General features: G+C 32.1%; 7 protein-coding genes, 1 long non-coding RNA gene and 2 pseudogenes across 8 annotated transcripts; 6 read left to right on the top strand and 4 right to left on the bottom strand.

Moving 5' to 3' along the window:
• Positions 1-8772: 8772 nt before the first annotated feature.
• On the bottom strand, positions 8773-10619 carry LOC121204668 (FCS-Like Zinc finger 15). Its single transcript, XM_041074949.1, has 2 exons — positions 10282-10619; positions 8773-9155 (listed from the first exon to the last, which is right to left on the bottom strand). The coding sequence occupies exons 1-2, from the start codon at positions 10545-10547 to the stop codon at positions 9065-9067; spliced, it is 357 nt and encodes a 118-aa protein (XP_040930883.1). The 5' UTR covers positions 10548-10619; the 3' UTR covers positions 8773-9064.
• Positions 10620-15227: 4608 nt separating this feature from the next.
• On the top strand, positions 15228-16481 carry LOC107936492 (germin-like protein subfamily 2 member 1). Its single transcript, XM_016869221.2, has 2 exons — positions 15228-15621; positions 15800-16481. The coding sequence occupies exons 1-2, from the start codon at positions 15513-15515 to the stop codon at positions 16342-16344; spliced, it is 654 nt and encodes a 217-aa protein (XP_016724710.1). The 5' UTR covers positions 15228-15512; the 3' UTR covers positions 16345-16481.
• Positions 16482-28527: 12046 nt separating this feature from the next.
• On the top strand, positions 28528-31396 carry LOC107936475 (anamorsin homolog). The gene is made up of 8 exons (XM_016869206.2): positions 28528-28709; positions 28999-29143; positions 29456-29619; positions 29694-29783; positions 30396-30558; positions 30667-30803; positions 30897-30971; positions 31141-31396. Exons 1-8 carry the CDS (start codon positions 28707-28709, stop codon positions 31177-31179), a joined length of 816 nt encoding a protein of 271 aa, XP_016724695.2. The 5' UTR covers positions 28528-28706; the 3' UTR covers positions 31180-31396.
• Positions 31397-32120: 724 nt separating this feature from the next.
• On the top strand, positions 32121-42032 carry LOC107936487 (pentatricopeptide repeat-containing protein At4g33990-like; annotated as a pseudogene).
• Positions 42033-43247: 1215 nt separating this feature from the next.
• Positions 43248-45125, top strand: LOC107936500 (uncharacterized). The gene is made up of 2 exons (XR_001694410.2): positions 43248-43900; positions 43985-45125. It is a non-coding gene; the product is annotated as an uncharacterized lncRNA (long non-coding RNA).
• LOC107936499 (uncharacterized) lies at positions 44968-47330 on the bottom strand. Its single transcript, XM_041074948.1, has 3 exons — positions 47055-47330; positions 45383-46888; positions 44968-45287 (listed from the first exon to the last, which is right to left on the bottom strand). Exon 2 carries the CDS (start codon positions 46732-46734, stop codon positions 46168-46170), a length of 567 nt encoding a protein of 188 aa, XP_040930882.1. The 5' UTR covers positions 46735-46888; positions 47055-47330; the 3' UTR covers positions 44968-45287; positions 45383-46167.
• Positions 47331-50918: 3588 nt separating this feature from the next.
• Positions 50919-55386, bottom strand: LOC107936509 (F-box protein SKIP17). Its single transcript, XM_016869252.2, has 13 exons — positions 54943-55386; positions 54678-54853; positions 54173-54367; positions 53969-54079; positions 53448-53533; positions 53252-53373; positions 52760-52824; positions 52584-52656; positions 52436-52498; positions 52283-52347; positions 52126-52200; positions 51701-51970; positions 50919-51343 (listed from the first exon to the last, which is right to left on the bottom strand). Exons 1-12 carry the CDS (start codon positions 55315-55317, stop codon positions 51754-51756), a joined length of 1623 nt encoding a protein of 540 aa, XP_016724741.2. The 5' UTR covers positions 55318-55386; the 3' UTR covers positions 50919-51343; positions 51701-51753.
• A 2672-nt stretch (positions 55387-58058) lies between these two features.
• LOC107936504 (pre-mRNA-splicing factor 18) lies at positions 58059-60839 on the bottom strand. Its single transcript, XM_016869243.2, has 2 exons — positions 59900-60839; positions 58059-58575 (listed from the first exon to the last, which is right to left on the bottom strand). The coding sequence occupies exons 1-2, from the start codon at positions 60734-60736 to the stop codon at positions 58165-58167; spliced, it is 1248 nt and encodes a 415-aa protein (XP_016724732.1). The 5' UTR covers positions 60737-60839; the 3' UTR covers positions 58059-58164.
• Positions 60840-61464: 625 nt separating this feature from the next.
• LOC121204667 (N-terminal acetyltransferase B complex catalytic subunit NAA20-like) lies at positions 61465-64140 on the top strand (annotated as a pseudogene).
• A 3112-nt stretch (positions 64141-67252) lies between these two features.
• Positions 67253-69920, top strand: LOC107936510 (fatty-acid-binding protein 1). Its single transcript, XM_016869253.2, has 4 exons — positions 67253-67689; positions 68151-68400; positions 68851-68942; positions 69526-69920. Exons 1-4 carry the CDS (start codon positions 67281-67283, stop codon positions 69666-69668), a joined length of 894 nt encoding a protein of 297 aa, XP_016724742.1. The 5' UTR covers positions 67253-67280; the 3' UTR covers positions 69669-69920.
• Positions 69921-71872: the final 1952 nt, after the last annotated feature.

Raw genomic sequence — 71872 nt, 5'->3', positions numbered from 1 at the left:
ATATAAAAAAACACTTACATAATACATTTGAAACATTTTTTACTAAAATAATATAAAAAATAATATACGAAAATATTTTACTTATTATCATTTTAAAATAATAATAATATTTGTATTTAAGTTTCATTAAGTTAAAAAAGTTTGTATAACAATTATATTTTAAAAAAGTTTCATTAAGTTAAACAATTATTATAAAAATATAAATTGTTGTATAACAATTATTATAAAAATATGAATTGTTGTATAACAATTATATTTTAAAAAAGTTTCATTAAGTTAATTTTATTCGTTAGTTTATATGCAGTAAAAGTGTTCATGAACCGAATTAGGTCAAGGTCCAATTTAAAAAATAATAATTATATTCTCGAGCTCGAACTCAAGTTTACCTACATAACTTATTTTATTGTTAAAAACAATAAAATAATGTTTATGTAATTTTAATTATAAAAATAATATAATGTTATGTCTAAACAGTAAATCAGGTAGACCAAGTTAGATCAACTCAAAACTGAAAAATATAAACTCAAATCCGATATAAAATAAGATAGGCTCACCAGGCCATGCGGGCAACCCAGCCCATTAAGATGTCTAGTATTTCATCAATAAATGGACATGATGTATTAGATGGGGATGAATTTGGGCTGTTAGTCCCTTTCTAATGGACCATATTGTTAGAAACTAGTTCGAACTGAACAAAAAAAATGACACCGTATGGGGACTATAAGTAAGGTTGTTTAAACGGTTGGTTTGGTTAATACTTGAACCGAATTACTATTAATCAAATTATTTGAAATGTAAAAAATTGTAGCACTCCAAACCCGGCTCAGACGTTATGGTCGGATCCGACATGCCACATCGAAACATTCAAAACATTTTATATTGTTGATCCAGAAAAACTTACTTAGTGTTTTAAAAGATGATTATAGGTTAAAGTGGATGGAAGCTGTGCACCAGGTAGGAAACCGGAAAAGAGGAGGTGAGTCCATCGGACTGCTTAAGTACCAAGCTCCCTTCAGATCCAATCCTAGACATGCACACCGCCATTGCCACACCTTAACGTCATGTATATTTCTAGGAAACCGATTTGATTAAGTCTTTTTTAGGAAAAGTGATTAATTTTGGAAAATACTTTCATTGCGGAAGCTTTGCTTGTCATCGTGGTATTTTGAAATCAATTGTTGTTTTTGAAAACGCGCCCTAAAGCTTTCCAACTTCAACAGTTAAAATAAGTAATACTTATCTTAGTAACACATATTAACACCATCAAAAATAATTAAGCGGCCTTATTACATTTAAAAACCCAAAACTTCAAACGTAAAAAAAAGGATGTCCAGTTCACCAGAAGAAAATCAAACTTTCAGAACGGGTGGCCACTCCGAATTCCCTCACAGCTCCAAGCCCACTATGGTTGGGGATTACCTGCGTGGATGAAAATAAAAGGGGTGAGTTTGGGGAAACTCAGTGTGTAAGGAAAACCCATTCAAAGCCCAAGTCAGCTCAAGCCTATTGGGCCTAAGCCCATTCAGGTAACAGTGGTACTGGACCAGAGCCCTTTTCAGATTACAATAAACTGGGCCTTAGCCCCTTATTCAGATAACAGTATGGCCCATAAGCCCATTTCAAAATACATGCAACATCAATAACATATGCAAGCCCATTTGGGGAGACTACTCAACCCACCAACCACTACACTCCACCCGTACCAGCCCTACACTCCATGTGGGGAATAGCTCAACCCACCCAGCCCAACACTCCACAGTTGCAGCCTTGCTGCTCAGTTAACAGTAAATTGAGGCAAAGCCTCCAGTACGTGGACAAGCCACTTTTAGTACTTCCTCCGTCAATATCCAAATCCCATGCATCAGATAATAACAACATGGCATGCAGAAAATAACAACAATCAAACATCCATTTAGGTCAATTTAACCCTAGGGGTATTTCGGTAATTTATCTCCTAGGGGTAAAACTGTAAATTTTCCACTTTTAAAGGTATTTCAGTAATTTATCTATTTTAGGGTTTTTCATACATATTCCTACTTTTCACGTACTAACAGAATCACGTACCGAGTGTTCTTACTGAATTGGGCCCGTTGGCCCATCATTCCAATTTTGGCCCATTAAGCCCAAAAATATCGAGGGCACAGAAATCATGCACTTTGCAATCCAAATTTTGCAGTTTACCAAAAACATTAATCGATTTACCTCACGAGCATTCGCACACTCGCAAATCTACAAAATACCGGTTTTCGGCATTTTGGCTTTTCGACTTTTGCCGATCCAGACTAACAAAGAGGGTGTTAGTTACACACCTGTTTGCGACGATATGCTGACGAGATCCACACACGAACCGCCTACAATTGGATTACTAACACGTTAATCTAACTATTCAAATACAAACTACGTATTAACCCCTTACAATATTCGGCCAACCACACCTACAGATCATAGTAAGCTTATAAGAAATCAATAAGCAACTCATTAACAAATTTTTGTCAATGTTTACCACATAATCATAATTTCACTGCAAGCTGTCTTCTTGAGCAACAGTCACTAAATCATTTATAACTGGAGCTATGAAACTCCAAATCAAGTGCCGTTAATTTTCCCTGAAAATAGACTCATATATCTTATATCCATAAAATTTTCAGAATTTTTGGTTTGGCCAATCAATACCAGATTTTTCTCAAAGTTTCGCATGTTTCAGTGTTTGACTAATCTGACCACTCTTCATTACGAATCAAATTTCTCATTGTACAGAATTCAAAATATGTTCTCGTTTATTCCATTTGAAACTAGACTCATTAAGCTTTAATTACATAATTTATGCAGCTTCTAACTCATCTCCCACAGTTTATGGTGATTTTCCAAAGTCACGTTACTGCTGCTGTTCCAATCAGATTTATTACCAAATCACTCTTTCACACATAACTTGCATGCATGTTTTTTTTTAAACATGTATATCACCAATCAATCATCACATATCTATGATTTTACTTAAGTATAATCTCCATTTCATCATTTTAAAGCACAACATATTAGCCGATTTTTCCCCTTAGCATCTAAGCACATGCATGCTCATTTATTTGGCTCAACTTCACATATCTTCCATTTTTCATCTAAAGAACATGAAACAACAACCATTTCCTTCATTTTAATTCATGACCAAATGCTCACAACACAACCAAAAACCAAAATATGCTTCAAGAGTTAAGGTAGAATCAAGAAGAACTCATGAACATCAAGATAGAAGCAAACTACCATGAACTTACCTTCAATTTTCTTCCCCAAGTGACCGAACATTCAAGAGCTTTCTCCTCTCCTTTCTCTTCTCTAACTTTAGGCTATGATGAACAAAGATGGACAAAACTTTTTTCTTTTCACCCCTTTTTCTTTTAATAAAATTTCATATTTCATCCATTTAATTCTTTAATACAAAAGACATGAAATTCCAATCATGGAACATTTACCTAACCCATTATCATGGAACATTTACCTAACCCATTATCAATTTGTATCAATTTGTACCATAAATTATGGATATCAAGTGCACATTTTGTCTACAACAACATGATGGCTGGCCACTTCATGTAAAATGGGAGGTTTGTCATGCAAATCCTCCTATTTTGCACTCCTATTTATTTGGCCACTTCAATTTAGCCTATAGCATTTTCAAACATTTTCACATAGGTCCTATTTCATAATTTCACTCACAAATGACAAAATTAAAGCATGAAATTTTGCCAACATTCACAGAATTCCCGAAAACTGGGGCGTTACAACTCTACCCCCTTAAAGAAAATTCAGCCTCGAAATTTACCTGATCCAAATAGTTGAGGGTATTGTTGACGCATAGTCTATTCTGATTCCCAAGTAGCTTCTTCCCTTCCATGATTACGCCACAGTACTTTTACCAACGGAACCGACTTCTTTCTTAGAACTTTAACCTCTCGATCTAAATTTGTATGGGTTCTTCCTCAAAGGTCAAATCAGTCCTTACTTCAATCTCCTCCACTGGCACAACATGTGAGGGATCCGATCGATATCATCTTAACATAGACACATGAAAGACGTCATGGATTTTGTCTAACTCTGGTGGTAACTCTAACTGATACGCTACTGGCCCTACCCGCCTAAGAACCCGATAAGGCTCTATAAACCGCGGACTCAATTTGCCTTTCTTTCCGAATCTCAAGATCTTCTTCCAAGGTAAAACCTTTAAGAAAACCATATCCCCAACCGCAAACTCTATCTCTTTGCGCTTTAGGTCCGCATACGACTTCTGTCTATCAGATGCCTCATTTAATTGATCTCTTATCAACTTAACCTTACTTTCAGTATCTGCCACCAACTCCGGTCCAAGCACTTGTCGTTCACCCAACTCTGTCCAACACGTAGGCGTACGACATCTCCGCCCATAAAGTGCCTCATATGGAGCCATCTGAATACTTGCTTGGTAGCTGTTATTGTATGCAAATTCTGCCAACGGCAAGTAATCCTCCCAACTACCTCGAAAATCAATCACGCATCCCCTCAACATGTCCTCCAGAATCTGAATAACCCTTTTCAATTGACCATCAGTCTGGGGATGAAATGCCGTACTAAAATTCAATTGCGTCCCCAATGCCTCATGTAACTTTTGCCAAAACTGAGATGTAAATATGGGATCCCGATCAGAAATAATTGAAACTGGGACTCCATGAAGTCGCACAATCTCCGCCACATACAACTTGGCTAACTTTTGAAGTGAAAAGTCAGTACGAACAGGTATAAAATGGGCCGATTTGATCAACCTACCCACAATCACCCACACCGAGTCTTTCTTCGATGGTGTCAAGGGCAGCCCACTCACAAAGTCCATGGTTACCCTTTCCCACTTCCAAAGTGGTATCTTCACTGGCTGCAACAATCCAAAAGGTAATTGATGCTCAGCTTTCACTTGCTGGCATGTCAGACATTTCCCTACAAACTCCATTACTTCTCGTTTAAGTCTAGGCCACCAGTACAATTCTCGCAAGTCGTGATACAACTTGTTCCCTCCAGGATGCATGGCACAAAGTCCTCCATAAGCTTCCTTCAATATTGTCTGCCTCAAATCAAAGTCCTTCGGAACACAAATTCTTCCTCGGAAACACAGAACTCATTCGCCATTTAACCCAAACTCAGAAGTTTCCCCTTCCTTAACTTGTTGGAAATGAGCGACCAAAAACTCATCGTTCAACTGCTTTTCCTTAATCTGATCCACCCAAGTTGGCCTCACTTGCAACTCAGCCAACAAACTTCCATCATCATACAGACTCAGACGAGTAAACATTGCTCTTAGATCAGATACAGCTCTACGACTTAGAGCATCGGCTACCATATTAGCCTTTCCTGGGTGATACTCGATCGAACAGTCATAATCCTTAAGTAACTCAATCCATCTCCTTTACCTAAGGTTCAGCTCCTTCTGAGTCAACAAATACTTAAGACTCTTATGGTCAGTGTATATAATACACCTATCTCCGTACAAGTAATGTCTCCAAATCTTAAGTGCAAATATCACTGCTGCCAACTCTAAATCATGAGTCGGATAGTTCCCCTCATGAGGCTTAAGCTGTCGTGATGCATATGCAACCACCTTACCCTCTTGCATTAACACGCAGCCCAAACCCACGTGTGATGCGTCACTGTACACACTAAAATCCTTCCCAGACTCCGGCTGAATCAACACAGGTGCTTCAGTCAGAACTTTCTTCAACTTCTTAAAAGTTTTCTGCTGCTTCTCAATCCATACTGTAACAGCCTAATTTTCAGTGGTGTCAGAACAGTGATTTGAGATCACTAAATCCGACAAATGAGTAGGAAATATTATTAATTTAGTGAGTATAAGTTAAATGTGAAGTTAGGAAAAAAAATTTTAAAATAGTGAATAGCGTACTAAAAATAAATATTAAAATAATTAGAATCGAAAAATAAGGTATTAAGACCTCAGGAATTTTAAATCGAGCCATAAATATTTTTATAAATATTTATGGAGCGTTAATAAGTTAGTATTAAAGTTTCGTCAAGAAATTTTAAAGTTCTGATAGTTAATTGAACAAAAAGGACTAAATTGTATCAAATGCAAAATTGTGAGAAATGATTAAATAGCTTAAATGATAAAAGAAAGAGGGTTTAAAAAGGCAAATAGACCCAAGGTGCACATTATCATGGAACATTTACCTAACCCATTATCATGAAATATTTACCTAACTCATTATCATGGAACATTTACCTAACCCATTATCAATTTGTATCAATTTGTACCATAAATTATGGATATCAAGTGCACATTTTGTCTACAACAACATGATAGCTGGCCACTTCATGTAAAATGGGAGGTTTGTCATGCAAATCCTCCTATTTTGCACTCCTATTTATTTGGCCACTTCAATTTAGCCTATAGCATTTTCAAACATTTTCACATAGGTCCTATTTCATAATTTCACTCACAAATGACAAAATTAAAGCATGAAGTTTTGCCAACATTCACAGAATTCCCGAAAATTGGGGCGTTACAAAAATCTTTAACTGTTAACATAACCGAAGTATTTTTCAAATACATTAACAAAATCAAAATATTTCAGTTAATTCGGTCAGTTAACCGAATTAATCGAAATTTATATTGTATTTTCTTTTAGTTAAAATAAGTATAGAATATATAAAAAAATATATTACTAATGTTTATTTTCTTTTATTTGATAGTTAAAAAAACTTTAAATGGAGGTGAAAACAACAAATAAGACATTAGAAAGACTACCTAAGTCTTGAAAGTCAACAACCAAACACTACATAAGTCTTGAAAACAACAAATATTTCGGTTAATTGGTTAATTCGGTTAATTACCCGGTTTTGAATCGAATTAACCGATAACAGAAATTTCAAAAAATCATTAACCGATCTCCGACAGAACTAAATTCAACCATTGACCGATTAACCGAATTAGATTGGTTTGATCAGTTAATTTAGTTTTAACCGAACCGTGAACACCCCAATTATAAGCAAAAAGATAATATATACAAACATGATATCAATCAAGGATATTACTAAACTTAAATTCAGCTCAACTGATAGCTTGAACTACTCAAACTCAAACTCGAGCTCGGCTCGGTAATGATTAAATCAAGTTCAAGTTTCTTTTCGAATCGAACTTGAGTAATTTACAAGCATAAATGTCTCAATTACTCCTCCTAGAGATAGTAAATAATAAATTTTAAGCTAATATACAAAATAAACCCTTTTAACTTTGTAAATTTATTCAGATAAGCCCTCATACATTTGAAAACCAATTAAACTTTAAAAGGCTTAATAGGATGTAATCAAAGTGTAATGGCTTGTTGAAATAAAGTAACAAACTTGAAGGACTCATTATATTAACCTAAACTTTAATTCTTCATTATTGTAAGTGATAAGATGGTAAATTAATAATTAAAAAATAAAAGAAAAATATAATCCTTCATTAAACTAATCTGTTTAAAATGCCGCAATTAAAGGATTAACAAGCACAGGCATAAGAAGGAAATTTCTGCAATTAAGAATTAAAGAATTAAGAAAATAGAAAGAAAAAAAAAATCCTTCATGAAAACGATTGATTCGATTTCTCTAATACTCTCATGTATAGCATTTATTAGGAGTAATTGGGAAGATTTAAAGATTAGATCTCCACCGTCCATCAGCCGTTGGTATTGGGTTAGGAGTATTTGGGAAAATCTCCACCATTCATAATAGATTTTGTAATTGAATATCAACCGTTGATGTATTAGGGCGAGACCTATGACCCTCATTTTAATAATAAGAACTCTCTCATTCTCTTAAAACTTTCTAACGATAGATCGAATTTCCGAGCCTAATGCTGCACGGTTACTTAAGCTTTAAGCTCGTAACACCTGCCCTCCCTTTACAATACTTTTAATTATAAAAATTAATATAATATTTTTTTATTATTTCTAAACAATAAATGGACTAGATCGACTCAAAATAAAAAATATAAACTCGAAACTAATATAAAATGGGCTAAGCTGACTGGGAAATGCAAACCACTCAGCTCAGTTTACAGCTAAATCTTCTTTTCATTAATAAATGGACACGATCTATTTGATGAGCATGATTTTGGATTGTTAAGTCCATTCTTATTGACTACATTTTTAGAATTTAATTTGAACTGAACAAAGCAAATATACGAGGGGCTAACCTAAAAATATAAGGCAAGTGGTAGCTTCAAACTATGAAAATGAAAATGTTGTAATGAGTTAAGGTTCAGTTCAGCACACTAGAATTCTTGTTGATATCGCATAATATGAAATAAAAAGCAAAGCAGGCAAACATCTTAAAAAGATATAAAAAAGAGTTTGTTAATTCATTTTTGGTGTAAATAAGTAAACAATTTAATTTATTGTTTGGTATGTAAGGTTTTCTTTTTTTTTTTTCAATTTGGTACATAAAATTTAACTTCGATTTTCAACTTGATACTTAGACCAAATGGCATCGTAAGCCTAATAAATATTTGTATGGTGAGCTTTTTGAAAATTTTTTTAAAAAAAATTCATTTTAAATGAAAAAAAAATCAAATATTAAATCTAAACTTGATAACTAAAATATTTCATTAATATAAAAATCTAATTCAAATACTGAAAGCTCCATAGATGAATGAAAGGAGTATTAAACTTTTTTTTTCACATAAAATACACTTTCTTAAACTTTTATATATACATAGATCAAACACTTTCTTAATATAAAAAATGTTAACCCAAATAATTTTGAAAAAAGTTAAAATAATTATCATAAAAGTTGAAACAAGATGTCCAATCCTCAATCACCTAGATTTTTTTTTTTTGATTCATCTAATGCAAAACTGTACAAAGGCAGATTTTATAGGTCAACCAACCATTTTCATAAAAAATGCATATGCCTATCTTGAAAATTTGACAAGCTATATGCACCACCAAAAAAGAAAAAGTTAGTGAAACCAACAAAATGACGAAAATACATGTTTTCTTTTTCAAGTTAAGTACCAGGTGGCAAGTTTAGATCGGGTTTTTGCTTTGTTTCAGATAATTTCTTTTGAAGCTTTCTCCTTTTCTGCATCTTCAGTGATTTGCTTATGGCGGCATTCAATGGAGCAAAACGCACTAAAGTCACTGCATTTAGTATATAAAACAAAATTCAATCCATCACAATGGTGTGTTTATAAATGCCAATAATAATTTACTTAGAAACTTGGAGTCAGAAATAAATAAAAAATTTAAGTTAAAAAGTAAAATTTGGGATTAATAGACAATTTTTTTGTTATTTTTTTGGGAGGGGATTCCACCCTTGTATAGCTCATTCAAATAGATATAATTGAGTTACCCAAGCTTCTAGATTAAATTTATTTATTAGTTTTTGTACACAACATCAAAATTGAGCTCAATTCAGCTCACATATAATGTATGTATTCAAACTTGAGCTCGACTCGATAATTAACCTTAAAGTTAATAATATATATTAAAGGCAATAATAATATATATAGTATTTAATATATATTAAAAATGAAATATTGAATAAGGCTTGCGAGTTATTTGAGCTGAGTATTACTAAATTTGAATTCGGCTCGATCGATAGCTTGAACTACTCAAACTCGAGCTCGACTCAATAACTACTAAATCAAGTTTAAATTTTTTTAGTCAAACTAGAGTAGTTTGCTAGTATCAGTATCTCAATTACACCTCTATAGAGATGAGTAAAATAATAAATTTTAGGCTAATCTACAAAATAAACCTTTGAACTTTGTCAATTTATTCAAATAAGCCCTTACACTTTTGAATACCAATTAAACTTTAAAAGGCTTTAGGACGTAATCAAAGTATAATGGCTTCTTTAAATAAAGTGAAAAACTTGAAGGACTTATTAGTATATTAACGTAAACTTTAATTCTTCATTATAATAAAAAATTAAAAGAAAAATATAAGCCTTCATTAACTATCTGTTTAAAATGCCGCAATTAAAGGATTAACAAACACAGGTATAAGAAGGAACTTTCTGCAATTAAGAATTAAAGAATTAACCAAAGAACCTTCATGAAAATGATTGATTCTCAGATAATAAAAGCAAAAAGGAGAAAAGATTCAATTTCCAGCTTTTTATTTTCCTAGCAGCCAAACAAGTATCAGTCAACGACACGCAACAATTAACTGATTATGAAACTAAAAAGATTATTAGTAACATAAAAAGATTATTAGTAACAATAATTAAAAATAAAAAGCGAAGAGCCATAAACGAACATACCCGTACATAAATCTTATATCATTTTGGCGTAGCCCCTTCTTGCAAAGGAAGCAATTATCCAAAAAGTAACTCTCCTGCCAAACAGCCAATTTTGGCTCCGAAACGGCCAGAATCCCCACCTTTGTCATTTCCCGGGCCTTGGGCGGCGCGTGGACGGAGATTACGGTAGCGTTGGCGCGTGTATTCCATTGAAAGCCAAAAGCAGTGGGTGGCGGAGATTTAAGTACTCGGATGTTGCCAAAGCTACTGGAGCGTGATCGCTTCATGTTTGATCTTCGATTTTTATTTTTATTTTTTTATTAAGGGAGTTTTAGGGTTAATTCGCAGCAGAAGCTAGCTGAGACTGTTTGCTATTTGGCGATGGGTGGGTTTATATAGGGTACTGTGGTCCCAGTTAACGGCCCAACCAGAAATTTTATATATATATATTGTTAAAATATACACAAGTCCCTATACTATTCATAATTTAAAATTTTAATTTATATTTATTTATTTCATAATACCACATTAAAAAATAATTAAATTTTTAAACAAATCTAATACTTTTATTTAAATAATGACACAATCAATTTTTTAACAAAAGTTTACTATTTAGTATTTATTGTACATCAAAGCTAATAATTAAGTTATAAAAATATTTTAATAATTAACTAATGATTTAAAAAAAATTAACCATTTATAATATGCAGATATCATGTGTAGGTTTTAGTCTAATTTATTAGCTTTAATCTGGATTGTGGTAATTTTTTGTTTGTTTTTGTTGTACTAGTTTGATCCTACTTCATGGTTATTCAAATAGTTCGTTTATAATAGTTTGATGCTTGTAGTTAATTTGATATATATTTATTTTACTTGTTAGTACTCTTCAAAAAAATAAAAACAAAATTAAAAAGCATATTCCTAAATTTAACTCTCGACATTTACATCTTTTTATCAATTTTGTCATTATTCTTTTTCAACTTAAATTTGACCATTAACCTTTTAAAAGTTCAAATCACTTTTTCTTAATAAAAATGTCAACTAAAACATTATTTTTTAGTAATATTTGCATGATAACTCGTGTAACAATCCACGTGTACTTCATGTTGATATTGCACTAATTAAAATTTATAAAATATTCAAAAAAATAAAATTCAAAAATTACATATATATAAAAAAATTCATTAAAATTAGCATGAAAGTACACCTGGATTTGATGTAGAAACATGTTTAACATTTTAGTAAGTACTTTTGTTAAAAGAAATAGTAATTTGACTCTTTTGAAAGGTTGATAATGAAAATTTTTTTAAAAGAATAAATGATAAATTTAATAAAAAAAGAATAAGAGCAAAATTGATAAAAGAAATATAAAATATTAAGTGTCATGCCCTGATTTTATTGTTATCTTTGCACATTAATTAATAAATGAGTTTTAGTTTAATGGTTAAGGATTAGTGAATTTATTCTTGAAATTTGAGTTCAATTTTCTTCCCTCGGATTATTTTTATCATTTCTAGTTTTGCTTTTAACCTGAGTATTTATTGTACATTTCTTTTCTTTTTAGCCTTACTTGCTCGTCTCTTTGTCATCCTGCCTTTTCTTCTTCTCTCATTTTCTTAATTTTTTTCTCTACCCTCTTTATTATGCCGCCCCCTAAAACCCTAGTTTTGACCATTGTTGTGCCACCCTTCTTTCTCCTCCCTCTTCCTTCTATTCTCTTTTATTTTATTTTTGTCTCTCTCTTCTCTATCGGTCGAATATCCCTTGGTTTTCTGCAAGTGATCATTCATTTTTTTGTGTTGACTCATTATCACATATCTGAATTTGTGAAGTGTAAGTTGAATTCAAATAATATCTGATCTCGTATTTCTTTTCTATTTCCTCTGTTATGGTCGAATGTTACAAATGTTCTTGGCCGAACCTTATGTCTGATTTTTGTGTGTGTTTTTTATAGAAGGTCTAGATATGAACATCTCGGATCATAAGTGACATCAAATATTGTTTGCATCTTCGTTTTGAAGCAGTAGAAGTTACAAATCTAATCAAGATTTAGTCAGATCTGAATATAGGAGTTATGGATTTAAGTCTAGTGCTTTGGATTTGCGTTTTTCATGTGTTAGTCTTAATTTTGTATGTTTGGTGAATGCTGAAAGCATGTATGTACTTTATTGTATTGGCCGAATGCACTAAGTGGCCTAATTTGCATTGGGTGAATGTTCTAGGGCCTTAAAGCGTAAATAACCAAGTGTGTAAGTGCCTTAAGGATTAACCATTTGTATATCTATTGATATTGATGGATTGACGGAGTGCATGTTATTACATGTCTTGTAGCGTTAAGCATGTTGATTGATACTGTATATTGATTGCATGTAAGCATGCCACTGATTGTTACCATACATACTGATTGCATGTAAAACATGTCACTTTTATTGGAATTGTTATTAACAAGCATGGTAAGCTACACATATTGCATTGCATGGGGTGGGAATTGACTGGTCACAGAGGAGTTCTGTGGAGTACTGGCGGTTTATTTGCAATTATATACTAGCAGTCTAACTGCAAAATTGTTACCAGTGGTTTATCCACATTGAGCTATGACTCCTATTGTTTTGGTGTACAAATGATGAGTTCTAAGGAACTCATGGTGTGTAGCAAATGGATAGGTAGGAACTCTGCACTGTTTTCATATGAGCATGCCTATGCACAATTATTGAGAATATTGTGTACTGTAATGTTATGCTTTGTCGAATGATTGATAGCTTGTGTGCTTCACTAATGTTTTGATTTTTCTGATTAAGACTCATACTGAGTTTTTTTAAAGCTCACCCCTATGTTTTTATCATTACAGATAATCCTTGAGGTTAGGATCGGACATAGCATTGGGAGGTCTTGTCTCGATTTTTATTTAATAAATTATTTTTAAATTTAACTTAATTTTATTATGGTTTTTGGGCTGTAATTTTGTTAATTTTGAACTGTGGCATGAGTTTTGGCATGAGTTTGATTTTGGGATTTTATTTGCATTTCACTAAATAATGTATAAATTGGTCAAATGAACAATAGGTCTAACTTTGGCATGTTCAAGTTTAAAATTAAGAGGCATCACTTTTTCCATCACGTAATAATGAAATTGGAGTTTTAAAAAGAGAAATTAACGAAATCGACTAAGTTTTTCTCAAATGTCACAACACTTATTAAATTGGACTCTTAAATTAACTTGACTTAATAATTTGACATTTTGATAAATCCAAGACAGTTACATTAAGTTTTCTAAAAGTTACTAAAAAATAATATTTCAAATTTGATTGGTTTTACTATGTCATTTTAGTGACCGATATAACCTTTAAAATTTAGTCATAACGTCGGGTCAGATCAAGGAAGTTACATTAAAGGGTGAACTTATTTTTGTCCCAAATTAAAATGGTTTTAAACTATAAATGGAAAGAGTCATTCAACATTGAATCTGTATAACTCTATATAAATGGAATGTACTTCCTTTTGTTGACATGTGGAAACCCACTATTGCTAAGTTTTCATTTTTACATTTTGATGTTTATATTTTTATAGATTTAACTTTCATATTTTAGCTTTTAATACAATATAATCTTTATATTTTTATAATATTACTAATTACTTTAAATAGTTAATACAATTAACTTTTCGATTAAAATGTTACGTGATTATATAATTTAAAAGCCAGTTTTTAAATTCAAAAAGTAGAAGGGTTACATTCTTGAAAGTAAAAGTAATGCAATTAAATTCTAAATGTATGAAGTGCGTAATAACTTAGAGTATATTTTAATCTTCAAATTTTTATTCTATACTTTGACATAAACAAATAATTAACTCAACACGAAGTATTTTTAACCAATTATAGGTCCTCAAACTATAATCGAGGCCTTAAAAGTATTAGTTTAGACAATTACAACTCAAAAGTTAAATTTCTCCTTAAGCAAACCATATATCTTTCAAATTTTTTTATTATAAGTAAAAGTAGGGTAATGTAAAAGAATAGTCACTCAATTATTCAGTTTATTTTATTTTGGTCACTTAATTATAAATGTTTTTCATTTAAGTTATTCAACTTTTCAAAATTAAACATTTTAGTCACTCTTCCATTACTTGCTTAACGAAAATCTAATGTGAGCTTTGTTTTAATGGCCTAATAACAAAATTGACCCTCTAATATTTACATATTATATTAATTTGGTCTTAAATCTAAAAAAATCAACAAATTTAACCCTCAATATTTATAAATTTGATTATTTCAGCCTTAATTGCAAAAAATTATAAAAAAAGTAAAAAGTAAATATAAAAATATTTTCAAGATTTTTGAACTCAAAGTAAAGAGAAAAGAGTTAAAATATGAAATTACTTTTTAAAAATAGTAATAACGATATCATCATTAGGACTATTAGTATTATAACCCTAATTTAAAGTGAAACATTAATTATTAATTAAATGTACAGACTTCTAACATGTGACATGTTGTGTGTGATAAATAGAAAGAAGGGTAATAAAAGATATTAAAGAGGCCAAAGAACAAAAATCAAGAAAAAAAAACTATAATTATCATTTTTTTTAAATTTCTTAAGGTATCTATTGGAGCAAGACCAGTAATTAATCATTCACATTCTGTAGGCCCATTAAGGGGATAGATGCTGATAATAAATTTTACAGTTATTTCATACCCAATATAAGAATCAAACCCTCAACTACTAGTTAAGGGGAAAAAAATTATTGTCATCTCAACTAACTCTCCTATCATCCTTGCCTAAATGTATGCAATGATTACTTAATTTTCAGTTATCTATTATCTATTTATATGATTAGGTTCGAATTGACAACACAAAAACTAAAATAGGAATGTTTTCATACTGTTTGTTTAAAGCAATTATGGCATGCCTAAAAATAATGCTACAGACAGGTATTCAAACTCAAAGTACTCAAAAACCATTCATTAAAAATTTGATTTCCACTTCTTTCTCTCCTTCACCCATTAGTATTCTAATTATCTCCTTCCTTAACTCTTTCTAATTTATTGTCCTTTCTATTCTCTTATTTATCCCTTTGTTTTATTACATTAACCACAATCACAACAAAAATAACAATAACAATAACAACAACAACAAAAACGACGACATTCAACATTAACACTTTCTAATTCATTGTCCCTTCCATTCTCTTATTTATTCATTTGTTTTATTACATTAGCGGCAACAACAATAACAGTAACAACAATAACATTTAAAATGGGGACTTTTCGATATCTTTTTCTCATAACTTTTGCTTTAGTGTTTGGATCCTCCCATGCTGATCCAGACTTGCTTCAAGATATATGTGTTGCCAATCTTTCTTCAGGTATTGTCTATACTCTTGTATATATATAATTGCTTTTAGACACTTACTATGATAATTAGCTTATTATTTATTTATAATCTAAAAACCATATAGGCAGTATGCTTTTAGATGCGACATTAGCTATGTGTTTTTGTTAAATACTTGTATACATAATGATTTAATGTGTCAATGAAAATAGGAGTGACAATGAATGGGTTCCCTTGCAAGAACCCCTCAACTATAAGAGCAGATGACTTCTTCTTTGCTGGATTCGCCCAACCAAGCATCCCAAACAACACTGTGGGGTCGCTTGTCACAGCGGCTAATGTGGAAAAAATTCCAGGTCTCAACACTCTTGGCGTCTCCATGTCTCGCATTGATTATGCCCCTGGTGGGGTCAACCCTCCCCACACCCACCCACGAGCAACAGAGATAGTGTTTGTTTTGGAAGGTGAACTAGAAGTTGGCTTCTTAACTACATCCAACAAGTTGATATCAAAGGTGATTAAAAAGGGTGAAATATTTGTGTTCCCTAAAGGATTGGTGCATTTCCAAAAAAACATTGGGTGGACGCCTGCTGCTGTTGTTACTGCCTTCAATAGCCAATTCCCAGGAACACAATCTATTGCTGCCACCCTATTTGCAGCCTCGCCAACCATTCTTAATGATGTATTGAGCAAAGCGTTCCAAATTAATAACAGCGAAGTTGAGAAAATCAAGTTGAAACTGAAACCTAAAAAATAGATTAACTTAAGCTTTATATTTGTTGCCAATGTTAGAAAATTAAACAAGGATCACAAAGTTGTGATTATTTTTGATACTAAAAAAATTTTGTTTTGTTTTCTTTATTAATAACCAAGAAAAATGCTGTTATAAATGGATTTATTTGACTTGATTTGATTGCAAATAGAGGTGTCTATGGCTGGACTGGGCCCAAACAAAATTTTAGGCCGAACCCAAAATATGAGCCTAAAATTTTGTCAAAGCCTAGCCCAGATAAAAATGCCTAAGCCCGAGCCCGCCCGTATTACTTTTATTTATATAATTTTTTTAAAAATATAATACATAAAAATACTACAAACATTAAAATAAATATTTCCTAACAAATTGAAAATAAATTTTTAAAATATATATATACTTAAATAACACTAAGATAGGTGTAATTTAACAAGCAAATGTCTCAAAAATAGTAACAAAATTAACAATAAAATAAGAGTTATATAATATCTAAATAATAACAACAAAATAGTAGCAACATAATTGTGAAATGGTAGCAAAATAGTGGAAAAAAATAAGAAAATAGCAACAAAATAATAAAAAACAGTAAAAAGAATAGAAAAAAAGCTTTAGTTTTTTTTCATATGCGGGTTGAGCCAAACCAAGCTCGAGCAAAAAAAGTCTTACCCGAGGCCTGACTCGTTTTCTAAGTGGACCTTTTTTTTTGTCTATGAACCTATATTTTTACCCAAACCCTCCCACTTTTCGAGTAGACCGGCCAGACCCATGAACGAATCTAATTGTAAACAAACCATGATGCATTATTACAAAAATATACATTTTAGTTGATAAAAAAGAGTAACATATACCATTATAACCAAGAATTTTTTTATTAAATATAATTTCAATAAATTAAATGAGATAAATGGAATTAGTTGTTGAAACATGGAATGTTAATTGAAATAATATGTAAAGGTAATATATTAATTAATGAAATTTAATATTAATTGAATTATTTAATGTGATTTACAATTATTTCGTATATGTAATTCACAATTATGAAAATGTTGTTATAAATTATTGCAAAAAATGTGACATTTTAGTTGGTATAATTTATAAAGAAAGTACCATATATTATTATATGTTTTTGCTTATAGAAATAAACGATGTGTCAAAAAATTGTGATTATATATAAATTACATGCTTTATTTTATCTGTTAATAACATTTATCTGGCTTCAACAACTAATTTTTTTTAGATGCTAAATACTAATAAATTAAAGATTAATATTGGTATTGTTGTTAGTGTAGGAAGACATGAATTTGAATGCGTTAAAGTGTATTATTCTCCTATTTAAGGATTGAAGAGGTATTATTGATAGTACTAAATATTGTATAAAAGAGAGTAAATATAATAAGGACCTATAATAAAATTAATGTTTAAAAAAAATACTTGAAATAGTAGCATGCTAAAGCATCATAATTTTATGGGCATTACACAATCTACTTTTGCAACTTCATTGTTGTCTTCAGTTGTTACATTTATTCATTCTCTCAATATTCTCACTCTACGTAAAAGATAATTTCCCCAAAAATGCTTAATTAAAAGAGTGTCAAAGTGTGCAAGTGGAGTTGGCTCAATAAAGGTAAGGGTGAGTAAAATTCAATTCAACTTGAAAAAATCGAAAAAAAAAATTCAATTAATCGAATAGAATTATTTGGTTTCTCGAGTCAACTCAAATAATTAATATGATTTTTCGAGTTCGAGTCAAGTTGAATTTTAGAATTCAAATAACTTGAATAATTCGATTAACTAAAATAACATATTTAGTCACTGTCAATTTCGAAAATAAGTAAATTGGTCCTAAATCAGAACAAAAATCAAAATAATTTTAAAATAATTTTCACAATTCAAAATATTTATAAAAATCCAAAATTTCATAAACTTTTTTATAAAATACAAAATAAAAAATTTTAAAGAATATATAAAAAGTTAAAATTTAAAAAATCTAAAACAATAATTTTAAGGACCTAAACAAGTAAAGTACTAATTTATATTTATCATACTAAAGTATCTTATCTTGTTTTGAAAGAGATTTTAAATATATGTAATTTCAAATTTATGTGCTCTAACATGACATTCGCTATATTTTAACAATATTTTAATTTGACATGTTTAATTTTTAAAATTTAAATTGAATAATTTCACTTAATTCGATTTATCTCGAATTTCATTTCACTCAACTTGATTCGGGAATTTTTTAAATAGATAATATAATAAGATTCATCAACTTGAAATTTTTCCACTCGATTCGAATCGATTTGATTGAACATTCCCCCTAAAAGCTCAAACCCAGATAAGTTCTATCATCTATGGGTGAACTTCCCTAAACTACCAAGTAGGATTCGTGTTCATTATATTTTTAAATGATTATTGTAAATATTTTATTATTTAGTATGTACCTCGTATGACTTCATTTAATTTTAATTTATGTGTATGAATAAATAATTTAATATTATTTAATCAGTTTCTCATTGAAGTTATACAAGAATACATATAATCAAATATTTTTTTTAACAAAGGCTGGACATCTTTTTTGAAGCAATACGACAACGTTTTACAAATGAGAATTAAAAATAAAAACAGCCAAATAAAATACAAAACTTAGGACTTAAAAAGAAAACATCAAAAGAAAAGCATAGATTCTAGCCACACTTGAACTTTGCTCATCTAAAAACCAGAATACCAAGAAACTGAAAAGCTTCTAAATTCATCACCTCTGTCCATATCCCTTGCTAGTTGCAGATTGTGGCACAAGCATCTGGCAGTAAACAGACCAATAGTAAACACCCTGACCGTTGAGATCCATTCTAATATTCCATCTCCCACCACCATCGCCCTCAGGCCTGACCCATCTACCACATCAGCTCCGTGTATATCTTTTTTTTTTTGTTTATCTTCTACAATAAGAGGACGATTGGGGTCCCCTTCGCTAACTAGCATCCTGCCAAAAGGAAGATCCATGCGCATCCAATCGTTGTTTGAGTTGCCCTTCGTGCTAATCGACATTTTCACATTGATACATACAAAGCTCTCTTGATACCATACGTCTCCCGAGACAAATGAATGATGAGAGACCCAACTCTAGCAAGGTCCACCACTATCTCTTCACCCTCAATGTGCCCTCTTTCCACTCCAATATGATAGCATCTAGCCCATATACATTCCTTGATCCAGTGGCAACATCCTCGGCGATTTAAAGTCCATTCAACCCACCACAGCGCTTAATGACAAGGCTACTCTTATAATCCATCGTCTGATTTTTTCCTCCCCCTCACCAGAATCGATATGCCAGATGTTAAATTCCCCATCCTCTATAGATAGCGCCGCCAAAACCGACACCGTAACCACTAAAAAAATTGTCAAACTATGACTTTACCCTCTTTTTCCCAAATGCTCAAAAAATCGAAAAAACTAAACAGAAACCCAAACTGTAACGCCCCCTTACCCGAGACCATCGCCGGAGTCGAGTATGAGACATTACTAAACTTATTTTAGCATTTAAACAAGTTCAAACAATTCTCGTAGTAAACTGTCTATCTGCATCACAGTCGCTAAAAAAATCATATCTTTAGTTACGAAACTCAAAATCAAATTCCGTAAATTTTCCCTGAAACTAGACTCATATATCTACTTAATGATGTTTTTCTAAAATTTTTGGTAGGGCCAATTAGTACAGTTTATTAGTTAAAGTCTCCCCTGTTTCAGGGTTCGGCTACTCTGACCCCTGTGCACTACGAATCAAATTTATTCTTGTACAGAGATCCAATGACCATGTCGTTTGTTTCTATTAAAAATATACTCAATAAGGAATCCATAAATATAAAGTGTGAGTCCTAATTATTTTTACACAATTTATGATGAATTTCTAAAGTCAGAACAGGGAATCCAGAAATCGCTTTGACCCTGTTTCACCAAAACGTAAATATCTCATAAAATAAAACTTTTTTACCTATTTTGTTTCTTCCACATGAAAATAGATTCATTAAGCTTAAATTTAATATTTTATTCATCATCTAATTCTATCTTTACTATTTGTAGTGATTTTTCAAACTCACATCAGTGCTACTGTGTGATTCTGTTTTATAGCCAATTTCACCATTTTATGGATTTCCATAGATTAGTTAGCACATAAAGCATACGTGTTATCAAATATAATATTGATTAGCCACTCCAATAGCTAATCATTCTCAAACATTTCCATGCCATCCATGAGCCATATCATAAGATTATATACACAAAATGATTATAATGCTATCATGCCATATTCCCAAAATATACAAGTCATTATACCTGTAATGGCGTAAATTCAATGTTATCGGAACAGTGGTTTCGTAACCACAAATCCGATTTAAAGAGAAATTTATTTCAATATTTTTCTTGAAAATTTATATGATAGGAAAATCGTATGAAAATATTGATAGGAAAATTTTATCAATTTAGTGATTAGTTAGAAAAAGAAATTATTGAAGAAATTGGGTAAAATAAGGTATCGGGACCTCTATCTCGTAAAACCGAGTCAAAAATAATTTTATAAATATTTATGAAATGTTATTAATGTGGTATTAAAATTTCGTTAGGAAATTTTAATGTTTGGGTAGTCAATTAAATGAAAAGGACTGAATTGTAATAGGTGTAAAAGTTGCTAGAGTGATTAAATAGCTTAAGAGTCTAATGAGAAACGATTTAAAAGGCAATTAGACCCAAAAGTTAATTGGGCTGGACGGCAAGGGTATGAAATCAGCAGAAAAATTGATAAATAGGGTAAAATTGGAATATTGCAAAATTAACTAAATAAAACTAGGACTAAATAGGAAATATCTAGATTTCTCTTCATTTCTCTTCAATTCCAGCAGCTAAAAACGCCATAGGAGGGTTCTATAAGCTGGTATTTCATAATTTTTGCACCAAGTGAGTTAATCCTAGCCTTTTTCTTGTAATTTTTGTGTTTCTAAGACTTTTACAACTAGATCCTACTATTAAATTCATTAGTTTTTGATTTCATGGATGAAATTTAAAGTCACCATGGTTGAGTGCTGTAATTTTATGATGAAATAGAATGAAATTAAAGCTTTAATTTGTTTATGAGATGATTTTATTAGACAATTTCAATGGAAATTGATTTTTGGGACCTAATTGTGAAAATGTTTGGAATTAAAGTCTATTGCTGAAATTATGATTCCTAAAGGTTGTAAACTAGTTTAAGGTGATAGAATAAAATGTTAATTGAAAAAATCAGCTCAATTGAGAGGTAATTGAGTAGGGACGAAATTATCATTTATTAAAAGCTTAGGGAAAAATGGTAATAAACAGCTTGCACTAAAACAGTTTGGACAGCAGCAGTAGACTAACTTTGAAAAATCACCAAAAATTGTAGGAATCGAATTAGAAGATGAAAAAAATATGGAATTAAATATTATTGAGTCTAGTTTCTCATAGAAGAAATATTGTAAGCAATGGATTTGTAAATTTTGAGATATAATGAATTTTTTGAGACAATGTCAGAATGAATTCGGGTTCCCCTGTTCTGACTTTGAAAAATTATAAAAAATTGAATAAAAATAATTAGGGACTTAAATTTATATGTATAGAATTCTGAATGAGTCTATTTTTAATAGAAACAAATAAGAACATCATTTGAATTCTGTATAAAGAGATAATTTATTTTTAGTGAAGAAGGGTCAGAACTGTTAGACAAAAGAACAGGGGTGACTTTGAAGAATAAACTGTACTGATTGGCTAAACCAAAAATTCTGAAATTTTATGGTAAAAATATATATGAGTCTAGTTTCAGGAAAAATTAACGGATCTTAATTTGGAGTTCCGTAGCTCAAGTTATAAATAATTTAGTGACTATGACTCAAGTAGACAACTTTGAATGAACTATAAATAATAGTTGAATTATAGAGAATGTTGCATATGAACATGAAATGTATTAAAATGATAATTAAATTTATTTATTTAGATCCAGAAGATTCAAATACGAAGCTAGATCGAGGAAAGGAAAAAGTTCGGGATTAATAGATTTTTACTGTTTACAAACAAGTATCAAGGTAAGTTCGTGTAACTTGAATTATATTCTTAAATGCTTGAAATGCATGTTTTTGATATGAATATGATTTGAATGTTCATTATATGGAAATTTATGAAACATTGATATATTTGATAAAATGGGAAGAAATCCCGTTTGAATGAAAGGAAAATTCGATGGATCTCTGAAAAGGAATTGACGGTAAAAAGGATCTAGCCCGGACGGGTGATCCTATCCTGATATAGCCCTCCCGAAGAATATGTGTAAAATGGATTTAGCCCGGACGGGTAATCCGAATTAGGGTCTGAATTTAGCCTGGACTAGTAATTCAGATCCAAGCTCATTAGAGTAATTGTCGTTGCAGGGATTTAGCCTGGACTGGTAATCCCGACAATACTCTATGAGTTTATATTGCAGGGGATTTAGCCTGGACTGGTAATCCCGCTGCAAGGTTGAGGTTCGCGGGGGTGTGCTCTCTGAAATGGATATGTGCGCACTTGAATATGAATTGATAGACTCGGAATTGTACACTAAAAGTGTACCTTTGAAAATCCATCGAAAATTCCAAGAAATTCAACGGGATAAATATGGAAAAATAACAAGGAAATGGAAATCATGGTATTGAAGAGCTCATCAATCATAGTATATATTATTGGTACATGAAAATTATTGTACTAACTTGAATGTTGAGTTTGTGCATATTAGGGTAATAATGCATTGAATGGATATATGGATGTTTATTGTATTGTATTGTATTGAAAATATTAGGTAAGTATAATTCTTGTTACATGAGCTTACTAAGCACAAAGTGCTTACCCCATTTCCTTTTTCCCTGTTTTGTAGTGTTAAGAGCTCGGAGGTCGGATTTGGTCGGAGACACATCACACTATCAACCTCAGGATTTCGGTATATAAAGAAACTTTATTTTGGAAATCAATGGCATGTATAAGCTAACAAAGTAAATGTTAACGTGAAATGAATGTAAAGTTAGCCATTAGTATGGTTAACGAACCTGGTTATAGATATGTGATGACGTTATCTTATATAAATGCATGAATCTATCATGAAAATATGTTGAATTGATTTGGTTGATGTGGATTGGTCTCGATTTAATATTACAGGGAAGGTTAGATATTTATAAAAGGGCTATATTGAATATAAAAAAAATTAATTCGTAAACTCCGGTAATGCCTCGTACCCTATTCCGGCAATGAATACGGGTAGGGGTATTACAATACCGAAATAGTTTGTTGATAGTGTGAGCGCGCCTCCGACCATTCCCGATCTCCTAGCCGGCTTGACAAAACTACAAAGAATAGAGAGGAGGGAGTGAGCATAATTGCTTAGTAAATTCACATGTAAATAGCAAGTAACAAAACCATGCAATAATACGAAATCCACATTTGCATAATATCACAAAAGCATTCATATCATATTTCTCATTCATGATCCTACCATATTATTGTTATATTGAAGTCTCAACCCGAGGGTTAAGTACATACCTGTACAAATTTTCTCATTCACCACACTTACCAACATGTCACCTTCGTTTTAGGTGCTCACCTTATCCACTTAAGATTTACCTGTTGAACACATCGGAATATGATTCGAATACACGGATTTCATGCACATAAGTGTCATACCCGCAGCTAGACAAACTCAATAGCTTACGGAAATTATGTAGCGAAGCTACCATGTAACCCGCCCATAAGTGAACTCGGACCCAACTCAACGAGCTCGGGCGTTCGCATCCATAAGTGAACTCGGACTAAACTCAACGAGTTCGGATGCCTAGTTACATCTCACGAACTCGGACTCAACTCAACGAGCTCGGAACTCAAATATCTTAGTGACATGTCACTTGTATCCTAATCTATTCCCAAGGTTCGAACAAGATTTTCCTCAATCACACATCTTTGCTGTCTTCCACGTAATGTCGGAACCGATCTTGGTACCATTTCATATTTATCAAGTAGCTCACATAATTTGCATATTACTCAACAATAACCACAAAGCATAATATTTCATGATATTATTCATCATATCATATAAATAACATTAAATTACTTAAAATGACAATTATTTTACTACATTTACACCTGAACTTACCTTGGTACAAAATAAAAAAATTTTGCAATTTAGTCCATAATCTTTTCTTTTCCCCGATCAAGGTCGATTCCACGTCTTTCTTGGTCTAAAATAACACATTTAGTTGATTTAATACTCACATTTATCAAAATAGTCCTTAACTCTAACTTTAGAAAAATTACAATTTTGCCCCTAAACTTTTGCATATTTACACTTTTGCCCTAAAGCTCAAAAATTAATTTTTTTTTCCAAAATTATTATGTTTTATGACACGCTGATCATTTTTCCCTTCTATGGAAATATCAAATTCTCACTCTAACATGTATTTATAAATATTAGGTACTTTTACCGATTATGTCATTTTACTCGTTTTCATGTAAAATCGTTTAGCAAAAGATGTTTAACACAATTTAAAGCTTCATATTCTATTATAAAACATCAAAATAAACACAATTCACCTATAGGTATTTTTCCAAATATAAACCCTAGGTTAAATTATTGCTAGAATAAGCTAAATCAAGTTACCGGGACTCCAAAAACGTAAAGAACATTAAAAACGGGGCTTGGAATCACTTACTATGGAGCTTGGAAGTTTGAAAAAAAACCCTAGCTATGGAGAACCCTTGAAATTTCATCCTAATGAAGAAGATGGACATATTTTTCCATATTTTTCCTTTTTTTAATCTTTTAATTATCAAATGACTAAAATACCCTTCATTAAAAACTTTGGTTATTTCTACCTATGTATATCCACTTTTGTCCATGAAAATCTAATGGTATAATTCCATTAAAGGACCTCTACTTCAATTATGCTCTTCAATTAAATCCTTTAACATCTAAAACTCATATTTATCAACTTTTGCAATTAAGTCCTAATAGGCAAATTAGACATGCAATTCATGAAATTTTCTATCGATATTCTAACACATGCATCTAATCACTCAATAAATTATAAAAATTAATCGGAATAAATTTTTCTACTTTAGAATTTTGGATTCGAAACCACTATTCCGTTTAGGCCCTAATTCGGGATATCACACAAACTACCGTGCTATAGAAGCATACATAACCATTCCATAAAAGTAGAAAAAATTGTCGTAAGAAAACTTTAACGGAGAAACATTATTTCCATGAACGAAAAGTTCATGAAAACCTAAAAACAAATACAGAAGAAACATATTCTTCATTGGAAAACGCGTAAAAGAATTATAAGTAAAAGGTGGTTAATGGAACCGGCAAAGATGCTTACGCTCGCTTCTATGACGGTTAACTCCCCTCCTAATTTTCTCTCTTTGTAATCAAAAATTAAATCACAATTAATTTAAAAATGCTACCCTACTTAGACAATAAAGTTAAATATGTAAAATGTGATATTTGAATTTTGATTATTGTAATTATATAAGTAAAATTTTGACTTTGATTTAATTAATTACATTTCATCAATTTGTTTTTATGTTTTTTTTTATTTGAGAAAGAGTATATGTACAACCATACCTGTTACACATGGCACATTCGCCACTAATCACCTTCATCAAACAATAAGGGCCCTGACAACACACTCCTATTGAAAGCACTATTCACTCAGGACCTAGGGATTAAAAAGTTGCACATTAATAAAAAAGTCATCATATTAACAGGATAGTTATTACCCATTGCTTACACACATTATAATATCACATTGTCCCCTATCTAAGGCTTATGAAAGGATCGCCAACCACTAAGGGATCACCACGGGCTCCATAAGGCTACCCATATAAAACCCTCCTCATTCTTGAAAAATGAGTAATTAACAACATTAGATTTCATCTATCTCCCTCCTTACTAACCAACCTTTTTCACTCTCTTTGTTCTCCTTCTTCCTTTATAGACGACTTTCCACTCTTTAAGGTAAATCGACCACTCATATCTATAGCTATCTCATCCACGTCAGTTGTCGGTATCAGCAATACCGATTGAAAATTATAGATACAATACATCCAATTGATTACAAATAAAAATAATCATTGCAAATAATGAGATTGAACATAACTTAGATCAAAATAATTCTAGACAAGATCTATACAAGTTGGGATTTAAGTCATAATAAATATAAATGAAGCTTACACGTGATTTATATAGAGTGAAAAAAAACACTCAAAGTTTTAGAGCCTCAAACTCGCTAACACAACCAATGCCTCATTAGCATTTTATATTTGATAAATATAATTGTTCATGTATACAATTAGGAAATGTAAAATAGTGTTACATTAATACCGGTGTTAGCAATTTATAAAAATTCAATAGATATATTCTTATTTATTAATAAAGTAATTACTTATTTTTAAAAGGGAAAATATAATTTTTTGCCCCGAAACTTGGCAACTAGGTTCATTTTGGCATTTGTATTTTTTTGGTCCACTTTGACATTTGAACTTGACATTTAAGTCCATTTTGGTCCCTAAACTTGAAAAATATAGAAGCAAATGATGTAGCACTCTGAGATATTTTTTTAATTTCCAAGTGATGATATGGTACAACCTCAGAATGTCATTTTCAGTGTTTTAATAGTCAGACAGGTGGTTGATAGATCTATTCATAGATCAAACGACCGACTCAGGCTCGAAGGCTCGCTCGAAATTTGAGAGAGTTTGGGTAAAAATATTAAGCTCGAAAAATGGGTTTGGGCTAAAAATTAGGCCAATTTAAAATATGATTGGGAGTGGGCTTGAACATTCAAGGCTCAAGCTTGACCTACTTTTTAAGTTTGTAATGCTTTATATTATGTTATTTGTATATATTATGTAATTTGTAACACATAAAAAATAAATCTATATTAAATATATAATACTCCTACACTGTAACCATTAAAAAATATTAAGATGACTACATAAAATATGTAATAAATAAAAATATATAAAATTATTAAGTATTAAATTAAGATAATAGAATATATTTTATTTTTTAAAATAATATGGACGAGTCTAAAATAAGCTTAGATTTACCATTTACAAATATAGGTGAGTTTGCACAAAATTTTTTAGGCTTGTATTTCAGGTCCGGCTGTGCTTGGGTAAGTATAAAGTGTGCTAATATCATGTTTAGGCTTAACCGGAACCCGACCTGACCCGACCCATGAACTCCTTTTGTGGTTAAACATGTCGACTAACTAGTTCTCAATCCAACTAGTTCGATCATCAGACCAACAATTATTAAATGAATAATTAAAAATTCATAAAAACCTAAAAAATAAAAATATTAAACCAATTCAACTTGTTCAATTGTCACTTTTTTCTCAATTTTCAATTTTGATCAATTTCAAACAATTTTCTAGTCAACCAGTTCCACCCGTTTTTTTGAACCATTATATTGATTTAGTCTCGATTTGTTCAATCTAGTTCTGTTCCAATAACACTAGTCACGTCATCACATGTTGACAAAATTTGAGTTCAATAACCAAAATGGATCTAGTTACCAAGTTTAAGGACCAAAGTGGACAAAAAAAGTACATTTACCAAAGTAGATCTAGTTGCCAAGTTCAAGGGTCAAGAATTATTTTACCCCTTTCTAAAAATTTAAAAGGGTAAACTACTTAGTTACTCACCCAACTTTTAGGGCGCTTTCATTTTGGATGACCAAAATGAAATCCTTGCAATTTTGTCACCCAACTTTAAAGTATTTTCAATTTAGTCGCCCAAGCATTAATTCTCTCAGTGCGGTTGACTGTACACGCTACCTCATGTTTACACTTTCATTTTAGTCACCCAATCAACAATTAAAAAAATATATATATTTTTGGGTGGCCAAAATGAAAGAGATGTTGAAGTTGGGTGATAGAATGAAAGTATAAACATAATGTGTTGTGTACAACTAACCGCCATTAGAAATATAATAATTAGGTGACTAAAATGAAATCATCCTAAAAATTGGGTGATGAAATTGCAAGGATTTCATTTTTGGTAGCCAAAATGAAAGTTCCTGAAAAGTTGAGTGACCAACTAGGTAGTTTACCCAAATTAAAATGGGCTGTGCTAGTGTGGGCTTTTGGGAACTAAGTATACATTTAGATAAAGGCTCAATTCAAAAACCAACCAGCCGTCGGCCTTTTTCCTCTTATTTTCCGCCTTGCAAATATAAAAAGTAAAATTAAGCCAAAATAGCCGCCGAAAATTCTATAAGCAAATTCTCTAGGATTTCTATTAATTATTTTTAAAAATTTTGAACCTTGATCGACATGGTGAGTATCATTTTTTGTTTCTTCGATTTTGCTTAATGATTGATCTGCTTTTTTTTTTTTTTGTGTGTGTGTGTGTGTGTTTTAAAATTTCCATCCTTACTTTTTTCGCTTGAAGTCTCTTCGTTCGTGAAAAGTTACGTTATTTAATTTGTTAATTGCTTGTCTTCCTTGTTCGGAACTGTTCTTTTCTTTTTAAGATCGAAGTTGTGGACTGCGTAACATTTTTTTGACGATTTTTTTGCTGTAATTTTTTTTCCGCTTAATTTGAGCTATTTCCCCCTCTTTTTAGGATTCGAAATCGGAGCGGAGCGCTGTATTGGCGGTTACGGATGATACAAGTTACGCTGTTACTGCTTTAAATGCATATTGGGAGTTTGAGAATGAAAACCCCAAACGCTTCGACCCTCTAATTATCTTGCAAGCTTCTTCTTTAGGTATTTCTTTACTAATAATTTTGTAAATTTTGAATTTGATATGATATGGTTAAAATGTGCTAAAATATGATATGAATTTAGTAAATATTTTGACTTTATTTATGTATTATGATTAGATAGAATCTATGATACTACTATGAAGGGAGAATTAAGTAACAAAATCAACAATCATATTTCCATTGTTTTCGATTGAATTGTTTTTACTACAATATGTTTGTTTGTTTAATTTGTTTTTTAACCCCTTTTATTTGATAACTCCATTAGTAATTACTGATGGTCGGATGTATGTTTTGTTATTGGGGGTTTGCTCAGCTCGGTTGCCGCTCGAATCATTCAATGTAGACTTGGTCATTTACATCTCTAGGTCAGTTGAATTTCCTTTTGATGAGCTGTATGCTGAAATCTTGAGAGTTTTGGTACCTGGTGGATCGTTGGTGGTTTATGGGTTGCAGTCCGGTACAAAGGAGGCTGATACGGTAAAAATTCGTGGTTTGTGACTTTGATGGGCTTAAGTTGCAATAAGACAACAACTTACTAGTGTTTCTTGCAGGCAATGTCTGCTATCGAGCACAAGTTACTATTGGCAGGATTTTTAGACGGAAAGCGTTTTCACCTAAAATCAGTTGCTCAGTCTTTTGGGGTGAGTTTCTTTTTGTACTGCTTTTGTTGAATATTTCTGTTTATCCTGGTAAATTTATTTTTGGTTTGACTGGCTTTTATCTTAAATAATATAACGAATAAGCATCTACTGTTGTAGATGGCTGCAAAGTTCATTAAGCTTAACCCTTCCAATTGGTGCATGTATTGTCTAGCGTTCTTGAGCTGGGTTAAAATCCCTACTTCATCATAAAAGAAATTCTGCTGAATTCTAATTAATTCGTTGTAGTATTATATTACTATGTTTGTTCTTCTCCCTACTTTTGACATGCGTGGAGGGATGCTGTGTTAGGTCATCATATCTTGCCAGGAACGAAACATATATCTTTATAGTTTATAGAAGGATTAAATCAAAATTGTCATTTTTTGGGGGCCAAATTATAATTTTACCATTTATTTTCTTAAAGTTTTATAAATTTTCAGGGCCTAAGAGCACAGTTTTTTCTTCTTTTTTTTTTTGGGGGGGGGTGTATCATGCATTATGCTATTGAAATAAGGCTTGATATTAATTCTATCGTTCATGTCCAGTTAAGCCTTATATTCCTTTTGCTGAAGATTTTATAAAGATAACTACAGAAATCATTGCCCCATTTAGGTTAAGGCTAAGAAGCCATCTTGGAAGCTTGGATCTTCTTTTTCTATTAAAAAGAAGACCGTGAAAAACCCGTTGAAAATTCAGATGGATGACGATTCAGATCTCATTGATGAAGATTCCCTCTTAACTGAAGAGGATTTGAAGAAACCGCAATTACCACCTGGTATGATGGCTAGACTTGACAAGATACATGATTATTGGTTTTTCATCTTTTGTGTGGAAAGTTTTAGGCTACTATATATAACATAATTTAAAACGATTGTTTCTTCAGTTGGTGATTGTGAAGTAGAAAGCACAAGGAAAGCCTGCAAGAACTGCACGTGTGGAAGGGCCGAACAGGAGGAGAAAGTGCAGAAGCTGGAACTGACTATGGATCAAATAAACAACCCTCAATCAGCTTGTGGCAATGTATATATTGTTATACTCCTATGCTTTTCCTCACACTTTGAAACAACAGAGTGTGGACTAATTCTTTTTTATATTTCGAGGTATCATGAACAGTGTGGACTAGGTGACGCATTTCGTTGCAGTGCATGCCCGTATAAGGGTCTTCCACCATTCAAGCTTGGCGAGAAGGTATGTTTCCTCATTTCTTTTCCCTCTGCTTCGGGTATGAATTCTTGTATGTAGACCCTATCACTTTCAGTAACGTTTGGGACACCATACTCTTTTGTAGTACATCACCATATCTTTTAGCATTATATCTTTGAACAAATATGATAATAGAAATGAACTCTTTTTCCAGGTATCTCTATCAGGTAACTTTCTTGCAGCCGACATTTGAACTCGAAACAGATGGTTCTTTTGGCCAAAATTTTAGGTTTTTAGGTACATCAAAACAGGTTTGTCAGAGTTCTTTTTGTTGCATTTTATCCATCATTTGCAGATCTTTAGTTTACTAAATCGGTTCCGAAATCTAGATGTATGTAAGCGTTCATTTCGACTACTTCTAAACAGCTATCATATATGTATTTTGCCAATAAAAAAGTACTGTTCCTTTTTATTGGTATGAGAATTTTCTGTGATTATGTCTATACATGTAATTTTGTGTATCGTATTCGTATTTTTTTTATATTAATGAGAGGTCGGAGTTCTATAGTTTTTTAATTTAATTGTTGTTTTTATGCTTTGGGTTGCTGTTTTATTCAACAAATTTTGTGTTATTTGTGCTCCCCGCACCCATCTCGTCAATAATTTTCATCCCTATCCCTGCCCTGCAACTCACAAGGTTAAAACCATTCCTGCCTCACCACCCACGTGGGTCCGCAGAGTCATCTAATTCTTACCATACCCATCTCGTGACTAACAGATAAATAAATATAAACCAAAACTTTTTATGAAAGAAGTATGAAATATCTCACCTTTGGACTCCTACCACATATGTGATATTATTCTAACTCTCTATTTTAAAAAAAAAAGTTGTTGCAATTTATTAATTGGTAAGTGAAATTTAACTTCAACATAAGCTTAAAAAATTCAGAAAATAAAGTCTTTATTTATTATCCAAATACAAACAATATCTCAAATACATTATAAATGTTTTCAAGTGCAAAAATTTTAAAAATCAATCAATACATGTCACTCTTGATGTTTTTGTATCACATATTGAGTAAAGTTAAATAGTAATGAATGTGAGTTGTGTATTATTATCAAAATTAAATTTTTAAATATACCTATTATATTATGCGGGAGAGATGGGGATGAGTCGGGTAAAAAATCGTACTCATGCCTCCCCTATTACCTACAGCAGGTACAAAGTTGTACTCATGCTTACCCTACGACTCACGGTGAGTTTAATTTTTGTCCTCATCTCTACGGCAAAACCTATACGTGGGGTACTGCAAAACCTGCCCACTCACACCAGTATTTGTGCGAAAAATCTGTAGGGGAAGTCAAGTGCAAACCTATTCTTGTATACTTAAATATATTACGTGGACATGTTTTAAGTTTTTATAGAAAATTCTTTTTGAAGGTATTTTTTTTTAAATTTTTATTCTATATTTAAAGAACTATATTATATTTTTTATATATAGAATAGAAATGTGAGCCTACAGTCTAAATACCAGGTCCACGTGCACATCACGTGATACCTTCTATCCTACAGATAGTCATTTATTAAAAAAAAAATAAATGAAAAAAAAGTGCTTAAATTTAATATGATGAAAACAGTTCTAGGAGAGCTTTGTCTCCCGTTTTAGAGGTCCGGTCTGGCTCTACTTTGGATTTTATCGGAATTCAATACGGGTAGAGGGTCTTATACGAAAGAAAAAAAAAACTAAATGTAGAATATAGATTGAGCTACCAAAGCAAAACACTTTTTAAGGGTGGAAAATGCAGTTTCTACATGTGGGTAATTTGGTGTTCTTTTGCAGGTGTTTATGCTAATGGGGATGATGTAAAGAAGTTTTTGAGTGAGAAATATGGGAATTTATCTGCTTTTGAACTTAAAAACAGTAAAGATTTTAATAATGATCTTATGGAAGCTGCTATATCCATGACTGTTAGACTTCAAATCGTCTACAGAAAATTGAGTATCAAATCCATAAAAAGCGCTTATGAAGAATCAGTCGGAAGCAGACTCCAAAAGTTTAGTGGGTCAGATAATAAAGAACTACTATCAACCAATTGGTTGAGGTTGTAGCCGCCTCACCGCCATTCCATAGGAGTAAGAAAATAAGTTCAAACCTCGAGAAGTGCACTTGTTGGTTGAGAGGGCTTTACCCTATTCACTTCTAACTTGAAAGAGGTTAGTCTCGAATCTAATGTGGCTTGAGATATCTTGGATTTACACAAAGAAGGGGAAAATTAAACTATCAACATCTACCTAGTGATTGGGATATTTTGGTTTTGGTTCATAACCTGAAATTCATATGTTAATTTAACAGCTTTGTTAAATTTCTGAAGTTGAACACCACGGCATTGCACTAATAACATCTCATTTCTTCAAAATTTTTGTTTTCCATCTGTTTCGAATCTTGTTCCTTGTCCTAGTTTCTGTTTCAATAATGTTAGTTCGGTGTCTTGTTTGGTTCGATTGCAGGTTCACTTCTCAATTCAAAGATGAATATAAACTACCAAGGGGATCTTTGGTAGAGCTCTCAAAGGAGCCAGGCTATGTACTTAAATAAGTAAGTTGTTCTTGGCATGTTTTATCTTTAAATTAGACATAAGAAGCTACCTTTTTTCAATTTTCTTGCATTCACTGGAGATTAATTCATCTGGTATTTGCATCAAGTGTCCATTCTTCCTCCTGTTTTTCCTTACACAATGCCTATGAATCTCCATTTATTCATTTTTGTTGAAATACTGCGCCTCACACATTTATGGTGTGGAAGTGGGGATATAGCCCACGAAAATACTTGGGGAAAAAATTGAACATGCTTATGTCTGACATTTACTTGTATTCAACACTCAGTCTCACACACACTGGGCCTTTTTAACCCATTCCCTCTGTTCTCTTTTACACAACTGTTATGAATCTTTGATTTTTCATTTTTCTTAAAGTACCGGTGTCCGATGCATTTATGGGTTTATGACTCTAAATGTGAAGAATTTGAAAAAAATTAAACATACCCTTGCTTGAACGCATACTTGTATATGACACTCGAACATTCACAGCATGATTAGAAACTACTATGTTTTGCTTGACTCAATAATTTGTTTTACATTATATTATTATACCCCTAATTTTTTATTTTTTTTTCATTTTGAAAAATGGTGTAGTTGATGGAAAAGAAATAGGAAGTATGGAGAGCAGCCACTATCACCGCTATCACCGCTTCTGGGAGTTAGTTACCATCTCCCTTATTTGCAGTATGCAGTATCTATTTTACTCAGATTGGTGTCCGCCTACAGAAGTAGGCATATATCCGAAAGTTTGCCGTTGTTTCAAGCTCGTTGCACCTTGTTTTCGACATCCGTGAATGCTCTTCAACGCACATCAGATGAAGATGGTGACAAGGGGATCGATTTCGATCGTCGATTCAAATCCTGCAACCGGTTGCACCTTGCCAAGCTCCTCCATGCCCTTGTTGTTGCTGCGGGGAAAGCCCGAAGCATCTTTTTTTCTGCCAAACTTGTTAACGTTTATGCCTACCTTGGCGATGTCTCGTTCTCGCGCCGCACATTTGATCAGATACCCAACAAAGATGTTTATACCTGGAATTCAATGTTTCTGCTTATGTTCGCACGGGTCATTTTCGGGAAGCTGTAGATTGTTTCTATAAGTTTTTCTTGACCTCTGGTCTTCGACCTGATTTCTACACTTTTGCTTCCGTGCTAAAAGCTTGTAAAAATCCACTCGATGGGATGAGGATACATAGCTTGGTACTAAAACTGAGCTTTGAGTGGGATGTCTTTGTCACCGCTTTCTTGGTTCACATGTATACCCGATTCATAGCTTTAGGCAACGCTCGTAAATTATTTGATGATATGCTAGTACGAGATATGGGTTCTTGGAATGCAATGATTTCCGGATACTGTCAAAACAGCAATGCTGCGGAGGCATTAGATGTTTTGAATGAGATGAGATCGGAAGGGGTACTGATGGATCCGGTTACTATAGTTAGCATTCTTCCTATTTGTGCACCGTTAAACGATATTTTAAATGGAATGTCGATTCATGTATTTTCTATAAAACGTGGGTTGGAGTATGATTTGTTCGTATCTAATGCTTTGATTAACATGTACGCGAAATTTGGTAAGTTTGCAAATGCGCAGAAGGTTTTTGATAACATGGTAATAAGGGATGTGGTATCTTGGAACTCGATAATTGCCGAGCAGAATGATGATCCAAACAGGGCGCTAGCTTTATTCTACGACTTGCAACAAACTGGAATTAGTCCTGATTACCTGACACTGGTGAGACTCATCTATCGTTGCTCAATTAGGTGATTCTCGGAGTGGTAAGTCCGTCTATGATTTGTCACGAGGAGAGGTTGGATTCTGAAAGATGTCATCTCCAGAAATTCAGTGGTGGACATGTACAGTAAACTTGGTGATATGAGTTCTGCACGTGCAGTTTTTGAAGCCCTTCCGGTTAAAAGACGTGGTATCTTGGAACACTTTAATCACCGGTTACACTCAAAATGGTTTGGCAAGCGAGGCAATCGAAGTATTCAACATGATGCAAAAGGAAGTAGCACCGAATCAAGCGACTTGGGTCAGCATTTTACCCGCTTATTCCAATATAGGCGCCTTGCGACAAGGGATGTGGGTTCACGGACTGTTGGTTAAGTCATCGCTCTATTTGGATATTTTTGTCGGAACCTGCCTCATCGACATGTATGGGAAATGTGGGAAATTCGATGATACTATGTCCTTGTTCTATGAAGTACCAAAAATGACATCTGTCCCCTGGAATGCCATAATATCTTGTCACGGAATTCACGGGCATGCTGAGAAAGCTCTAAAATTATTTAGAGAAATGCGAGAAGAGGGAGTGAAGCCGGACCACATAACTTTTGTATCCCTGCTCTCAACTTGTAGCCATTCGGGTTTAGTTGAAGAGGGTCAGTGGTGCTTTAATGTTGTTAGGATTTCAACCCGATTAAGCAACGAACAAGAAAATAGCGGAATAAATTGAGAAATTGAACACACAAATTTAACGTGGAAAAACCCCTCCAAAGAGGATAAAAAACCACGGGCAAAGATAATTTTACTATAATAACAAAAGAACGGAGAGTACAAAAGATGGAGATAAAACTAAACCCTGAAAACCTGAAAACAAAGAACCCACAAAACGTAAACACAAAATTCTCTAAATGTGTTATGAGTTCTAATCTCTAATGGGTATATTTTCTAAGGTTGTAAAAGAACCTATTTATAGGCTAAATTCATAGATCAAATAATAATAAAATAATCTAAACTAATCAGCGTTTGTTAAAACAAGTAAACAGAGTTTAACTGAAAAACTATTTTTCAAATTTGACTGAAAATAGGAGTCATATTTAACAAATCTCCACCTTGACTCATATTTCCACAACGCCATCTTTGCTAAAGCCCGCCACGAGCCTATCTTGAACTATGCAGGGAATTAACTAAGTCAAATTTGTGCTTAGAAACTGGAAGACTTCTAACCTTTGACTTGTACACTGCCAAATCAAAACTAACCCGGGTCTGATTTTCACGAACACAATGCCCTAACTTTTCAAAACTTGCATCTAAAAGAGAACCTCTCTTCAACGAAACAGTCATACATTTTTCCCTCCTATGACCAAGTTGCCTCCGCTCCAAACAAGTTGACTTCAACTCCGTAACGGACGAGGGACATCTGATTTCACCGGTCACTGTATAACCTTCCAGAATATAAAGACTGTCGGTTCTTTTACCTTTTAACAAAACGAGAGCTCCACGAGATACTTTAATGCCGCTCGAGTCGATGTTGATTTTGCATCCTTTCAAGTCTAAAATACTTAAGGAGATGAGATTCTTTCATAAATCAGGTACATACCTGACATCTGAGAGTGTCCTAATCGTCCCATTGTGCATCTTAATTTTAACAGTACCAATACCAATTACCTTACTAGATGAATCGTTTCCCATGCGCACAACTCCACCTTCAATCGAACTGTATGTAGAGAACCATTCTCTATTGGGACACATGTGGAAAGAACATCCTGAATCTAGGATCCACTCGGACGTGAGCTTGGTGTTATCACTTGTTGACACTAACAAGAAATCATCCCCATTTTCATCGGCCAAATTAGCACCAGCTACATCTTCCTTGTTACTCTCAGCAGCTTTTTTTATTTCGCAGTTTATAACAATCTGCTTTGACGTGACCTAACTTTTTACAATAGCGACACCTTTTATCTCGTTTCTTTGATGCTACCAAAACGGAAGCTTGCCTATCTGTCTTGCTATCCAAATGAAGCTCATTGTCGAGTTTGTCTTTACTCAACAAATAACCCTTCACATCTTCGAATGAGAGTTTGTCTCTGCCATAAATTAGGGTCTCCCTGAAAGACTTGTATGAAGGGGGTAAAGAGCACAGTAATAGCATAGCCTGATCTTCATCGTCAATATGAACCTCAACATTCTTTAAATCATTTAAAAGAGTAATGAATTGACTGATGTGATCTCTAAGAAGCTCACCTTCGTTCATGCGAAACGTAAATAAACGTTGTTTCAACACTAAACGGTTAGCTAGAGACTTAGTCGCATAAAGAGTTTCTAACCTTTTCCACAAGGCAGATGAGGTCTTCTCCATCAATACTGTAACACCCCTAACCCGTATCCGTTGCCAGAACAGGGTTTCGAAGCATTACTACCATTTACAGATAACTTAAAAAAAAATTTAAATACTTACCGATTCAACGCATCATATAAATAAATATATTACCATTCAATCAACAGTTTGGTATTTGTATAAGCATCAAACAGCAACATTGTTAGTGTACTTGCACATATCTCATATAAATTCAACATTGATATAACTATTTTCTCGACATATCGTACTTGAGTTCAATAATAGTCTCAACTTACATAATTTTCTTGTATCAACATATCAAAGATAATCATATATGTACATTTCATGAAACATATCATGCTCTTACCGTTTCTTCATAAGCATATATCATTCATTTCATTATATTAATATTTCATACTCCATCATTTCCATATATTTATATATATTTATTTCGATAATAGCTTATATCAAACTTAACTTAAATTATATTTCATGTACTCATACTTATTTCATTTATCTATCTTCATAATTATTTCATACAACTATTTGTACATATATTTCCATATGACCAGTTCTTGTAAACATTTCACACAACCATTTCATATAACCATTCGTCATCTGATACATATTACCTGAATATCAATTGTTCAACAGATGTCATAGCGTCTCCCATCCACGGTCTTATTTATCTTTGACATGATGCCATAGTATCTTTCAACTATGGTCTTACTCATTTTCTGTCATGTTGCCATGGTATCTTTCAACCATGGTCTTACACATTTCATCAGGTTACCATGGTATCTTTCAATCATGGTCTTACACATTTCATATAAGAGAGCACACTCCCGCGAACCTCATCCTTACAGTGGGATTACCAGTCCAGGCTAAATCCCCTATAATATAAACTCATAGAGTATTTCGGGATTACCAGTCCAGGCTAAATCCCCTGCAACGACAATTACTCTAATGAGCTTGGATTTGAATTACCAGTTCAGGCTGAATTCAGACCCTGATTCGGATTACCCGTCCGGCTAAATCCATTTTACACATATTCTTCGGGAGGGCTATATCAGGATAGGATCACCCGTCCGGGCTAGATCCTTTTTACCGTCAATTCCTTTTCAGGGATCCATCGAATTTTCCTTTCATTCAACCGGGATTTATTTTCAATTTATTTCGAGTATTATCAATATTTCATCAAATATCATGAATTGAACATTCAAATCATATTTTTATCACATAACCACATATTTCAAGTATTTAAAATACAATTCAAGTTACACAAACTTACCTCATTGCTTGTTTGTATTTATAATTTCATTAATCTGATATCTTTTCTTTTTCACGATCGAGTCTCATATTTGAATCGTCCGGATCTTTATAAATAAATTTGATCCTTATTTCCAGCTATTATTTTCATATATATTGATAACAGTCCATGAATTCTATAAAATATCAGAATTTTCCATAATTTCAACACTTTTCAATTTAATCCCTAAAATATGTTTTCCCCCGATCTTGAACTAAATTAATAATTTCATTCAATTTTGTAATTTAAATAATAAAATAATCCATTTCATGCAATTTGGTCATTTTTGACATTTTTACAAAATTACCCATAAAGTTTTACTTTTATTCAATTTAGTCCCAGAGCCTAAAATATGCAAATTAGCCATGCTAGATGAATATTCATACATATTTTTCCTCCTCCTCATCTCCATTCCACATCCTTAATGTAGATAATACACTTGTAAGTAACATTATCCATAATTTTTATTATTTACTTTTATGAATACTCAAACTGTCTATCTGCGTCATGGTCACTAAATTATTTATATCTGGAGCTATAGAACTCCAAATTAAGATCCAATAATTTTCCCTGAAACTAGACTCATATATATTCTTACCATAAAATTTTCAGAATTTTTGGTTTATCCAATAAGAACAGTTTATTCTTTAAAATTACCCATGTTCTGCTGTCTAACAGTTCTGACCCTTCTTCACTAAAAATTAATTATCTCCTTGTACAGAATTCAAATAATGTTCCCATTTGTTTCTATTGAAAATAGACTAATTGAGTATTCTAAAAATATAAATTTAAACCCATAATTATTTTTATCCAATTTTTATGATTTTACAAAGTTAGAACAGGGGAACTCGAAATCATTCTGACCTTGTCTCACAAAATTCATCATATCTCATGATTTACAATTCCATTACTTACATAATTTATTCTATAAGAAACTAGACTTAATAAGATTTAATTTAATATTTTATTCATCCTATAATTAGATTTCTACAATTTTTGATGATTTTTCAAAGTTAGACTACTGCTGCTGCCCAAAACTGTTTTAGTACAATATATTAATTACCATGTTATAACACCCTTATTTTCTTTTTCTACACCATTTCTCATCACTTTCTCTTATTTTCTCTTCACTAACATATCATGAACATAGGACCTTATGTAAGAAAACTCTACTATAACATTATTTCCATGCTTTGTCAATAATAACAAACTTAAAAACATATTGAAATTTTGATATACTTACCTTGTTCTATTGATACTAATCTTTAACTTGATTTTCTCTCTCCTCCAGCTTCTATTTCTTGAATCCAACTTGATATTCTAACTCCCCATGGTCTCCTTAACATTTTTCTCTCTTGGTAGCTATGGAAATTCATTTGATTTTTGGGTGAAAATGGTGAATTTTTGGAAAAAGGACCAAATTATAAAGAAAGCAAAACTTTCTTTCTTCCTCTCTTTCTCTCACGTTAGTGCATGGGAAATATGGATGAGAATTTCTCATCTTTCTTTCTTTATATACTAATAAAATAATAATAAAATATCTTATTAAAATATTTATAAAATAATATTTATCTAATTAAATAATTATAAAATATCAAAATATCTCTAGCATCATTATTACTTTCTAGATTTCTCTCTCTTCCAATTGACCATTTTGCCCTTCATTATCTTTTAAAATTCCATCCTTGAGTCATCATTTAATTCGGTAAAATTACAATTTAGTCCCTCATAGTTCTTCATCTATTCAATTTGGTCCTAATTCATCCATTTTCCTTAGTTTCTAGATTATTCCACTCTTAAAATATTTACACTATTGGTCCTTCAAATTTTTCATATTTACAGTTTAACCCCTCAAATTTTGAGTATTTGCTCTTGTGCAACAAAACTTTTCTCACTTTTACAATTTAGTCCTTTCTTGAATTAATATATCATAATATACTTCTCAATATTGACATAACTCAAGATTTCCTTCTTCTTCTTTTTTTTCACTTTATTTCCTTATTTTACTATACTAAGGATAATATCTTACTGTAAATATTTTCAGGGTATTACAAATACCTCCTGCAATACCGTATTCATGAGGCACAACTGGATTGCAAATAAAGCCTTTTCATTAAGCTCTTCCCATTCTGTTTTATTTAGATTCTTAAGCTTTTTTCCGATAACAACCTTTTTCAAGCCTGATTGAACTAGAATTGCCAACATCCGAACTTGCTACAGATTGAAATTTGTCTCATAATCGAACTTCTCAATTTCAAACCTTGTTGTTGCCATCTCTGAACGGGCTGATCTATGAAAACTGAACTAGCTCTGATACCACTTGTTAGGATTTCAACCCGATTAAGCAACAAAGAAGAAAATAGCGGAATAAATTGAGAAATTGAACACACAAATTTAACGTGAAAAAATCCTCCAAAGAGGATAAAAAACTACGGGGAGAGATAATTTTACTATAATGGCAAAAGAACGAAGAGTACAAAAGATGGAGATAAAACTAAACCCCGAAAACTCGAAAACAAAGAACCCACAAAACGTAAACACAAAATTCTCTAAATGTGTTATGAGTTCTAATCTCTAATGGGTATATTTTCTAAGGTTGTAAAAGAGCCTATTTATAGACTAAATTTATAGATCAAATAATAATAAAACAATCTAAACTAATCAGTGTTTGATTGAAACAAGTAAACAGAGTTTAACTGAAAGACTATTTTTCAAATTTGACTGAAAATAAGAATCATATTTAACAAATGTGATGCGGGAGGAATACGGGATTGAGCCTATTTTGAAGCATTATGGTTGCATGGTAGATATGTTTGGTCGAGCTGGGCATCTAGAGAAGGCATATAATTTTATAAAAGACATGCCAGTAAAACCCGGTGCGTCTGTTTGGGGTGCCCTTCTTGGTGCTTGTAGAACACATGGAAACATCGATTTGGGCGCTTTTGCATCCGAACTCTGGTTTGAAGTGGATTCCGAGAATGTTGGGTACTATGTTCTGATGTCTAACATTTATGCGAATATTGGGAAATGACCAGATTCAAATTCTCGTTTCAAGTACAACTTAGAACTTAGAAGAGAGTTCTTTTACCTTTAATTTTGGTTTTAATCCTTTTATTATGCTAAATTTTAATATTTAATTTTTTTATTTTTATAATGTTATTAATATGTCCAAATTTATATTTTTGCTTTTAAAGTGAAATTTAAAAAAAAAAGATTTTAAGTAAAAATGTTTGTGGGTTAGGTAACTCGATCTGTTTTAAGTTAGATTTAAGTTTATGTTTTTTTAATTTGGGACTGACCCAAGTTAGCCTATTTTACTCTTTAGAAATAATTTAAAATATAAATATAAAATTATATTAATATTAATATTTTTATAATTAAATTTAAATAAATAATTTTATATTAATATTAATATTTTTTTAATTAAATTTAAATAAATTTTATTATTATTTTGAACAATAAAGCATAATATTTGGGCGAACTAGGCATGAGCTTTTTGGAAGCAAAGTTGAATATAATAAAAGGGACTAAAACCAGAATTATACCGAGTTTTTATCATTGTTAGCTACTTGATTATTCTTTATATACCAGGCAGTGGTTCTAAGACGGTTCCCACGACCGACGACGGCACATCCGCCGCGAACTCCGCCAAGCTGTCGGTTCCGCTTCTGTTTTCCGTGCTTTTCATCTCGTTGTGGAGGGCTTCGAGCTTTGTCGCCGACATCTAAGCAACTCTATCTGCTGCCATTAAAATAGATACATACGGATTACAGGTTTTTTTATTTTTATTTTTGTTGTTGATTGTCAATGTGATTATTAAATTATTGGGAGCATTTTTGGGGGATATTATATTGGTTTTTTTTCCTTTATTTTTCTTCATATTTTAGAGCCATTTTTCATAAATAAAAGTATATGGTGTATTAGAGTAAATTTAAAATCTTAAATTTATTTTTATGGAATTAATTTAGACAACACGACAATTAATCTCAATGATAAAATTTATATGATAGAATTTATACATAGAAAGAAACAAATTTTATATAATTCACATGAAAACCGTCACATTAGATGACATAATCTTTATATAATTGACAAGCAATGTTATTGTGGAAAAAAATATTGGAACAAAGTATTCCGGTAATTGCAAATGAAAAATTATAAATTAACAAAATTTATGTCATTTAATTAATAATAAGTAATGATAATTAGATATTAATAATAAAAATTATAATTTAAAACCTAAAAAATAATTAAGTAATTCAACAATAATATTAATAAGAAATACAATAAACATGCATAATAATCTAAATAAATAAAATAAAATAAATCCAAATGCATAATTATCTAAAAATAATAACAATAATTTGTATTATATATTGAAAACAAAGAAACTTACGGGTAACTTAAATTATTTTACAATATAAAAAAATAAAATATTAGATCATATTTCATAGATAAAATTTAATAACAAAAAATACCGTAAATAAGATTTAAACTAAAATAAAATGACTTACCAGAAAAAGAATCCAAAATTGTTGATAAAAAATTATATCAGTTTTTTTTTTTCTTCTTCTTTTTAATGAGAAACTAAAATTTCGATGAAAAACAAATGAAGATGGCATTTGGGTCTTTTGGTTTACATAGAGGGGAGTGTTGGGTTTTGGCGGGAAGAGTCAATGAGTGTTTGTGGTGGTTGGGAGGTGCGCCCGTGTTGGGGTCTGAAACCGCCATCTTACTAGGCGGCTGCAGCAGTAGAAGAAGGGGTTTTGGCAGGAAGTGTCGGTGGGTGTTCGTGTTGGTTGGGAGGTGCGCCCGTGTCTTGGTCTGAAACAGCCACTTGACACGGCGGTTTCAGCGGTTTTGGGGGGAAGAGTCGGTGGCGAGGTGAGCCCGTGTCAGGGCCCGAAACAGCCAGCTGGGACAATCCCTTTCAGTCGCATAATTCTTCTCTTATCAGGCAAATTGAACGCTGTCGTTTAGTCTTCTTCTCTTGGCTTTCACTTTCAGGTAGTCCTTTTTTTTCCTAAGCTTTAGAATTGGAGCCTTTTTATATATTTTCTTTACTAAACGTCTAAACCATTCTTTTAACAGGCACTTACTGGCAAATTGCTTAGAATTTGGATTTAATTTCGAAATTTATGAAACGCCTTTCCTTTTGCCGGCTTAAATATGAGTTGTATCCGAAGCTGAAGCAATGTTGGGTATCAGGCTATTAGCCATCTTTTTAATAGGAATTTTCTCCTCCATACGGTTGAACATTTGGGGTTCTCTTGATGTGAAGTGTTTCTTTTGCTTGTTATTTATGAGAATGTACTAAAAAAAATATCCATGTTATTGGTGTGGATGGTGTTCTAACATGGTTGCACTCTTCTTTGAAATTGCTTGTTTTTTTTTTTGTTAAAGATGGTATGCTTATATCTTTAAAAGTTTTGGCATTAGTATAAATATATTACTCATAGCTTCTATTAGTATTATTTCTGATCTTATATGGGTTTCCTTTTTCTAGTTTGCTTTGGAATTCAAAGATGAAATTTTATTGTGAAAGCATGACTTTATGGTTTAACAAACAGTAACTCTTCATACTTTTACTCCAGAGAAGCTGATGAGTTGCCTTCGCTTTGGATGTGAACCCTTTTAGTTCATAGGGGTTCCAATAGCCTTTGGTTAAGCTGAAGGTCTTACAGATGCTGTTGCCCTTGGAAGCCTGGAACTTGTTTCTCATTCCGCTGTCGAGGCTCAGGTTGGCTCAGCAGAGGGACTTGTGTATGCACATACCCCTTTGATCTTTACCTCTATGCCAGATTTATTATCCTCTAAGGTGACACTTCAGTTAATTCTTTCTGTCTTTTCCTCGCCCGTTTCGGCCTATTCCCAACCGGTGTAAAAGCAAGGGAGTAATGATGATGGCGAGTTTTACAACTGAACTCATCTGGTCATATATAAATCTATAATACATCGATGAGCTCAACGTGTCGTGCCATGTTTCCCTGCTGCGTTTTGAATGTAAAGATCATGGCTGCAATGTTTTTCAAAATTGCTTGTGCTTTAGATAAATTTTGGGTACTTGAACAATGTAAAAATGGTACATGCTTGAACAATTAGATCATCAAAAAGAATGCCACTTGTTTCAGGGCCAAAAAGAACATGTATTTGCACCCTGGACATTTAACATTCCAGTAATTGATACCCCCAATATTACCAGTAAACAAATGAACATATATTTGCACCTTCATCATCAACATGGTGTCCGAAACAACATAAAGCCACTGCTTACAGAAAATTCATTGAATCGAAAACACACTGATACGGTTCCTACAAAGACTTGCCTTAAAAGATTATACATAGCTAGCAGGAAGAGATCCACTTTAACAAATGCCTCCTGTAATACTTAACCCTGAAAAAATATATAAATCATATAGTTAGCAAAAGTTAACAAAGTTAAACTAACATAAATAACCTAAAAAACTAAATTTCTTATAAAAGAAATACCTTGTAAGTAGCTTGGCATTGTCAACAATCTCCAAGAAAGGACTTTATGAACACTACAGAACACTAACACCCATTGGGACAAACGAGACCAGCATCGGCATGGCGACAATGATACAAGCTTCCAATACAGAAATATAACTGGCTTTACTTCCCCCCTTCTCACTTTTTCTTTTTAAAAAACAGAAAAAGATGGCGAGGAGAGAAATCATTACTAAATGAAAGAAAAAAAGTGTATTTTTTGAGGATATTTGATTGTTAAGCAGCCAATTCAGGCAATGACGGACAAAGGAAAAAGAGTTTACAAACAAAGACCATATAGGCAAACTAAGTGAGGCTAAATCAAAGTTTGGTCTTAGAAACAAAGGACACTGATTGGGGATCAAGGAACACAAGGAGAAAAGCCTAAGAGAAAGCAATTTAGTAGACATTCTGCAAACAGTATATATATACATGGTATCTGCTGCTAAAAGAAGAAACTTTGATTCTAGTGTAAAGCTTCTTACAGCTTCCCATATGGCTCGAGTCATCTTCCATTCCACCCAAGCTTACAAAAGTCACAAAATATATATACCTTGAAGGCATCTTGTTAATGAAAAGTTATAACCAGCACTATATTCTCGCAAAGGATTGGTTCATAAAGCAAAACCTGGAGATTACCGAGCTACCATTGCCAATTTTGCCATCTTTGACCCATATCACCAACCATCTTATTCAATCTATATATACAATCTAAAACTAACTCCAAATTTGCCAACAACTCATTTACAAATACTCTTTGCTCTTTTTCATTCATCGGTATTGTCGAGATTGAGAATGCGACGTAAAGTTTTAGTCGCGGAATCTACACTATGAAAAAGTTCCATAACGGAAGGGTCAAGTTCCCTAGTAGGAGATGAAGGTGCGGACTTAGCAGTCAGGTGAACATCGACGACAGGGTCAGCGGCAGGCAAATCAAGGGACATGGACCTCTTCGAGCGAAGTGAGAATTTGGGTATAGGCAAAGAGCTCGGTGGTGGCGAATTAGAATAGGCAGGTCCGGCCCAAAGCTCCGAGTACATAAAACCATCACCAGAGATCTCATTAAAAGACTTATAATTTCTAGGGGTTCTGTTGTTGTTATTGATAGGAATGGCAGAGCTTTTCCGGGTAGTTTTTGATGGCTGTTTGGTTATAGGGATAGAACTATACTTAAATGGGGTTGGGAGTAATCCTGCTCCAGATTCAAAAGCCCTACAATTAATCCCATTGAAATTTGTAGATGGTGAAGAAGACCCAAACCTAGCTAGCCCATGTGATTTCACCCTATTACAGTACTGGTTCCTATGATCCACCACTACAACAGGAGTCTCCATATTAACCCCCTTTCCACTGATTCAATGATTCAATGATTCAACGATTCAACTCAGTCTTACGATAACCCAACTTCTAAATCCACTAAACCCTAAAGGTGACAACTTTGAGACGACCAAAGATCATACCCGAAACGACGCCGTGTAAATCCTAGACCTTCGCCATCGTAGATCCAACAAGATTCAAAGGAAAAAAATAATCAGGTTAATAATAGAAAAAAACCATTACTCTTCTTAAATCAAAATCATCAAACAGTACCCAAAACCAAAAGGAAAAAAAAGTGAACCCTAAATTAAGGAACTTGGGGAAGTGAGGAAACTACCTGGGGAAAAGAGGAAAAAGTATGCACTTTGAGAAATAGTAAGAATGAAGTGATATGATATTCGTTAGGATCTGAAGACTGAGAGTTCTTCTTTCTTTAAACGATGAGTTTTACTTGGTTCTTTTTTTTCTTTCGATTTTGGATTTATGGAATTCTTTTGGGGGAAATTTTTGGGTTTAATTTTTGGGTTCCGCCATGAAAATGAGACCTTGAAGCGGGTGTAAAAGAGATAAAAACAGAGAGAAAGGAAAAGGAAACAGAATCCCACGGTTTTGATTTGACATCCTCACAGTTGTATTTTTATATTGTTTCTTTACGTACTTCGTTTACTGTGATTTTTTAGGTTTAATTTTCGATTCGACCCCTAAAGTATAACCGTTTTCCTAGTTTGGTATCTAATTTTTTTTTCCTCAATTTGGTACCTAAAGTATTTCTTCCTTATATTTTTTTAGTCCATTTTTTAACTGAAATTTAAAAAAAAAATTATAACCAATCACAAAGTGTCACTTGGTCTCGTTATGTAAAAAATAAATATTTTTTATTAAATATATATACACATTAAAAAATATAAAATAATAGAAATAAATATATAAAAAATTTAGAAAAATATATATAATCTAAAAAAACATATAAATTATAAAAAAATTATAAAAATAAAATTCACAAAAAATATGATAATTGAAGAAGAAATTATTTGAAATTAATAATATCATTACAAAAAATGTAAAGTTTTGTAAAAATTTTAAAAAATTTGTAAAAATTGTTTAAAAATATTTTTATAAAATTTTAAAATATATAATTATAAAATTCTAAAAATATATTAAAATTTCAAGTTTTTTTTGCAATTACTTTCATTTTTTAAAATTTATAAATTATATATTACAGGATTGATAAGAAATTAATTTTTGAACTTAAAAATAATATTTTATATATTATATATGTTTTTTACTGTTTTAATCAATATAATATATATCATACAAAAAATTTTAAAAAGAGCACGTGGAATGTTTTAATAATGCCATGTGGTTGGTCAACGCTCAGTCAACGATTCGTCAAAGTCAAAAGTATTTTTAAATATTTAATCTTATAATTTTCAGTTTTTTAAAATTAAATTTAATATTTTTATTTTAAATAACCTAATTATCACGTAATATTTTTTAAATGATCAAAGCATGTCATCTGTTGCTTTTTCATTAACCAAAGTTGCTTAACAGTTGTTTTGTAACGTCCATCACAAAATGAACCAAATGTAGAGGAAATTGATATTTTAAGTATCAAATTGGGACAAAAAAATTATGTACCGAAATGAGAAAATTAGTATTCTTCAGGAACTAAATTGTGAATTAAGCTTTTTTTAAAAGTAAGTTTAGTATTGATATGTTGCGTGTTCCGTTTCAGATTTGTTGATATTTTAAAAAATATTTAATATTAATAAATATATAGTGTATGATATTAAATGAATTTTTAAATATAAAATATTCATGCACCCTGGTGTATAATGCTCCAGTAAAAGTTTTTATTATTTGTTATTGTACTGGTAAAAAAAATAGAAATTTTATAAGCTTTTTAATATTATTCATGTACCAATCGATAGTTGTTGATGTACAATATTTCGGTAAATGTGACTGAATTGAATAGAATAATTAAGCGCAATTAGTACGAACTAAAATTTTAATCGGTGCAAAAAAAATTATACCGATCTATTACTAAAACAGTACGACAGATCAAAATTAATGTGAAACCTGAAGCAACTAAACAACTATTTACTCATTTGGCATTTACAAGAATAAATATATGTTTGAGCTAATATAAATTAAAATCAAAAGTATACAAAATATAGTAAACAAAGAATTTCCAATAATTAGAGGAAACTTATCTAATGATAAATGCTATTATTAGAATTAAAATAGAATTAATATTCAATTTCGTACTTGTATTTTGTTATTAGAAAATGCATGTTAAACATTCATTGAGTTATACATTAAAACTAATCTCGAGTATCTAAACGGAACAAAGAAAAAAGCTTGAATACCAAAATAAATATTGAAATTAAACTCAATTATCAAACCCAAACATATACTTAAAGAATTGGAATAATTGAGGGATAGAAGTTATTCCATAAATGTCTGGTTTAATAGAAAATTATTATTATTATTATTATTTGGATTAGGGAAAAAAAATTTATATGGATCCAAATAGAGGTAGATTGCGATGAAGAAAATTACATATTTCACCAAAAATATATATTTTCAGGAATATTAAATCGGTTAATCGACCTAAACTACTATTAATCAAATTCTTTGATCTTTTTAAATCTTTAACTGTTAATTAAATTGAATTTTTTTCAAAAAAATAACCAAACTAAATTTTTTCTGTTAATTCGGCCGGTTAATCGAATTAACAGAAATTTATATTTTTTTGTTAAAATAAGTATAAAACATATAAAAAATTAACTAAATTAAATAATGTAAAATGTATATAAAAATATAAATTTTTGATTAATTCAATTAACTAAACTTCTAAAAAATTATTAACTGACTTCTGACCGAATTAATTCTATTAATTAACTGATTAACCATGGATTAACCTAATTAATTCGATTTTAGTGAAAATTTGCAAACCCTATATATTTTGAGTGTGTTGGCTTTGAATTGGAATAGAAAATAGAAATAATCATTTATCATTGCTTTGCACATGCTGGTGGGATCCCACGCACGTCACTCTAACCTTATAATATACTACTGGCATAAATTAGGGTAAAATTTTCCGCAAGTCTTTACATTTTTTGAAATTTTGAAATTTACTCCTTATGTTTTTATTTTTTTATAAATTTAGTCTAAATCATTTTCTAATTTCAAAATTTAAATTCAGTTGTTGATATTGTTAGATTTGTTGATGTTACATCTTGAAATGAAAAATAAAATGTTCACTTAAAAATAGGTAATGAGCCTCAGTTTAACAAATCAACTTTGATAGTATTAATAGTTAGTTTGAAATTTGAGATCTAAAAAATGAAACCACTAAATTTTTAAAAATAAAAATATAAAGACTAAATTTCAAATTTACCAAAAATATAAGGACTTATGGAGTGTTTTAACCAAAATTTCAGATCCGTCCCAATTCAATGTATCCGGTTAGCTCACTTCATTATTATGAAAGTAATAAAATATTAAAAATGTGATTTCATATCAATATTTTAGGTGAATTACATTATAAGACACTTATTTATGTTCTAGTTTTTGCTTCTATTATAAGCATCCTCCGCCTTTTTTATCCAATTTTGCTGACGATAATCATGCAATGATAATGTAATAATTTTAAATTTTCACAATAACTTGAATTTTTAATAATCACATATAAAATTAAATTCATTCTGATTTAATGTTATATATAATAGAAATACACAAAATCAAAACACAATATAATTTTTTTTAACATTAAATTCATTCCATATTTTTATGATAATTATTCTGTTTAATACATATCTCAACATACTTATTCTCCTATACCAACAAAACTGAAAACTTTGGTAATGTTTTCAGCACCAAACTAAAATCGATGAAATTACTTTTTCCCCGCTTCATCGGATTTTATGAATTAAATTATTAAAAGTTTTAATATATATTTAAAAATATAAAATAAATCAATTCAACTCCTATCCAAGTGGCCCAGTTTTCAAACTTTTAAATAAACTTCAAAAGTAAATTTAAGTGTTCTGGGTTTAAAAATCTTATTTTAGCAGCATCAAACTCGAAACTTTACTTGGAATAAAAAAATAATACTGATCTCCTTACTACACCCATCAAACGTTGGTGTCCAATATTGAACTCAACAGAAGATTGACTTATCAAAGTACACCCAAGGTAAATGTTAAATCTGTATACGTTTATTATCGTCGGAGTTAACGAATAACCCCCACCCCCCAGAACATGTAAATTTTTACTGCTTTGGTTTCACCAAAGTCAATCCTGCCTGCCTGCCTGCAGATTATACAAGCCTTACAATTGCTACTGGCTATTTTGCCAAAAACCTAATATAATCAGCAAACACCATTTTCACTACAAAATTACAAATAGCAATAAACTCTTGAACCATTTGGCTGCCACTTTCATGATCTGAAAACATATTAGCTTCTAAGAGTAATGAGAGAATGAGGGAAACAAAAAAAAAGGTGTTCCCCAGAGAAGCTTTTCTTTTTATGATTACAGAGCTCCGTAAAGGCCCCACGGCTGCATCTGCAACGAATTATCAGCTTCAGTTATGAGGAAGAAAGCCTCCTTCCCGGTTATCTGTGTTGTGAATTGCTTAGTCAGAAACTCCACACCGTGTAAAAACAAAACATACAATTTGCGAATATCACATCACTATTTCCATTAGTACCCCGGAAATTCTACCCGAGAATCCGAGATCAACAGAAGGAAACTAGAGGCATTTGGGCAAATATAAAAGCCACTACACTTGGAGATAACTGAATTAATTACTTGTCAAGTGTGGCAGTTTCGGATTATAACCTTCCCTTGGTTGTGTATATATACAGCTATGGATTCGGGTATTTATGAACATAGAAGCATCAAGCACCCTTCTCAATGCTAAGAAAATACTTGGCCAATCCCAAAATAAAAATTAGAAGGATGAGATAACAATACCCGATCACTTAGTGGCTGCAAGTTTCAGAACTCGTCAGCTCTGGTAGCTTTTTTTAGACGACCAGAAAATCCACCTCATCTGAGCTTTCCTCGTAAATTACAAAACCTGAATCTTGATACTCCTCATTACCGCTACCTTGATCACTATTATAACTGCTCTCTAATGAACTCGTAACCAATGCACCGTCAGAAGTTTCGCCGCTCTGCTGGAATGGCAGGCTGAGCTCACTGTTAAAATCACTATCAATCATGTGGTCTATGTCAAGGAAGCTGCAAAGCCAAGAAAAACAAGTCAAAATGCGATATTCATTTCCCAGGAACTTCCAATTTCTGATCTTAGAATGCTTATGTGAGGAGGGGAAAAAAGGAAACACTAACAACAATGATGCGACTACCAACTAATTAGGTTTAAGAGTAAACTGTACCATCCTTCCGATGGAAACTCAGCTAGCAGACAAATATCAGGTCTTACTTCCAAAACCTGCTGTAAAGGAATCAAACTGCACAATATACACGTTAGACGTTTGTAAAAATTAAAGCAATCCCGGCAGTATAGCAGAATCTCACGAAGGATTTATTTACCTGGAGTTGTAAGATCTCTGATACCAGTCACCTTCTGAAGCTAAACCTTCCCTATTAGATATGTCCTATGAATAATGGAAATAGTCAATCAAAAGAGGATTCAGAAAAAAATCAAGGACTATGAAATGATATTAACATATCAACTTGACTCACAAGATGTTTAAGGAACTTAAAATCTCCTGCAATAACAGCTGTCAAGAACCGAGCAACTTCCATCTGCATGAGAAATGAGAAGTCAGACGGGAGTGAGAGAGAGACAGAGAAGGCTTTCTCTAGGAGGAAGAGCTGGTTTAGACCTCACCTCTTTGAGATGCATGCAATCCCTTAATATTAAATCCTCTAGTAGACTCCCACCACCGCCATTTCCCAAATTCCTGATCAAAGAGAAAGAAACTACTGAGTAATGCATAAAAGCGTTGGAAAAAAACACAACTTTGAAGGATTCTCGTAGGCATGATTGACAAGGGCTTCATGGACCTCAAAAAGGTTCCAGTGATCGAGTATGACGTTGAAAAATCAGCATATTTCAGTTTACGGAATCCCTGCAAGTGATCAGACCACCACTCAGTGCAGTGTATTAAAGAGAATCACCATTCTTCCAGCATATAACAAAATATTTACGCAAATCCACCCTTCCTAATATTACTATGTTTCAACCATTGAACCTTATCAAGTAACCAATTCAGAATTCTGATTTTATTAGGAGAGGCTGAATTTGTCTGTCAAAAACTACAAAAAATTTGCGATATTAATTGAATGCAAGTAGAAAATTTCAAGAATTAGATATTTTCAAGAAAAAAATGTTAGCAGCAAAGACCATGAATATATAGTAATATGAAACGCAGTTCATACACTATCAATTTATTCATGAGATTTTAAATGTTTGACAAGATTTCAATCCATTAAGCATGAACTTGAAGTGCAAACCAATCAGAGGCTATTTTAAACAAACATTAAATGAGTGCACACCTTAACAAGTATGCGAACTTTATAATCATGCAGTTTAAAACCTCTCAGCGACAAAGATGAAAGATTAGGACAATTGTTCACTAACTCAAAACAAGTTGGCGATTTCAAGCTGTCATCCCTCCCTGCATTATCATAACAGCTTTAAGAATATATTTTGAGTATTTAGAAAAGACATACTCATGAAGTGACTCCATACCAGTTTTGGAAGACTCAAAGAATAATCGCTCTATGAAGCGACAATGAGAGCTCACTGACATCAAAGTTTGCCTCAGCTCAACATGACTGCATCAAAAAAGAGAGTGAACAAACAACTTAGAAGGTTGAACAGAAAAAAATCAGCTACTCTGCTAAAGCAATTACTAACTATATCAGTATCATCATCAAATTGCACATTAGGCTGGGTTAAGAACTAACAAAATTGAATGGTTCGGACAACAGCAAAGTGCTTCTTTAATTGATGTCATGATGATATATTTACTATACCCTCAGCTCAACCCTTTATGAGTCTACTGATTATTGACCGTGCATTAGCAAATCAATCTCTCTGTGAATTTTTGTTATATGATTAATCATTCCATGCTTATAAACAACTTCAAATTTTTGAGCTTTTAGCACTTATTATCATCCAGCTGCTATAAGCTTAAGGCAAGTTTGAGCAGACAGAAACAAAAGACAAAAAGATAAGTACTGAAAACCAGCTTGAATGAGGAAACTCACAGGCCAACAATCTCCAAATCAAGTAAAGAAGGGCATGCTGCTAATGCCACACAAAGTGATGCATTGTCCATTCTTTCGATATTGTATAGATGCAACCTCCTCAGAAGAGTTCTTACAATAGAAAAAAAGACAACTAATAAGAACAAAAAAAACTTGTTCCACATCATTGATTCTAAAAAAAGAAGCTATTGCATTGAACCATACCCAGTGGCACCATTGTCCCCACTTAATGGATATAAGCAGGACCTTGTAAGAATGGATGATTCCTTTCCTTGCCTCGTCCTTTTCTCGTTCCACGAAAAGTTCGATACATCTCCAGAGTTCCTGATGGTATACACCAATGGTTGACAGGAACCAGGAGACCCGGTCGGGCCAGGTACTATACCAAGCTTAAGAGATCTAAATAACCATTCAAAAGATAGTAATTAACAAGAAACTACAAATTAGAAAAAGAAAAAAAAAACCCATATGCAAATATAATTCAATACTAAATCACACTAATCTTTTCTCTAAAAGATATAGTAATTTAAACGAACCGGCTAAAACCACCTAAATATGTGTGTGTGTGTGTGTCAAGAGAGCTTGTTACCGATAGTTATATCACGCGAAAGACAAATCAAGCACCGAAAAAAGTTCGGATTGGGCTAATGTTAATAAAATTAAATGCTGAACTGTGATAGAAAAAGGAAAAAAAGAAGGCGAATCTTACTGGAGTGATTTGCCAGCTCGTTGGATCATGGTGGAAACAACGGCATTATTAACCTTAGGCACGACAGTAGTAAGGTCGATATTGGCATAGCACAAAGGATCCATAGCACACTTGTTAAACATCGAACACGTCGCCGCGGCGTAGCAAAGACTCTGCGAATCCAGCATCGAAAACACCTGCAATAATAATTTTTAAAATATCAGAAAGAAAGAACAAAATCACAGCCGTAGATCAAAAAACAGAGTTGAAGGCTTGAAACATTTACCTTGATAGTGAGATCAGGCGGGAGGACCCAAGCAACGGAGTTATGAATCGAAGCACGTTTCCGAGCGGAACGATTGGCAGCACGTAGGAGGAGGCAACCTAGCCGGTGAGCACGATCGATGAGGATAGATTGATCGGCGTCGGAAGGGGAGGAATCGAGGAGGCGGTCCAAGGAAAGGTCAAGGGAAATAGGAGGAGATGAATCGGGGAAAGAAAGGAAAGAGTGGAGGAGATGGTCCATTTGAGAGAAGTGAGGAGGAAGCCTAGGGTTTTGAGATGAAGAAGAAGAGCAAGGGCGTTTGGCCATGGAAGTTGAGGAACTAATCGGCGGAGGAGTGGGGTGGTGGTGGTGGTGGTGGTGATGGAGGGTATCCATAGCCGGTGGTTGTGGTAGACGAGAGAGATAGATAGAGAGAGTGGCGTTGGTGAAATTTTATTTTATTTTGTGTTTTTTTGTACGGAATGTAAATTGATGAAACGTGGCATGCACGTGGAAGGATTTCTGGGTTTTAACGTTTTTTTATTATCAAGGTCGATGATGACGTGATGTATTATTGTGTTGTGTCTTTATTAGGCGGAATTTTAATGATTGCTTAATATTTTTATTATGTTTAAATACAAAAATTTATATTAAGGTTAAAATGTACATTAAGTCCCTGTATTTTAACGCATTTAAGATTCAGTCTATCGTACTCCTTTAACGTCATATCGTTGAATTTAATAGAAAAAATCTGAGCTGGGATAATAATTGGACTTGCTTTTTTTAACCTGAAAAGTAAAATGATTACTTTTCTTAAAATAAAAGGACCAAATTTTAAACATACAAATATATAAGGATCAATTTAGAATCTAACCATAGATTAAAGATATATGATGAAATTAATAAAAATTAAAGATTATATTAGATATGAGTTTAATTTTTTTTTCTCTACTCATGTTTTGGGGCGTACAAATTTCAAGTAAAACCAAATTAATTTAGTTAATCGACCGAATTCAGTTAATTGGTCAGTTAACTAAATTAATTCAGTCGATGATTGGTTAATAATTTTCTGGAAGTTCGGTTAATAGTTAATTTGGTTCGAAATTGGTTAATTAACCGAAAATTTATATTTTTATATACATTTTATATATATTATATTCGGTTAATTTTTTATATGTTTTAACCAAAAAATATAAAAACATAAAAATTTCCGTTAATCGACCGACTTAACTGAAAAAGTTCGGTTCGGTTAATTTTTTTGAAAAAAATTCGGTTCGGTTAACAATAGTTTGGGTCGGTTAACCAATTGAACACTCCTACTTGTATTATATTTTGTCCCCATGGAGTACCTATATTTAACAAAAGTTATACATTTTGATACTTGAAGCTAGTGTTGTTAACTTTTTAGTGTTTAACTCGATTTTAGGAGCTAATTTAATGAAAAATCCTAATTAGCTAATAATATTAACAATTATCTTTCATCAAATCAACTCTAAACCCCTAATTAATTCACATTCTTCACACAAATTAAACACATAATTAAATAAATGGGTAAACTACACAGATAGTCACCTAACTATAGAAAATTTTTATTTTAGGCACTCAAAATAAAAAGTTTACAATTTAAGCATTCACGTTACATAGTTCAGTCATTTTGGTCACTCCCGCTAAAATCACAAACTACAAGCTGACGTGGTAATTAAAAAATTGGTATAATAACAAATTTAGCCATTAACTTTTACATATTATATCGATTTAGTCATAATTTTAAAAAACTAACCCTCAAAATTTACAAATATTCTCAATTTGATCTAATTCTAAAAAATTCAAAGAAATATATAAGAATACATAAATCTTTTCAAAAAAATATAATAATAAATTTAAATTTAAATTTTATATTTAAATTTATATTTATATTAATAATTATAATTATAATAATATTAAATTTTCATTCTAGGATCAAATTGAGAACATTTGTAAATTTTGAGGGTGAATTTTTTAAATTATGACCAAATCGACATGATATGTAAAAATTAAGTGCTAAATTTATTATTATACCAATTTTTTAACTACCACGTCAGCTTGTCGTTTGTGATTTTAGCGGGAGTGACCAAAATGACCGAAATATGTAACATATGTGTTTAAATTGCAAACTTTTTATTTTGGGTGGCTAAAATGAAAATTTTTTATAATTGGGTAATTATCAGTATAGTTTACCCTAAATAAATTCAAAATTAACACTAAAATTATTTTATTAACAAAATAATAAAAAACTCAAATCTAATAATATTAGCAATTAACTATCATCAAATAAACTTTAAAACTCGAATTAAATACTAAAAAATTAACATCGTTATTTTCTAATATCAAAATATATAACTTTTTGTCAAATATAAATGTCAGTTTTGACAAACAACAATATAAATATCACATTAGAAAAGTGTGTAAATTTTATATTAAGTCATTTTATTATAATTCATTTAGATATTATCAAATTTCTCTCTCTTAAATTAGAAAAAGAAATGAAGAGAGAAAGTTATTGTTGGGAGGGTGCATTTGTATTGATTGAAAGCTTGAATATAGAAATTGTGAATATATATATATATAAAATAAAGAGCAGAAGAGTGGCTGTTTGCATCAGTCACGGGACACTTTGATTGTATTTATTTATTCATTTTTAATTCAGATATTTTGATTTATTGGTGAATATCAATTATTTGAATGATTTGGATATTAAAAGAATCTGTCTTCTTTAATTATTCTTTTCTAATTTTATATAATTTTATTTCAATTCGTTGCCACATCATTCATAGATGATTTTTTTTATTATTATTAAAAAAATTCATTTTTTACATACTAGTCATTTTACACAAGGGCCAGGATACAATCAATAATTTTTTAGTTGGGAATGAACAAAAAATTGTGTTAAAAAACTTAAAATATTTTTAATTGAATCCATTATCAATTCAATTTGTTAATCTAATCCGTTCATTTGGTTTAATTAAATAAAACATTAAATATTCATAAAAATATTAAAATTCCATTCAACATTTTTTAACCTTAATGCTTTTCTTCGAGCCAATATCCCGAAAAGTTCGTAACCCAACAAGTTCTAGCGGAGTTTCGAACAACAGAGATGAGAGCGCAATAATATAGAATTTAAGTTCATATCAATGTCAGTTAAAACATTGAAGTATATAATATAATGTTACATATAACATCAAACATTATGTAAATTGATAACTAGTTTTCCTTTGGAGCTGGCATTAGCCTAAGCCTTTCCTCTGAAGAATTACCCCCAGAAAACTTCTCTTCTGCGAGCAGTGACTGTAAGTCACTACCGTTGGCCAAGCTGTTGAACTCGACTGCTTTAGATGGGAGTGTGGGGTAACGGCGTTGACAAAAGGTCATCAATCTTTTGATTGATTGCAAGTATTTCCGAGTTGTCTCGTCATTCATTATGTGTGCAACACTGTTGGTGTAGATCTTCTCACGAGCTGAACGTTCGTGGATACCAACCATAGTGACACCAATTGGCCAGGGTGCATTACCGATAGCCAATTTAATGTACTGGTCCATTGCGGCTAGGTAGTCCCGCTTCATGCAACACTCAACCACCACCAATAATGCTTGACGGATATCATCGGGAAGAACCTGTAATTAGAACATAACAAGCAAATACTGAGTTTCATAAATGCAAAGTTTTTCAAGTGAAGCCTTAAACAAATGAATTTAAACATAGGCACACACACAAAGAGAGGATACCCACAGATATGCTTCCATGTCTCACTTTGTCCCGAGTTAAAGGCCATTTAAAGGTTGTCAACTAAAAATACAGGAATAGCAGATCACTATATCGGTTACCAAGTTAACTAAGGTGGATCTTCCCTATTTTTAATGCCTAGAGTGGAGAAGACATGGAAAAAGAGGCTCCCGTTTTTACTACTGTGAACTGTTGTAAGTAAAATTATCTAAGGGTGATGAAATAAATAAACTTCCCGACCATTAACAAAGTATTAAACCACAAGGAACTCTAATGCTTTTGAGTAAAACGACTTCAAACAAGAAATGGGGGATTTAGAGTAACTTCATAACATCTAGCACAGTATCAGAGACAAACTCGTGGCATCATACTGAAGCAGTATGTAAACAGAGCTTCGATTATTGAAGAGAAGATGCAAGTTTACTTAGTCACTGCAGAGCAATCTATCAAGACAAAAGCTACCGGGCGTGCTTTGGCTTTAAATCAAAACTAGAAAGCAGCCAGTCAGAAATAAAAAGATGCGGCTGTTACATATGAAATAGAATACCTTGATATAAGATGAAGCTCCTATTTGAGTTAAACAAGTTTACACTTGACTGCTATTTAACAAAGATCCCGTGAACAATTCTTCATTATTACTTATCCGAATTCATCTATTGTTAAAAAGGTTCATAACTCTCATAAGTAGAGCCTTGACCCATATTCAGAAAACAAAAAAAACACGAGCACATCACAGATTATCAACATGATTTGGTGTTGCTAGATTCCATTTTCATATTTTTTTCTTCCAAGTACCTACCCCTAGCGGCTATGTTGAATGTTGAAATGGCAAAAATCTCGAAATAATGGATAGGGTGACTAGTGTTAAGGAATGCCAGCAGGGAAACTTGAACTGAAAATGTATATCAATGAAATACTTTGAAGATCTTAAAGGGCAAAACGATGATGAATTCAATAACCCTTTACCACTTTGATCACAACAAACAAGAATACCAACTAGAAGGTACAAAATACAATGAATATAAGCAAAGAGCAGCCCCAGATCAAGTCATGAACCTCAAATCTTGATGTAATAATTAGTCTAATTCTTATTGATTCCATTTTCATTTCAAGTAAAAGCTTAGATCTTTTAGTTAGAAACCCTATTACTAAAAACGAAATATCAGAATTGAAAACAATGTAATCATTCAAGTCACAGCATAAAATGGCATTTACCTTCTTCCTACAAAACTTGAACAAGGGGTTCAAATAACGAGCGCACTGCTTAAACGTGGCGACCATGGACTTGCCTTTCGCCGTCCTTTTCTCAGCCTCACCCATCTCATCCAGCTCTTGATTCCACTCATTCAACAATCTCTTGAAAAACACCAGAATCTTATCTTCACCACACAACTCATCGAAATTCGCCTTCATTCTTTTCAAGTCCTTGTCCATATCGACTCCGCTTGATCCACCATCACCACTCAGCTCTTCTTCTCCGCCGCCTCCATCCCCGTCCTCTCCTCCACCACCTTCCTCCCTATCCTTCCTCTTCCTCTCGCTCACGATCCCCGTCTTCTGCCGCTTCCGCAACTCCGCTATGTCTCTCGAGAAATCATTAGTTTGACCCTCGGTCATATCGCTATCGACTTCGAAAAGTCCAGCTTTTAAGACGTATTTCAACCTGTCGAGACGAGCCGCGTCGTCTTCCCCAAAAAGAGTGACAGGCTGTTTGAGGAACCGAAGTCGGCGAATGACTTCTTGCTTCGGAAGGTCGAGGTCATCGATATTTCGTTCATCGGTGAGGGATTTGGAAGAACCGGCGGCGGAAGTCGCAGTCGCGGAGACAGTACTGGAAGCGGAAGGATTGGATTTAGCCGAAGCGTCGTTCGCAGCGGAGGAAGAGGCGTTCGATTGACGGCGAGATTTAGCTTCGAGTTCTCGTTTTTCTTGCTCGCGAAGCTTCTGGATTTGCTTCTGCTCAATCTCGGAGCGTTTAAATACACGCCTGCCGCCGGTCTCCTGAGCTAAGCTTTGCCGCTTCTTGAGAAGCTCTTCTTTGAGAAGATCCATTTAGGGTTTCAAGTTACGGCTATCGCCGAAGCTTGATTTTGAGTTTCGTCAAATATAAAGAACACGACGGGCGACCGCTATCTTTCGATTGTTGACCACCCGGTGAATATTTAAAGGTCAAATTCTAGTTTTGGTCTCTATTATATTAGAGTTTAGAATTTAGTCCACATTTTAATCAAATTACAATCCATTATGGATTCGGGGTGGATGCATATACATATTCTAGATATCCATTATTCGAATATTTATGGCTTATTCAAATAGCATATGCATATTCAAATTAAGATATCAAAATTCACTAGTTACAGAATGTTTATAATTCTTATTATGTATATTTTTATAATGGCATTTCATTTTGATTCGAGTTTAGATAGTAATTCTTGAATAATTTACAGATAATAAATTGTTTCGGAATTTAAGTAAATTTATAGATTTTAATAAAATATTTATATGTAATTCGAACATTCTAAAATAATTTTGTATTAACAATTTAATCTGAATAATTAACCGTATTTTATAAAATTAGGAGGATCATATTATGTGAATTTAAAGTATAAGGATAAAAAAATAAATTCTAAAATAAGAATTTGACCATATTAAAACCGGACCCGACTAGGCTCCAATTGTCAAATAATTTGGATTTTTCAAGTCTAAACCATATATCATGGGCCTAAATGTCCCAATCTAGTCCACTAAGGCCCGTGATTAGATCCAAAAAAACCTTCTTGACTTTGCAGTGTAATAGAGATTTCAAGGATTCAATTTTGTACCGCCACTCTAGCAGCCCTGCGTTTCATTAAGCTTCAATTTTCTGACCGGCGATCCGTGACAGAGAGATGACGACGATACGCCGGTTTTGCTGCAACGACCTTCTTCGTTTTGCTTCCGTCAATCTCGACCATTTAACCGAAACCGTAAGCTCTTGAAACTCGTTTTTTTTCTTAATTTTATGAATCTCAAAAGCAAATGCTAGGACGAGTTTTTTTAATTTGTTTCTAGTAATGGTAATTGGTTGATTATTGTAGTTTAATATGTCATTCTACATGACGTATTTAGCTCGATGGCCCGATTATTTTCAAGTAGCTGAAGGCCCTGGCAATCGAGTGATGGGTTACAGTAAGCTCTCCGTCCACCTCTTTCCTTTTATCTTTTTGGTTAAAATATGCTCTAAGTCCCTCTACTCTTCCTACATTTGCAATTTAATCCTCATACTTTTATTTCAATTTCAAGGAATTTAGTTTTTTTTTTAATTTAAAAATGCAAGTCTTATTGTCAACACGGTTACAATTCTTCTGTGAAATTGATGTTCTTTATAATATCAGTTATTTTTGTTGGATGGCTACCAAATGAATATTTTTTATTTCAAAATGATCACACTAGCGAATTTAACAAAAGGATTTTAACGAAGTTGATAATCAGACTAAAAATTTTGAAATTTGTAGAGGGTCTAAATTCTAAATTTACGAAGAGTACATGGACTTAAAAGCATTTTCACCTATCTTTTTTCGAATTAGATTGTTAATCTGAAACTAGAACTCTCATAATCGGTTTCTAATTATCATGTTCATTACAGATTTTTAGAAGTTTGCCATGTTGAAGATTTAAATTTGAAGTGGGATATGCTTCTTATTAGCTATGCTGTTTTGGTACTGTATCTAAATTTAGTACCTTTGAAATTGTTGCAGTTATGGGAAAAGTTGAGGGCAAGGTGAGTCTTGGCACGGCCACGTAACAGCAGTCACCATTGCACCCGAATATCGCAGGCAGCAGCTTGCTAAGAAACTGATGAACCTTCTTGAAGAAATCAGTGATAAGATGTAAGATTGGTGTGCAATTTATTCTTTGCTTTATCATGAATTTAGAGGGCATTACAAGATTCGAAATCACCAAAGTATTATGTTTTTTAATAGCATTTTAAGGACCTGTGAGATATAAGTTTGCACCATGCTTTGCTCGTTGTCTTTGATGAAAATAATACAACTTTCCAAACAAGCTTTAAGTTTTTTGTTGAAATTGTGAAGAGCAAGTACTGACACAAGCATAATCATAAGCTTCATTTGGTACTTTTGTGTAGAACTAGAAAATCTTCCTTTGAAACTATGTATTTCATGTATATTTGGGGTTTATTAGAGCAAAGTGTTTACACGCCGTGCATTTCTAGCGTTGAGCTGACTTCGATTAAGTGATGCTTGATAATTTTCTCTTGATAAGTACTTTCTTTGGTAAAAGTACTATAGAGGCTCTTGTACTAGGAGCTGGATTACATTTTGCCCCTCTACTAAAACATGGGCAAATTAGTCCTTATACGTTTGGTCAAAGAGTAAATTGGCCTTTCTATTAAAATTTTATCCATTTTCATTGTTAAAAACTGGTCCCTGTACATCAGCATGAGGTACACGTGGCACGCCATGTGTCATTGTTTGGTTATACTGTCAACCACGCCAAAATTTTAATAGAAATGATTAGTTTACTCTTTGATCTAATGTGTAGAGACTAATTTGCCCATTTTTTTAGTAGAGAGGGCAAAATTCAATTTGACACCTAGTACAAGGGCCTTTATGGTATTTTTACCTATTTTCTTTTCATTCGGTTTTGATGACTGTGACATTGATTAGTACATTCTAGTGCTTTTTAAATTGAATAATCTTTTACCTCTAATGCAACCAAAGCATCAATCATCATATTTAAGTTGCGCTCCAAGTAAAAACGTCTCCTGGTGTCTTTACTCTTGTTCTTTCTTCAGTCATCAATAAAGAAGTCTCTTTGGCAGTGACAAGGCATATTTTGTGGATCTTTTTGTGAGGGCTTCTAATACACCAGCTATAAAGATGTATGAAAAGGTAATAGTGTCGCATTACACCGTTCTTGCTTTCCCTTCGCAGTTATCCGGATTCTTTTTCTTCTTTTCTCAAAACACAGCTTTCCCTTGTAAAATGTAATTCTGCATGTTTCGTTTTTCCTTTTTTACAGCTCGGATACGTTATATACAGAAGGGTACTACGTTATTATTCCGGGGAGGAAGATGGGTTAGGTAAGTGGAATGTTGTATTATCCTTTCTCGTTCCCACACACATACTGTGTCTTATTCGATTTTGTGTTTTTTTTTTTCAAGATATGAGGAAAGCATTATCGAGAGATGTCGAAAAGAAATCAATGATCCCCCTAAAACGGCCGGTTAGACCTGATGAATTGGAGTATGATTCGATTTAGATCCACTTTCTCTAACTGTTTACTATGCTCATGTTTTTAACTTGGAAGGGAAAAGTAAGTGGGTTGTTTCTATATGTGGTAGATAGCATTATCTGTCACGTTACCTTGTATTCATTGTAACTATTAAAAGCATGCATCTTTCTTGTCATGATATATTAGAAAAGAGAAGAGTAAAGTAACATTTAGTCCTTAAACTTGGTAAATTTCTCATCTTGGTCCTTGAACTTTTTTTTTTGCCCACATTAGATTGGTACCGTGGTAGTTTTTCTCAATTTGATCTGAAAACTTAGATTCCATTAAAGTATAATAGTGCGGTATTGAGAGATTGCACTACATTATCATTTGAAAATTTTTTATAATTTTTTTTGTACATTTTGTATTTTATTTAGGGTCTGTTTGGAATCCCAGACTTGTTTGGCTAACAGAGTAATTATATTATAATTCTCTATATCACATTTGATAGTACAAACTGTAATTACATGGTTAAATAATTTATATATATATTTTAGAATAATTATTTTAAAATTTTATTAGTATGATAAAAATAATTTCTCAACAAGTAGTAAAATTAAAATTCAATCATCATATTTATCATGTTAGTCTAAAAAAGTAGTTGATATCATGATTAGTAATAAAAATAGCAAGAAAAATAAAAATCATATGCAATTTTTTTTAATTGTTCTAGTGTTTATTTGTTGGGTTATCCCCTCTTCAATATTTAGCATATGTTCGTTACCATCATCTTTTTGTCCTTAATCGAGTTCTTCATTTGAATTTGAATATGCATTATTAATATTATCAATATATCTTTTTTCCATGTATTCTACGAAGTATGTATCATCTTAATTTCACTTATGATTGAAGTTATGGAATATGTAACATGCTAGTAGGATCTAACATTTTTTATATGCTATATTAATGTGATGTTAATATGGTAAATATATTTTTTAGAACAAATGTTTTTTCAACTACGTTTCGAAGTCTTGAATGTCTCAAATTAAAAAGTTCATGAGCTGTCTATTGTTCTTGTGTTTGTCACCATTTTCTTAAATGGTATCATACCCCACTATCTGAACTCACATTCTAAATAATTTGTAACTTTAATTATAAAAATTTATATAAACTTATTTTAGAGAAATATTTATACTAGGTTAAATTTCTTTTATAATATTTAAAAGTCAAAATTCATATAAAATTTATAATATATAACCTTTATAAAAAAAAGTTTTGTAAATTGTCCAAAAATTTCGTAACACTTCTTATAAATAATATATATTTTTTTGTTTTTTTATAAATAAGTTATGGGAAAAAATTATAATCCTTAAGTATATTATTTTTATAATACGTAGCATGGATGCTAACTTCGCCTTTTTAACTTTTTATAATATAATAAATATTTTATCATAATTTTAGAAATTTTTAAATATTTAAATAATTTTTTATTATAACTTTATAAAATGTAAAAAAATATTTTAAAATTTTAAGTTTTTAGGATTTATAATATAATAATTTTTTTGGTTATAATCATCCTAAACACTCACGCGTGTTCTTGCTTATAGTATAATTTTTATAACATATATAAAAATAATTTTTTAAAATTAGATTTGGATATAATTATCTGCGTAATTACTTCAATTCTCACATTCCTCTAAGAATTGAAAAGTATAATTGAGGTATTTCAATTACACCTAATTCGGTGAGATTCACCGATTACAATAGTTACCAAATCATACCATTACACTCAAATCTAACTACTAAGTGGCTTTTCAAATACTATCTTAATTTATTTATAAAATTTCCAAGTGATGATTTGGTACAACCTTAGTGTGCCATGTAATCGCATTTTAATGGAATCCAAGTCTAAGGACTAAATAAAAAAAATTGTTAAACTTCAGGGCTAATGTGGGAATCAATATGAGAAAAAGTTTAAGTTTAATTGCTTTATCTAAAAAAAAGGGCACACGTCTACAGTTTACCCCGAATTATTTTCAATCTATGAACTATATATAGAAGGAAGGTCTTGTTTCCTAAGCCCTCCTTTCATGATTAGAAATGGTTAAACTCGAACTGCTTCATAGATTTTGAATCAATTAGCTTTAAATGGAATAAATTTTTTTGTTTGAAAAGTAGATGCAGGATGGGGTGAATTTCTCTTTTAGATGGTGGGTATCGAATGGCTATGATAATTATTTGCTCCATCTCAACCCGCTTCATTATATAAAATTATCATTTTATCTTTGTATATATAAAGTATTGAAAAGCTAAAAATGTAATAAAGTAATATAGAAAAAACATATATTTTATGTTTAAACATTTTTGAAGAATTATATTAAATATTTATTTGAATTTAAAAAGATTGAAAATATTAAAGATGAGTAGAAAAAAATTACATTGAAGGAGAGCAAGGTGGGGTGAAGATGAATACATCCAATATCCATGAAAGTGATAATAATTTTAAAGATTATATAACCATAGTTGAGCAGAGTGGGTGGCAAAGCAAAACGTGCGAATTATTTTAGCAATATTCACACCCTTACTCCATTGCCATCTCTATACATGATAAGAGTACTATTTTTTTTACTTTATAATATAAATAGTCAATTTTATCGTTTTAATCTATGATCATAGACTACATTGTAACCATTTTTTAAAAATATTAATCTTATTATATGTTATTATTATATCTATTTTTTTATATCATGTTTAGAATTATGTATAATCACATATCAACTCTTAAAATAAGAATATAATGTGCTTCAGTGCATTTAAATAAACCGAACTGTTAGATAACCAATTTTCTTTTAATACATAAAAAATTATGGGTTTTTTATATAATGTTATCCTTAAGGATAACACTAAGGTAAAATAGATATCCTATATTTATCCAAAGGAATGGTTTTGGTGGTCCAATTTCTGACAATGGATTTTTACACAATTGAAATTATTATTGTTATACCCAACAACGAAAAATAATTTTTAGATTCGAATATTTTTATTTAAAAATACTAAAATATAAATACGATTTTAGGAGAAATTTGTTAAAATATCTTCAATTCATGTAATGTTGAGCCAAAAAGAATTAAAGAATAAATAGTTATTTTTTCTATAACTGAAAGTAAAAAAAAAAACACGATTAAAATAATATATTTTAATTTTTAAAATGGTAATATAAAAATTGAAAATTCAAGTTTCACTGAGACCGTTGGATCAAACTGAACGGTCCAAAAGCCTATAGTCTCAATACCAGGTCCACGTGCACATCACGTGATACCTTCTATCCTACAAATAGTCATTTATTAAAAAAATAAATGGAAAAAAAGTGCTTAAATTTAATATGATGATGTCACTGAGGTTTCCTTTCTTGTTTTCTCAGCCAACTAACCTGCCTGGCAGTGGCAGTTCCTCTCAGAACAATCACCGGACCACCCCTCGCCCACGGTTCTCTGCCACATTTGCTGCCGCCACCGCCGCATCGATAGGAGCTGCAGCTGCCGCCGGCGTTGCTGTCGTCTCGCAGAATCCGAACCACCCGTTCTTCCAACACGCAGCGAATCTGCTCTTGCCGAATAGTTCTTCTCTCCTTTGGGCCTCGGTCTCTCTCGCTGATGGATCGGCTCCCGTCGTTGAACCAAAGAGTGGGGTTTCTTTCCCGGCGGTTCTGGGAAGTTCCCTTACACTCCTTGGTGTTGGGTTGAGGAAAAAGAGCATCCTGGGATTGAAGAACATCGATGTCTATGCATTTGGTAACATATAAATTTCTCTTTCACCTTCTTTGAAAATATCTGCTTTTTTTTTTCTTTATTTGATTCTTCGTTTCTGGTAATGCATATTTGGATCCACTTAGACACTTTAGTTTAGGATTATCCTGAAATCCCAAGCTTGCATGCAATAATTTATAGAATTTAAATGGTATTTTTTTTGGTAATTGAATGATGAGCTACAAATTCAATCTGGGTATGGCTTGAATGCTTTGGGTCCAAGTCTTGTGCATGGAGAAAACAGTTCTAGGAGAGCTTTGTCTCCCGTTTTAGAGGTCCTGTCTGGCTCTACTTTGGATTTTATCGGAATTCAATACGGGTAGAGGGTCTTATACGAAAAAAAAAAAAACTAAATGTAGAATATAGATTGAGCTACCAAAGCAGAACACTTTTTAAGCGTGGAAAATGCAGTTTCTACATGTGGGTAATTTGGTGTTCTTTTGCAGGTGTTTATGCTAATGGGGATGATGTAAAGAAGTTTTTGAGTGAGAAATATGGGAATTTATCTGCTTTTGAACTTAAAAACAGTAAAGATTTTAATAATGATCTTATGGAAGCTGATATATCCATGACTGTTAGACTTCAAATCGTCTACAGCAAATTGAGTATCAAATCCATACGAAGCGCTTACGAAGAATCAGTTGGAAGCAGACTCCAAAAGTTTAGTGGATCAGATAATAAAGAACTACTTCAAAGGTAAACTATGCTTTTAACTATCAACATTTTACCAATTGGTTGAGGTGGTAGCCACCTCACCGCCATTCCATAGGAGTAAGAAAATAAGTTCAAACCTCGAGAAGTGCACTTGTTGGTTGAGAGGGCTTTACCTTATTCACTTCCAACTTGAAAGAGATTAGTCTCGAATCTAATGTGGCTTGAGATATCTTGGATTTACACAAAGAAGGGGAAAATTCAACTATCAACATCTACCTAGTGATTGGGATATTTCAGTTTTGGTTCATAACCTGAAATTCATATGTTAATTTAACAGCTTTGTTAAATTTCTGAAGTTGAACACCACAGCATTGCACTAACATCATCGCATTTCTTCTAAATTTTTGTTTTCCTTCTGTTCCGAATCTTGTTCCTTGTCCTAGTTTCTGTTTCAATAATGTTAGTTCGATGTCTTGTATGGTTCGATTGCAGGTTCACTTCTCAATTCAAAGATGAAAATAAACTACCAAGGGGATCTTTGGTAGAGCTCTCAAAGGAGCCAGGCTATGTACTTAAGACAATAAGTAAGTTGTTCTTTGCATATTTTATCTTTAAATTAGACATAAGAAGCAATCTTTTTCCAATTTTCTTGCATTCAGTGGAGATTAATTCATCTGGTATTTGCATCAAGTGTCCATTATTCCCTCTGATTTTCCTTACACAATGCCTATGAATCTCCATTTCTTCATTTTTGTTGAAATACTGCGCCTCACACACTTATGGTGTGGAAGTGGGGATATAGCCCACGAAAAAACTTGGGGAAAAAATTGAACATGCTTATGTCAGACCTGTACTTGTATTCAACACTCATACCCAGGCCTTTTTAACCCATTTCCTCTGTTTTCTTTTACACAACTGTTATGAATCTTCGATTTCTCATTTTTCTTAAAGTACCGGTGTCCGATGCATTTATGGGTTTATGACCCTAAATATGAAAGAATTTGAAAAAAACTTAATATACCCTTGCTTGAACACATACTTGTATATAACACTCGAACATTCACAGCATGATTAGAAACTACTATGTTTTTCTTGACTCAATAATTTGTTTTACATTTTATTATTATACCCCTAATTTTATTTTTTTCGATTTGAAAAATGGTGTAGTTGATGGAAAAGAAATGGGAAGTATAGAGAGCAAACTCCTATGTAGATCAATATTGGATTTGTACATTGGTGAAGATCCATTTGATAGACGAGCCAAGGATGATGTTGATCTCAATGTTGCTTCTTTGTTACAACAAAAGTAGATACATTATGACATTGATGATCGAGGGTTCATAAAAAAAAAAAACTAAAATCCTCCTCCTTTCACCCTTTTGCTGGTTCTTATGTTTTACCCTTTTTTTTTTTGTGTGGTGGGGGGGGGGGGCAGCATTGCTCCATGTTAAATGTTACTCTTGAGAGATTTGAAACATTTGGTAGAGTTATTTATATCCCTCACTCCCAAAACAGTTTAGACATGATTTTCTTTTGAACAATTTTATTATAGGTTATTATCATATTTGTTTTTTTTGATACAAAGTCTAGAATTACTCATAGTCTCTCCCTAATTCATAAATAGGAGTATAATGCGTTTCAGTGCACTCGATTTCAAGTTCTCCTGTATTGGCAATAATGTCCGTGCCAGTCGAGTTAAGACTCAATTGGTTTAGACATAACATATTAGTTAAGTATTGCTTTTGTTTTTATTCTTGTTTCTTTTGAAACAAAAGAGAGGTTTTATGGGATACAATGTGAGCTAATGATAGTATTCTATATACCTCCACCATTATTTCCAGTTTCTGTTACCCTCATCATATATATTACAACAAATTCAAATATGAGAATTCAAAGTTTTCAAGGCTTTAACTTGATTATATCGTTACATTGTCAAACATAAAAAGTTCCTCTCTTTTTTGAATAGCTATAATCTTTTACATTTTTTTTAATTTGACTTCAATGCTTTTTGCTATTAATCTTTAAAAAAAGAGTCAAATTGTTTTTTTTTCAATAGAAATGTTAGCTAAAACATTTATCTTTTAAAGGTAATCCAAAAGTTATAAAAATTCATAAAAATTAGTGCAGAGTACCTATGAATTGTTATGCAAGTTGAAATGTTTTAATATTTAACTTTTACGTTAGTTTTCTGTTAAAAAAATAAGTTTGGCTTTTTTTTGAAAGGTTAGATGATCAAATTTGAATCTTTTTAAAAAGTTGAGAGTTAAATTTAACTAAAATAATAAATGATAAATTTACAAAAAAAATTTGTAAATATTAAGGTTAAATTTAATAGTATATTTTTTGCTCTTTTTTAAAAATGAAAATTAATTATATATATTTAGACCAATATCGAATTTTGGAGTTATACTGTTAGAAAGACTTTACCTGAATATCACTCTCAACTCGAATAGGACTAGATTCAAATTGTTGAACGGATAAAGACACTTGGTGTAAATTTCCCAATTTGGGCTAAAACCCCCCAACCTCTTTCTAACTCTTTTAGGCCTCCTTCTTTCTTCGATATAGTGATTGAATCCATTAGCCCAAATTACCAATATATGAATATCATTCATCCTCACCCTAATAGACCAAAACGCACAGTTGTGTAAATGAATGATGTTGTTTGCAAAAACAAATCCTCCAACTTTTATTCACATATATGTCAATCTACTCTTTTGATGAATTGAAGATTATCATTCAACCCCACAACATTGCATTCTTTAGGTTTCCAACAAAAAGAAAAATACAGCCTTTAATAAAGGCATTAACTAATTAACTTTGCAGGTTTTGAATATGACGCTAAATCTTCCCACAAGGTGAAAAGAAACAAAAATAACCAAGTATGCAACAAAGGCAAAAGTGGCTTTAATCTCGCAACCATGTGGTTAGAGATTTAATTTTTGCTCATAAGAATGGAACACGTTTCGTGGCTAGCCATTTACCTCTTTGAAGAGCTCCCACGGTAAAGGAATCAGTCATTGCTACTGATGAGGATATCCTTATTTTGACAAAAAAAGAAGAAGACAATAGTCACTTTTGAAATAAATGGGATAAGGAAGAGTAGTCGGTCAACTTATATATTAATTAATTTAATTGAACCAATTTAACATAGGTTGGTTTGATTGATCAAGTCGATTACATCGAATTTGATTGTAGGAACGAAACTAGAAATTTTTTAGGGGTCGAGATTAAATTATATATTTATATAAGAGCAAAACACAATTTCACCATTGTATTAGTTTTTATCTTTATAGTTTTTCAGAAAGATTAAATCAAAACATTATCATTTTTAGAGAGCCAAACTATAATTTTACCTTGTATTAACTTATAGTTTTATATATTTTGAGGATTTAAAGTAGAATTTTCTAATTTTAGGGGATCAAATCTGATGCTTACCTTGTCTTTGCCTCTTATTTGTTCAGCTTTTGGTTTAAAAAATTGTATATTACATATGCTTATATTATAAATATAT

Source organism: Gossypium hirsutum, chromosome A08 (assembly GCF_007990345.1).
Source record: "Gossypium hirsutum isolate 1008001.06 chromosome A08, Gossypium_hirsutum_v2.1, whole genome shotgun sequence".
Classification (NCBI taxonomy): Eukaryota; Viridiplantae; Streptophyta; class Magnoliopsida; order Malvales; family Malvaceae; genus Gossypium; species Gossypium hirsutum.
The sequence above is the reverse complement of the archived record's forward strand: the minus strand, read 5'-3'. Positions and strand labels throughout refer to the sequence as shown.

Excerpts from the sequence above, each read along its gene's own strand:
- LOC107936499 (XM_041074948.1), bottom strand. The coding sequence starts at position 46,734 with ATGGAGACTCCTGTTGTAGTGGTGGATCATAGGAACCAGTACTGTAAT.
- LOC107936510 (XM_016869253.2), top strand. The coding sequence starts at position 67,281 with ATGATGATGTCACTGAGGTTTCCTTTCTTGTTTTCTCAGCCAACTAAC. Across the intron at positions 68,401-68,850 it reads AATAAAGAACTACTTCAAAG|GTTCACTTCTCAATTCAAAG; the intron begins GTAAACTATGCT and ends GTTCGATTGCAG. Across the intron at positions 68,943-69,525 it reads CTATGTACTTAAGACAATAA|TTGATGGAAAAGAAATGGGA; the intron begins GTAAGTTGTTCT and ends AAAATGGTGTAG.
- LOC121204668 (XM_041074949.1), bottom strand. The coding sequence starts at position 10,547 with ATGAAGCGATCACGCTCCAGTAGCTTTGGCAACATCCGAGTACTTAAA. Across the intron at positions 9,156-10,281 it reads GATATAAGATTTATGTACGG|TGACTTTAGTGCGTTTTGCT; the intron begins GTATGTTCGTTT and ends TACTAAATGCAG.
- LOC107936475 (XM_016869206.2), top strand. Across the intron at positions 29,144-29,455 it reads CTTGCAAGCTTCTTCTTTAG|CTCGGTTGCCGCTCGAATCA; the intron begins GTATTTCTTTAC and ends GGGTTTGCTCAG. Across the intron at positions 30,804-30,896 it reads CTCAATCAGCTTGTGGCAAT|TGTGGACTAGGTGACGCATT; the intron begins GTATATATTGTT and ends TATCATGAACAG.
- LOC107936509 (XM_016869252.2), bottom strand. The coding sequence starts at position 55,317 with ATGGATACCCTCCATCACCACCACCACCACCACCACCCCACTCCTCCG. Across the intron at positions 54,080-54,172 it reads GGGGACAATGGTGCCACTGG|AACTCTTCTGAGGAGGTTGC; the intron begins GTATGGTTCAAT and ends TTCTATTGTAAG. Across the intron at positions 53,534-53,968 it reads GATTTGGAGATTGTTGGCCT|TCATGTTGAGCTGAGGCAAA; the intron begins GTGAGTTTCCTC and ends TTTTTGATGCAG.
- LOC107936492 (XM_016869221.2), top strand. The coding sequence starts at position 15,513 with ATGGGGACTTTTCGATATCTTTTTCTCATAACTTTTGCTTTAGTGTTT. Across the intron at positions 15,622-15,799 it reads TGTTGCCAATCTTTCTTCAG|GAGTGACAATGAATGGGTTC; the intron begins GTATTGTCTATA and ends CAATGAAAATAG.
- LOC107936504 (XM_016869243.2), bottom strand. The coding sequence starts at position 60,736 with ATGGATCTTCTCAAAGAAGAGCTTCTCAAGAAGCGGCAAAGCTTAGCT. Across the intron at positions 58,576-59,899 it reads TCAAGTTTTGTAGGAAGAAG|GTTCTTCCCGATGATATCCG; the intron begins GTAAATGCCATT and ends TTCTAATTACAG.